Source organism: Salmo trutta, chromosome 28 (genome assembly GCF_901001165.1).
Source record: "Salmo trutta chromosome 28, fSalTru1.1, whole genome shotgun sequence".
NCBI lineage: Eukaryota > Metazoa > Chordata > Actinopteri > Salmoniformes > Salmonidae > Salmo > Salmo trutta.
In genome coordinates, this window is record NC_042984.1 from 14,030,562 (window position 1) to 14,084,618 (window position 54,057).

Genomic DNA, 54,057 nt, shown 5'->3' on the forward strand with positions numbered 1-54,057 from the left:
CATCAATGTGTCGAAGGAAACACTGTTCAACTGGCAACCGTTGTCAGCCTGCAGGCACCTGGCCCACCACAAGGAGTCGCTAGAGCGCGATGAGCCAAGTAAAGCCCAACCGGCCAAACCCTCCCCTAACCCGGATGACGCTGGGCCAGTTGTGCACCGTCCTATGGGACTCCCAGCCACAGCCGGTTGTGGCACAGCCTGGGAATTAACCGGGTCTGTTGTAAGACCTCTAGGACTGTGATAGAGTTTCTCAGACCACTGCGCCACTCGGGAAGCCCTAATTTAAGAATTTAAGGTATTGTTTTGTCTTTATTCAGCCTGCCCACCAACCACCTGCCCTTCATCCACACAATATTTAATTACCCCAAATCCGCCCGCGGATATAACCATGTGGACTGCGTGTTATGAGTCAACTAACGCATTACTAGCATGTGTGCGTTTTTGATGTGTGTCTGTGCACGTGCGGCCGTGCGTGTAACAAACCTGGGTTCAAATACATGTATAAAGTGCATTTGGTAATTATTCAGACTTCTTCCACATTTTGTTATGTTAGTCTTATTCTAAAATGAATTAAAGAAAAAAAATGTCCTCAATCTACACACAATGCCCCATAATGACGAAGCAAAAACAGTTGAGGCATTATTGTAAATGTATAAAAACACCAAAACAGAAATACCTTATTGACATAAGTATTCAGACCCTTTGCTATGAGACTCGAAATTGAGCTCAGGTGCATCCTGTTAATATTGACCACCCTAGAGATATTTCTACAACTTGGAGTCCACCTGTGTTAAATTAATTGAACATGATTTGGAAAGACACACCTGTCTATATAAGGTCCCACAGTTGAAAGTGCATGTCAGAGCAAAAACCAAGGAATTGTCCATAGAGCTCCGAAACAGGATTGTGTCAAAGCACAGATCTGGGGAAGGGTATCAAAACATTTCTGCAGCATTGAAGGTCGCCAAGAACACAGTGGCCTCAATCATTCTTAAATGGAAGAAGTTTGGAACCACCAAAACTCCTAGAGCTGGCCGCCCGTCCAAACAGAGCAATCAGGGGAGAAGTCCTTGGTCAGGGAGGTGACCAAGAACCCAATGGTCATTGACAGAGCTCCAGAGTTCCTCTGTGGAGATGGGAGAACCTTCCAGAAGGACAACCATCTCTGCAGCACTCCACCAATCAGGCCTTTATGGTAGAGTGGCCAGATGGAAGCCACTCCTCAATTAAAGGCACATGACAGCCTGCTTGGAGTTTGCCAAAGGGCACCTAAAGGACTGTCAGACCAGGAGAAACAATATTCAACTCTTCGGCCTGAATGACAAGCATCACGTCTGGAGGAAACCAGGCACCATCCCTACGGTGAAGCATGGTAGTGGCAGCATCATGCTGTGGGGATGTTTTTCAGCGGCAGGGACACTAGTCAGAATCGAGGGAAAGATGAATGGAGCAAAGTACAGAGAGATCCTTGATGAAAACCTGGTCCAGAGCACTCAGGCCATCAGACTGGGGCAAAGGTTCACCTTCCAACAGGACAACAACCCTAAGCACACAGTCAAGACAACGCAAGAGTGTCTTCGGGACAAGTCTCTGAATGTCCTTGAGTGGCCCAGCCAGAGCCCGGATTTGAACCCGATCGAACATCTCTGGAGACAACTGAAAATATCTGTGCAGTGACGCTCCCCATCCAACCTGACAGCGCTTGAGAGGATCTGCAGAGAAGAATGTGAGAAACTCCCCAAATACAGGTGTGCCAAGCTTGTAGTATCATACCCAAGAAGACTGTAACCGCTGTCAAACAAAATATCAACATTTTCTAAAAAACAGTATTTGCTTTGTCATTACGGGGTAGTGTGTGTAGATTGACGAGAATTTTTAATACATTTCAGAATAAGGCTGTAACGTAACAACATTTCTAAAAAAAGTCAAGGGGTCTGAATACTTTCCCAACGCACTGTATTTGAGTGCAATTATATTTTAAAGACTTGTTTCCAAATATAAACTCAGCAACAAAAAAAGAAACGTCCCTTTTTCAGGACCCTGTCTTTCAAAGATAATTCATAAAAATCCAAATAACTTCACAGATCTTCATTGTAAAGGGTTAAAACACTGTTTCCCCATGCTTGTTCAATGAACCAAACAATTCATGAACATGCACCTGTGGAACGGTCGTTAAGACACTAACAGCTAACAGACGGTAGGCAATTAAGGTCACGGTTATGAAAACTTAGGACACTAAAGAGGCCTTTCTTCTGACTCTGAAAAACACCAAAGGAAAGATGCCCAGGGTCCCTGCTCATCTACGTGAACGTGCCTTAGGCATGCTGCAAGGAGGCATGAGGACTGCAGATGTGGCCAGGGCAATAAATTGCAATGTTCGTACTGTGAGACACCTAAGACAGCGCTACAGGGAGATAGGACGGACAGCTGATTGTCCTCGCAGTGGCAGACCACGTGTAACAACACCTGCACGGGATCGGTACATCCGAACATCACACCTGCGGGACAGGCACAGAATGGCAACAACAACTGCCCGAGTTACACCAGGAACGCACAATCCATCAAATCAGTGCTCAGACTGTCCGCAATAGGCTGAGAGAGGCCTGTTGTAAGGCAGGTCCTCACCAGACATCACCGGCAACAACGTCACCTATGGGCACAAACCCACCATCACTGGACCAGACAGGACTCGCAAAAAGTGCTCTTCACTGACGAGTCGCAGTTGTCTCACCAAGGGTGATGGTCGGATTCGCGGTTATTGTCGAAGGACTGAGCGTTACACCGAGGCCTGTATTCTGGAACGGGATCGATTTGGAGGTGGAGAGTCCGTCATGGTCTGGGGCGGTGTGTCACAGCATCATCAGACTGAGCTTATTGTCATTGCAGGCAATCTCAACGCTGTGCATTACAGGGAAGGCATCCTCCTCCCTCATTTGGTACCCTTCCTGCAGGCTCATCCTGTCATGACCCTCCAGCATGACAATGCCACCAGCCATACTGCTCGTTCTGTGTGTGATTTCCTGCAAGACAGGAATATCAGTGTTCTGCCATGGCCAGCGAAGAGCCCGGATCTCAATCCCATTGAGCACGTCTGGGAACTTGCAGGTGCCTTGGTGGAAGAGTAGGGTAACATCTCACAGCAAGAACTGGCAAATCTGGTGCAGTCCATGAGGAGGAGATGCACTGCAGTACTTAATGCAGCTGGTGGCCACACCAGATACTGACTGTTACTTTTGATTTTGACCCCCCCACCCCCCCTTTGTTCAGGGACAAACTATTCTTGCTCAGTTTATGTCTCAGTTGTTGAGTCTTATGTTCATACAAATATTTACACATGTTAAGTTTGCTGAAAATAAACAGTTGACAGTGAGAAGACGTTTCTTTTTTTGCTGAGTTTATTATTTCAAATATCCCTAGTACCAAACAGACTTAGGTTTTAAATGTAAATTAAAAAAACACTTGTCTGTGTAGTTGACTATTTTCAAATACATCCCTATACTTTCCTAGTGTATTTCGAAAAATATACACTCCAATATTCGTGCGTACGTGTCTGAGGGAGCGCTCAGTCATTCCAGCATCAGAACCAGGTGCTGTCCAGCCCTCAGCAGCACTGTGCTGGGGGGGATTAGCTAGGTGGGCACAGCCGCTGCTGTGACAACAGGTAGAGAGGGATTGGCGGTTTGCGTTCGTATCGAGCGGCACGTACACAGCACAGCCAGCCAAATGCCTTTGACAAGACAAACAATCAGGAGCGGGAGTATCGTGCCGGACAATACAACCTATAACATTACTCAGTCTTATTGGAGTTGGGACTTTTAGTCTATTAGTCAAAACAGATTTATATACAGTAGATTACAAAACACTTGTCCGTTTTGTGTACCTTCCATTAAAAACCATGACAAAAGCAGTTCAATAAATCAATAAAGGTCTAATATGCCAATTAGGGACTTGAGCAATTCAACAAAACAAGGGAGGTCACCTTTCAAAAAATATTATTCCTTTTTCAATTGTATTAATTGTATCATGGCGACAACAAGGTATGAGATACACCATAGTAGCCATGTGCATCTGAAGATGGTGGATAATATTATAGAGAGAAAGATTAGAGGGTTGGATTTAGGGTTTTGCTAGAGAGGCCTGCTGACAGTTGGCATAGAGATGGGACCTGATACCCAGTTATCTAAACAGGATCGCAGTCCCGCCGACTGCAATGTCAACAGTGTACAAAGACAAGGACTCCATGGCAGACAAGTGGCATCCCCGCTGTGGCTTTGCACTTCTCAATTCAAAACCCATAAAAAGCACACTTGTCAGAAAAGTTATTTATCTTGCGGCTTCATGATTATATATTTTTTTACCATCTGTTAGGACAGTTATTGTTCAGAATCAGAAAAGTTATTATAGAGTTTTGAATAACACAGAAAAGTACAGTATTACATTGTGTGGCAAAGTTTACAAGTGGTGCCGCTGACTCAAAGCAAACAACGCCAGGCAAGGATACGGTAAAATAACGTAGGCCTAGGTGGTAAAACAATGATATGACACCCACCCACGATTCAAACTGTATAGCTATGTCATCGGAAACTTTCACTGGAAAGCACTGTTGCATAGTTACAGTGAAAGAGGTGTAATATTTGCATTGCTTTTCATTAACTACACATCAGATTAATACTCTCCATCAACGGAGACACGACATGACGGGGAGGGAAACACACACACACACTGTTTAGAAGACTATGGGCCTAGCCATGTTTTTTTTGGAGAGAGAGGTTTGGTTCTCACCAAAAAAGACAAAACAAGGTTGAAGTATTGGTTTTCATTTGCTGAATGTTGAAACCAAAACCCACTGAGAGATCCACCCAGGGCTATTAAAATGCAACTCTATCGCCTTGATACTCCTAGTAGGTTATTTGGAGAGCCAGATGGGTGGGACTTGCACTTTTGGGACTACTTCATTAGTCCCATTGTGCCAGACAAGCTAGCTTTGTCAAGTGCAGCTTGAAGCATTTGAAAGGAAACAAATAATATTTGAACCCTGGTCTGTTCAGATTCAGAATCAGCTCTACTGTACTAGTCACCCTGTGAAGAGAATCACTGTACTGTCCTCTGTCTCAGATCCCCTTCTAAAGTCCTTGAGTCAAATCTCGCTCTTATCTGTTTCCAGCATCATCAGCCTCACCATCATCACCCTCTCCTCACCATGCTGGTGACGGCTACTCTACGCCTCCTCTCTACTCAACTCCACTCCTCCAGTCTACTCTACTTCTCCACACCATGCTGTCGACGGCTACTCTACTCCTCTACACTACTCCTCTCCTCCATTCTACTCTACTCACCGTGCTGGCGATGGCTACTCCACTCCACTCACCATGCTGGTGACAGCTACTCTACTCCTCCACTCCACTCACCATGCTGACGACGGCTACTCTACTCAGTTGCTCCTGAAGTGTGAAAAAAAAATAACTAAACAAAATGGCCGCCTGCAGGACCCACACACAAACACACACAATGCCGAGCACCCCAGCTGTGAAAACCTCCGGCCACATGAGACGGAGTAAAAGATTCCTTGGAGTCCCATTACTCCCCTTATTGTATTTTTACAACCTGGTGAGCTGCCAGGCCTTGGCTGGCACCATCCCCTTCCGTGCCCCTGCCAGCTTTCAGTCCAGGAAAGCAGAGCCCAGAGTTAATTTGTCTTTAACCAGCAACGCTCTTTTATGACCTCAGTCTACCTTCACTACTGACTGATGATGGTGTCAGTTTCAGTCTACCTTCACTACTGACTGATGATGGTGTCAGTTTCAGTCGTCTTGACTGGAGATGTCATGAGATGTGACTGAACACATTACTGTCACGCAATCTGTGTGTGTGTGTGTGTGTGTGTGTGTGATTATTAATAGTAAAAAAACAAAAATTTGACCAACTGGAGACATTTTGTTAGTCCCCACAAGGTCAAATGATATTTCTAGGGGGTTTAGGGTTAAGGTTGGAATTAGGTTTAGAAGCTAGGGTTAGGTTTCGGGGTTAGGCTTAAGGTTAGGGTTAAGGTACAGGTTAGGTTTAGGGAAAATAGGATTTTGAATGGGACTGAATTGTGTGTTAACCACCGGGACCACTACTGGGTAGTTGTACAAGACTGTGTGTGTCTGTGTGTGCGTATGCATTCATTCGACCTCCGTGTGTGTGTTCCAGGTGGTCTTGGTAGTGATCTCAGTAGTGGTCCCGGTGGTGATCTCGGTAGTGATCTCGGTAGTGATCTCGGTAGTGGTCTTGGTGGTGATCTCAGTAGTGGTCCCGGTAGTGATCTCGGTAGTGATCTCAGTAGTGGTCCCGGTGGTGATCTCAGTAGTGGTCCCGGTAGTGATCTCAGTGGTGGTCCCGGTAGTGATCTCAGTGGTGGTCCCGGTAGTGATCTCAGTAGTGGTCCCGGTAGTGATCTCAGTTGTCCACAGTTTTACAGTAAACCAACAAGGTTTTCTGGAGTCAAGAAGCTAGGGAAAGGAGGGGGAGTCATAATCGGGGCTAAACCTCTTTCCAAATCCCTATCCCTGTAACCACTTTCAGTAACAGACCCTCTTCCCAAATCTCCATCCCTGTAACCATTTGTAGTAACACTCTCTCTTCCCAAATCCCCATCCCTGTATCCACAACCAGTAACAGACCCTCTTCCCAAATTCCCATCCCTGTAACCACTTCCCTATACTTAATTTGCGAGTGCTGGTTGTGTTTTTCATATGTCTGTCCTCTGTTGGCTATGTAAGCTTTTCCACAACCCATTTATAAAAAGGAAGTGCGGGTATGACAGAGGACACGGTTCTGTATTTGTCTTTACCGTGCCGGTGACTTTACCGTGCCGGTGACTTTACCGTGCCTCGTGGCTGTCCATCATCATGACTCTGTCATCCTCCTCCATGTCCCACTCTGCCTGGAGGTCCAATCTCACTTCCTCCATGTCCCACTCTGCCTGGAGGTCCAGTCTCACTTCCTCCATGTCCCACTCTGCCTGGAGGTCCAGCCTCACTTCCTCCATGTCCCACTCTGCCTGGAGGTCCAGTCTCACCACCTCCCCCAGGGAGTGCATCTTGATGACTGGGAAGATGCCCTCCGATGCTACCGGGACCACCACCAAGATGACCACTACTGAGACCACTACCAGGATAACCACCAGGACCACTACTGAGATCACTACCGGGACCATTACCGGGATAACTACCGGGACCACTACTGAGATCACTACCGGGACCACTACTGAGATCACTACCGGGACCACTACTGAGATCACTACCGGGACCACTACTGAGATCACTACCGGGATAACTACCGAGATCACTACCGGGATAACTACCGGGACCACTACCGGGATAACTACCGGGACCACTACTGAGATCACTACCGGGACCACTACTGAGATCACTACCGGGACCACCACTGGGACCACCACTGATGTTGTTAGCTGGAATCTTTCTGCATGCATGTGTGTATTTGTGTGCTAAGGTGAAAGAGTAGCAGGGGTCAGGATGGATGTTTGCTGTTGTCTCTGTCAGTTTCCCAGCAGTGTTTAGGAAAGTTAAGAGTAACATCCTGGGCTGTGTTTGGGTTTTGGGTACAGAGATCAGACCACCGTCATCTATAATACAGAGAGATTCAAATCATCCAGGTTACAGATGTTGATACTAGAGACAGACGCGCACACACACACAAATGTATCACTTATCTGAAGTTAAGCCCACATTTATTGATTTGTGGAATGTGGCTAAAAGCAAGGAGCAACTCTCCTCTTAGTGAAACAGACTGTGGTCAACGCTGCCTCGGTGGTATCACAGTACACTGAGTAACAATGTTTTATACACTCAGTGTATATTCCACAGCCGATCATGTCACCATGGTTGAATTTGGGTCCAAATTGCTGGCCCACAGGGTTTCCATTGTACAACCTATAGATAGGGAAGAGGGCATCATCACAGTGGACGATGCTGCCAGACATCAAAATCATATCAAATAAAATTGTATTGGTTGCATACAGATATTTATGCTATTGCGGGTGTAGCGAAATGCTTGTGTTCCTAGCTCCAACAGTGCAGTAATATCTAACAAAACACAACAATAACCACAAATCTAAAAGAAAAATAATGGAATTAAGAAAGATATAAATATTAGGACGAGTAATGTTCGAGTCCGGAGTACATACAGCGCATTCAAACTCCTTGACTTTTTCAACATTTTGTTACATTTACAGCCTTATTCTAAAACGGATTTTTTTTTTATTCTCATCAATCTAAACACAGTACCCCATAATGACAAAGCAAAAACAAGTTCAGATTTTTTTGCAAATGTATTAAAAATAAAACACTGAAATAACACATTTACATAAGTATTCAGACCCTTTACTCGGTACTTACTAGGTTGGATGGGGAGCGTTGCTGCACAGCTATTTTCAGGTCTCTCCAGTGATATCTGATTGGGTTCAAGTCCGGGCTCTGGTTGGGCCACTCAAGGACATTCAGAGACTTGACCTGAAGCCACTCCTGTGTTGTCTTGGCTGTAAAATGGTCAAGGGGTCAGAATATTTTCAGAATGCGCTGTATATACTACATAAATGAGATGTTGGACGAGGTGGTATACACACACACACACACACACACACACACACACACACACACACACATATATATAGTACCAGTCAAAAGTTTGGACACACCTACTCATTCCAGGGTTTCTTTATTTTGACTATTTTCTACATTGTAGAATAATAGTGAAGACATCAAATAACACATATGGAATAATAAAATAAATAAAACACCCTTTGCCTTGATGACAGCTTTGCACACTCTTGTCATTCTCTCAACCAGCTTCATGAGGTAGTCACCTGGAATGCATTTCAATTACCAGGTGTGCCTTGTCAAAAGTTAATTTGTGGAATTTCTTTCCTTCTTAATGCGTTTAAGCCAATCAGTTGTGTTGTGAAATGGTAGGGGTGGTATAAAGAAGATAGCTCTATTTGGTAAAATACCAAGTCCATATTGTGGCAAGAACAGCTCAAATAAGCAAAGAGAAACAACAGTCCATCATTACTTTAAGGCAAGAAAGGCCGGTCAATCCGAAACATTTCAAGAACTTTGATGGTTTCTTCAAGTGCAGTCGCAAAAACCATCAAGTGCTATGATGAAACTGTTTCTCATGAGGACCGCCATTGGAAAGGAAGACCCAGAGTAACCTCTGCTGCAGAGGATAAGTTCACTAGAGTTACCAGCCTCAGAAATTGCAGCCCAAATAAATGCTTCACGGAGTTCAGGTAATAGACATCTCAACAGTCAACTGTTCAGAGGAGACGGAAACACAAGCAATGGACATTAGACCGGTGGAAATCTGTCCTTTGGTCTGATGAGTCCAAATGTGTGATTTTTGGTTGCCTTGTCTTTGTGAGACACAGAGTAGGTGAACAGATGATCTCTGCATGTGTGGTTCAGTCTTCCCTGTGGCTCAGTTGGTAGAGCATAGTGTTTGCAACGCCAGCATGGTGTGTGCAACGCCAGGGTTGTGGGTTTGATTCCCATGGGGGGCCAGTACAAAAAAAATGCATGAAATATATGCATTCACTACTGTAAGTTGCTCTGGATAAGAGTGTCTGCTAAATGACTAAAATGTAAATGGTTCCCACTGTGAAGAATGGAGGAGGTGTGATGGTATGGGGGTACTTTGCTGGTGACACTGTCAGTGATTTATTTAGAATTCAAGGCACACTTAACAAGCATGGATACCAGAGCATTCTGCAGTGATACGCCATCCCATCTGGTTTGCGCTTAGTGGGACTATCATTTGTTTTCAACAGGACAATCACCCTAAACACACCTCCAGGCTGTGTAAGGGCTATTTGACCAAGGAGGAGAGTGATGAGTGCTGCATCAGATGACCTGGTCTCCACAATCACCTGACCTCAACCCAATTGACATGGTTTTGGATGAGTTGGACCGCAGAGTGAAGGAAAAGCTGCCAACAAGTGCTGAGCATATGTGGGATCACCTTCAAGACTGTTGGAAAAGCATCCCTCATGAAGCTGGTTGAAAGAATGCCAAAATTGTGCAAAGCTGTCAAGGCAAAGGGTGGCTACTTTGAAGAATCTCAAATATATTTTGATTTGTTTTACACTTTTTTGGTTACTACATGATTCCATGTGTTATTTCATAGTTTTGATGTCTTCACTATTATTTGGAGTGGCAGGTAGCCTAGTGGTTAGAGCGTTGGACTAATAACCGAAAGGTTGCAAGATCGAATCCCCGAGCTAACAATGTCAAAAATCTTTGTTCTGCCCCTAAACAAGGCAGATATGGGTGCATATCAGTTCGTTTGATTTATTTTTATGCAGTACTGTACTATAAATTATAATTAACATCCTTTTAATTTATTCCCTCGTTACAATCATCCCCTGTTTGTCCACCATTCATAACTCTCCCATGATCTATTTGGCTATTATTGAAAATAAGAATTTGTTCTTAACTAAGCCTAGTTAAATGAAATATTACAAATAAAGAAAAACCCTTGAATATATACATATACATACATATACACACACGTATGTGGACACCTGCTTGTCGAACATTTCATTCCCAAATCATGGGCATTAACATAGAGTTGGTGCCACCTTTGCTGCTATAACAGCCTCCACTCTTCTGGGAAGGCTTTCAACTAGGTGTTGGAACATTGCTGCGGGGACTTGCTTAAATTCAGCCACAAGAGCATTTGTGAGGTTGGGCACTGACGTTGGGCGATTAGGCCTGGCTCGCAGTCGACGTTCCGATTCATCACAAAGGTGTTCGATGGGGTTGAGGTCAGGGCTCTGTGCAGGCCAGTCATGTTTTTCCACACCAATCTCAACAAACCTTTTCTGTGTGTACCTCACTTTGTGCATTGTCATGTTGAAACAGGAAAGGGCCTTCCCAATTCTGTGGAAGCACAGAATCTAGAATGTCATTGTAATGGTAAGATTTCCTTTCACTGGAACTAAGGGGCCTAACCCGAACCATGAAAAACAGCCCCAGACAATTATTCCTCCTCCACCAAACGTTACAGTTGGCACTAGCGTTCTTCTGGCATCCGCCAAACCCAGATACGTCAGTCGGACTGCCAGATGGTGAAGCGTGATTCAGCACTCCAGAGAACGTGTTTCCACTGCTCCAGAGTCCAATGGCGGAGAGCTTTACACCACTCCAGCCAACTCTTGGCATTGCGCATGGTGATCTTAGGCTTGTAAGCGGCTGCTCGGCCACGGAAACCCATTTCATGAAGCTCCCCACGAACAGTTCTTGTGCTGACAATGTTTCCAGAGGCAGTTTGGAACTTGGTAGTAAGTGTTGCAACCGAGGACAGACGATTTTTATGCGCTACACGCTTCAGCACTCAATGGTCCCATTCTGTGAGCTTGTGTGGCCTACCACTTCGCGGCTGAGCTGTTGTTGCTCCTAGAAGTTTCCACTTCAGAATAACAGCCCTCATAGTTGACTGGGGCAGCAATTTGACGAACTGACTTGTTGGAAAGGTGGCATCTTATGATGGTGCCATTTTGAAAGTCACTGAACTCTTCAGTACGGGCCATTCTACTGCCAATGTTTGTCTATGGAGATAGCGTCGCTGTGTGCTCAACTATATACACCTGTCATCAACGGGTGTGGCGAAATAGTCAAATCCACTAATTTGAATTGGGTGTCCACATACAGTGTGTGTATATTATATATACACACACACACACACACAAAAAAAAAAGTATATGTGATGGGATGTATATAAATTATGGACAGTATGTGGATAGAATATGTAGTATATCTGAAGAATACATAGTATATGTACAGCAATAGCTGAATAGCATGGCCTTGACTGGAATACAGTATATACATGAAATGGGTAAAACAGTATGTAAAGTGACCAGTGTTCCATGGCAATGTACATAGGGCAGCAGTCTCTAAGGTGCAGGGTTGAGTAACCAGGCGGTAGCCAGCTAGGGACAGTGACTAAGTTCAGGACATGATACTGGTGGGAGGCCGGCTAGTGATGGCTATTTAACAGTTTGATGGACTTGAGATCGAAGCTGTTTTTCAGTCTCTCGTCACAACTGTGATGCACTTGTACTGACCTGAACAGGCCGTGGCTCGGGTGGCTGACATCCTTGATGATTTTCTTGGACTTCCTGTGACACCGAGTGCTGTAGATGTCCTGGAGGGCTGGCAGTGGGTCCCCGCTGATGCGTGGGCAGACCGCACCACCCTCTGGAGAGCTCTGCGGTTGCGGACGGTGCAGTTGCTGTACTAGGCTGTGATACAGCCTTGACAGGATACTCTCAATTGTGCATCTGTAAAAGTTTGTGAGGGTCTTAGGGGCCAAGCCAAAGTTCTTCAGCCTCCTGTGGTTGAAGAGGAGCTGTTGCGCCTTCTTCACCACACTGTGTGTAGATGGAACACTTCAGATTGTCAGTGGTATGTACTCTGAAGAACTTGAAGCTTTTCTCCTTCTCTACTGTGGCAGTGGGTCTAGGGTGTCGGGTAAGGTGGAGGTGATATGATCCTTAACTAGCCTCTCAAAGCACTTCATGATGACAGAAGTGAGTGCTACGGGGCGATAGAAATTTAGTTCAGTTACCTACGCCTTCTTGGGGACAGGAACAATGGTGGACATCTTGAAGAAAGTGGGGACAGACTGGGATAGGGAGAGACTGAATATGTCCGTAAACACGCCAGCTAGCTGGTCTGAGCATGCTCTGAGTACGCAGCTAGGGATGCCGTCTGGACCGGCAGCCTTGCGAGGGTTAACACGCTTAAATGTCTTACGTTGGCAAAGGAGAACGAGAGCTCACAGTCCTCGGGAGCGGCCCAGGTGTGCCACAATGCTGATGTTTCACAATTAGATTGTGAAGTAATGAGATGTACTGGCCTAACAGAAAATCAAACAGTCAACAGTTACTGTGAGAGTCACAATTTTAAATGGAAAACTACTGTCAGGAGCTGCTATTAAATCATTGACTTTCCAACCCCAGCCTTTCTCTCCCTCTCTCTCCCTCACACACACACAGCCTGGCTGGCCCTACCTAGCTGTCTACAGCTGGACAGCCCGACCGCCTCCCCAGCGTCCCCACTGCCCTGGGTAACCAACCCACTCTGCCCTCTCAGCCAGCCAGCCAGGGAGAGCCAGAACCACAGCTACAATTAGAGCCAGTGGCCGGCAGGACAAAGCCAAGCAAAATTAGGTGAAAGGTGATCCAGCCCATACAGGAGGGGGGTAGTCCTCCTGTGTCTCTGGCTGCTAACCTGTGCAACTCTTTCCCTCTCTCAGGCACACATACAGTAACACCTCTTCCACACAGACCTACCTGGGTTCAAATAATGCTTCAGCTGTGATGGATTGAGCTTGCATCCCACAACAAAACCAACACGATAGTCCCAAAAGTGCAAATCCCGCCTATCCGGCACTTTAGGCAAGCTCAAGCACATGTTTAAAACAATTACTATTTAAACCCAGATTCTGGCCTGGATCCCGCATGAGTATTCACAGTCTGAAACTCCTTTGGTTTCCCTAAGTTAAAGTCCAGGGCTCATTCTCCTTCTTTCCTATGTAGTCCCAGTTCAGTTCAATCTGTAGGCTTTTACTGTACTGGCTGTACTGCACTTGACAGGTTCTACTGACTACATTAGTAGAAGGTACTTTAAAAGGTTATACATGTCTGAATGAAAGATTCACAGATGCACCTGGGCTTAGATAGGCTGATGAAATAGGAATGGAGTTTGAATCGATTGGAATTCAAATAAATCTGTTGAAATAAGTGGAATGCCACAGATCAAAGATGTTCTTCTTCTAGAATCGCAGAGGACAGATAAGCCTAGATTTGAGTACACAGGGGCAGTGTCTGACAGAGGTGAAATGAATCACTTGTGAAAGCGGAATGAGGAAACATGAAGATTCCAGTGACGCATATTCTGACAGGAACATGACCTTTATGGGAAAGAAAGCTCCCGTACTGTCCAGATCTGGGGGAATTTTACAGGATGTGCGTCATGACGACGGAGAATTGATAACGGCATCACAAAGTATGGATGTGGAGTTCTTTAATGGTCACTCTAAACTTCTAATGTCAAACTAATTTAATCTTACCTGCAGATAGCTATCAGATTCCAACTGTGAATCGCGTGTGAGAATTATTGTGTTACCCTTTTCTTTGATGAAGGGGGTTCAGGTTCTGAGAAACTTGCTTGGAAAATGGCCTCCATCTCGCACAAGTACACATCTCACATTGGTCAGGAATGTGAGGAACATCACCTTCAACAAACTGTCAGCCCTGACGCTACTGAGAAAGGCTTTATGCATAAATTGTGCATATAATTACAGTACACTGCACTGTTAATATTCTCATAGTAAGCTAAGTTTGCAACATAAGTTGCAAATCAGTTGTGAATACTTGCAGGCATTGCAAATCCTTGCAGGAGGCTATAGGACTATTATGGTAACACTTTACATACTTAAAAGGATTTATAAAGAGGTTATATGTAGGCCTAACATATAAACTATCCATAATTATCAACTACGTATAAAACCTTTATCCTTAAAGTATACCTAATTTTAAGTGTAACCACAAGTTTGAGCTGCTGTGTGGCTCTTTTCCACTACACCGGAATGAAAAGAAACCAGTGACTACCCATTCCTTGAGATCTTGGTAGAGGTTTGTGTGCACAGCCTAGGGCCAGGCAGGATAGCTGGATAATGTTTAGTTTCCAACTCTAAAACCCAGGAGAGGAAGTCCATCAAGCTTGCCCAACTTGCCACTAGAAGAATACATGCCACTACTCCTCCTGCCTGCCTCACTTTCGCTTCCACATTCAGTCTCATAAATTACCGTGCTGCAACCCTTCTCCCATCCTCTAATTTACGACAGAATGCTAGCAGGCTTTCCTGTGCTAAATCACTAGGACACTTTGTGCAAACTGGATTGTATGACAGAGAGGAGGGAGCTGTTAGTCAGGCTAGGTTATAGCCCTAGCCTAGATATGAGCACATCACCTGAATAAATGCAGAGCAATATTCTCTGACTCAGTTGAATAACAACTGCATCTCAAGCAGCAGAGACCTTCAGCAAGCGATGCCCACCACTGGGCTGGGTCACTAACCCTCCCTCCCTCACACACAGGGACATTTTTGAGGTAGTGGCTTCACATTGATGAACAGAGACAGCAGGGGGCTCTCAGAGGGAATTTAATATGATGTTTAGAAAATTGTCAGCAATAAGATGCCAAGAGGATAAGATTACTGAGGATGGATGGAAAAGCAATCTTGGGCATGACCATGAATGATGGTATGTAGAGAGAACCCTCTCTCATATTGTGTGTAATCCCCAACGTTTCAAAATGAATGATCGGGAGAACCAAAATATTTACTGTTTAAATGCACATAATATTGAAATTCCCTTTAAATGTGAAAAAGATCTGGTAGAGTGGTCATTGGATAAATCTTTGGCTGCACGAATGGCACATCATGGAAAAATTTGTTCTTAACTGACTTGCCTAGTTAAAATATATATATTTAAGTTGCTCTGGGTAAGAGCTTCTGCTAAATTACTAAAATGTATATAGAAAAATAGGGTGCCATTTGGGTCACAGAAGTCCATCTAACCATCTTTTCATAGGACAACCCTGTTTTTAATGAGACGGCATATTGATTTGAGGAACTGTACTTTAAGGCCGAAATCGTGTTTCTGAAGAAACCAAAGCACGCAGATTGACCACATGAAAACTACCACTTGCCAGTCTGCCTCGCTGTCATGTGACAGTTTAATTAATCGACATGCTTGGTAGGCATAACCTTGTCCCCAGACAAGTGCACACAGCTTGGAGAGAAACCCTGTTTTTGCTGAGACGGTATATTGATGCATTAGCCTAAATTTTTTTATTTTTTTTTAAATGGTGGTCCCAGCTCTGTAATGCTCTTGCCAATTCTGTTGCTGTCATTTGACAGGCCAAACATGTTTGGAATGGCAGCGTCAGCCAATCAGCACCTTTGTTGTTCTACGCGATGTGCCATTCCAAAATGGCTGCAGTGGCAACCACTACTCAGCATGAGGACAAAAAGGGAAGTTTTCTAGGAAAGAAAATGGAGCAGTGTGGATAACCGCAAAATTTGAAGTATAGTGGCATATCCCATCCCTGCATTGAGGGATGTAACCATGATTGCGTTCTGACCCCAGTGCAGCTCAGTGTGAACAAGTGTAAAGGTAGGGCGGGTATCTTCTGGCAAGCTAGCTGCTCACATCAGACACACAGATTCACTAGCTACTAGCCACCTTGCTGTGTAGGCACTGCTCTAGCATACCCCTATTCTTGTGAAATGCTTACCTTTTGTCCAGTATCTCATTAATTCATTTAGAAAATGCACTTGTGTTCATTAGGTAAGACTCCAAAAAACTACAGTAGAAAAACTTTGCAGAAGTATAGCGCTTCCTAGTGACTGTTACATACAACAACGGAAGTCAGAAAGCAGGTGCAGAAGGTGAGTTTAAAAATGAATAAATGCGGAACAAGAAAAGCGTACAGAACGTGAAACAAAACAATACTACCTAGTGAACGATGGCTACTGAGGGCTAAATAAAGGGAGAGTAATCAAGGAAATAATGATATCCAGGTGTGCGTAATGATGGTTGCCAGGGACGGTGGTTAGTAGACCGGCGACGGTGAGCACAACAGTGAGTCAATCAAAGCAAGCCATGAGAGAGACTGACAATCTGTTAAACCAATTAAACCAATTCCATATCAAAAACATAAAATGTGATCTATAATGAAAAATAATAGGTCTGTCTGTCAGTCTGTGTACAGAGGAAAAATGAGTAATCCAGGGAGTGTGGAAAAAGAGAGCCCCCATTGGTCTGGCGTGTCTCTTGGATTCTCCTGACAAAACATGTGGAAACAGACTAGCTAGGGCTGTAGCTGTTGTAGCTCACTGATGGGAACATAAGACTGCAGGTGATTTCTGCTCTTAGTGCCAAGATCAATCATCCCTAATAAGAACACCAGGCGGCTGACGACTAAACAGGTTTTCACCATTGGGGTTCCGGAACTATTGACATCTTTCTAAATCCTGTTTTATGCTCTCTGAAATGATGTCATAATGTTCATGTTGCCTCGTGACAACAGTATATAAACACAGAATCTTGTCCTTACAGGAGTCTCCTCCATGGCAGTGGTGGAAAAGTACTCAATTATCATAAAGGTAAAGATACCTTAATAGACAATGACTAAAGTAAAAGTAACCTAGTAAAATACTACTTGAGTAAAAGTCTAAAAGTATTTGGTTTTAAATGTACTTAAGTACAGTGGTAGAAAAAGTACTCAATTGTCATAGTTGAGTAAAAGCACAAAATAAAAGTAAATACTATACATCAAATTCCTGATATTAAGCAAACCAGACGGCACAATATATTTTTTTATATAATTTAGAAACACAGAATTTGTGTTTAGTGAGTCCAACAGATAAGAAGCAGTAGGGATGACAACACATTATATTGACAGGTGTGTGAATTGGACCATATTGCGGTTCTGCCTGAGCATTTGAAATGTAACGAGTACTTTTGGGTGTCAGGGAAAATGCATGGGAGTAAAAAGTACATATTTTCTTTAGAAATGTAGTGGATATTTTCTTTAGAAATGTGTGGAGCAAAAGTAAAAGTTGTCAAAAATATAAATAGTAAAGTACAGATACCCCCTAAAAACTACTTAAGTAGAAATGTAAAGTATTTTTACTTAAGTGCTTTAGGCTACACCATGGTAGTAACCTCAGACAAACTACTGCACCCAACACTATGAAAAATATGCTCTATAGATAAGAGTGGATTTTTAACCTCTGGAGCTCTAACCCATAGAAATAGATGAGTCAATCTAATTCTATGGTACATTAGTCATTCTAATTCTATTGAATCATTCTAATTCTATGGGTTCATTAGAGTCATTCTAATTCTTTTGAATCATTCTAATTCTATGGGTTCATTAGAGTCATTCTAATTCTTTTGAATCATTCTAATTCTATGCTCCATCATATGATCCTCCAGCAAAGGCTGGTTTATGCATTATATTGTTGTTTGATGTATTTGGACAAGACAAATAAAATGTACTGTAATATGCATTATAGCCCCATCTCTATTGCTATTCTATGCCTACTATGATCACAATTATGGAAGTATGGAATTCAGATTCTTCAGCCATGGCAGAATTCTGGAACAATGGAATGGAACTGTAAGTGATATGAAGAGTTGTGAGGCTCAGGATGGGGGAGAGTGATCTCTTGAAGATGGTGCCCGTGAAGCAAATGTTGAACGGTTGAATGGATAGATTGATTGCATTATTGGCTGTTGCCTGCCTCAGCCCTTTCTCTATTACGGTCAGTATGTACACTACCGTTCAAAAGTTTGGGGTCACTTAGAAATGCCCTTATTTTTGAAAAAAATGCATTATATTTATCCATTAAAATAACATCAAATTGATCAGAAATACAGTATTGACATTGTTAATGTTGTAAATGACTATTGCAGCTGGAAATGGCAGATTTTTTATGGAATATCTACGTAGGCGTACAGAGGCCCATTATCAGCAACCATCACTCCTGTGTTCCAATGGCACGTTGTGTTAGCTAATCCAAGTTTATAATTTTAAAAGGCTAATTGATCATTAGAAAACCCTTTTTCAATTATGTTAGCACAGCTAAAAGACTGTTGTGGTGATTAAAGAAGCAATAAAACTGGCCTTCTTTAGACTAGTTGAGTATCTGGAGCATCAGCATTTGTGGGTTCGATTACAGGCTCAAAATCTACAGAAACAAAGCGCTTTCTTCTGAAACTCGTCAGTCTATTCTTGTTCTGAGAAATTAAAAAGATATTTCATGTGAGAAATTGCCAAGAAACTGAAGATCTCATACAACGCTGTGTACTACTCCCTTCACAGAACAGCGCAATCTGGCTCTAACCAGAATAGAAAGAGGAGTGGGAGGTACTTGGTACTTGTCCTCTTGCTCAGTTGTGCACCGGGGCCTCCCACTCCTCTTTCTATTCTGGTCAGAGCCAACTGTGTTGTGAGACAAAGCTACACATTTTTGAGTGGCCTTTTATTGTCCCCAGCACAAGGTGCACTTGGGTAATGATCATTCTGTTTAATCTGCTTCTTGATATGCCACACCTGTCAGGTGGATGGATTATCTTGGTAAAGGATAAATGCTCACTAGCAGGGATGTAAACAAATTTGTGCACAACATTGGAGAGAAATATGTTTTTGTGCGTATGGAACATTTCTGGGATCTTTTATTTCAGCTCATGAAACATGGGACCAACACTTTCCATATTGTGCTTATATTTTTGGTCAGTGTATTTCAATTGACTGATTTCCTTATGTGAAATGTAACTCAGTTTAATCTTTAATATTGTTGCATTTTACTTTTATATTTTTGTTCAGTGTATAATGTGTTAAATACCCAGTCCGGCCATCATCAAGCCCTGTCATCCCTGGTCTCAACGATCACGTTCACTATAGTTTGTCAGGAGGTGGGATAGTGCCCCTGTTGGAGCGATACCAATCCATTCCACATGGTTTGATCTGGAAAAAGTTGAGCAAAACAATGGGTTATAGTTATGCACATGCATTACACAAGGTAAGAACAAGATTCACCAGCTGCTGAAACATGTTTTTCATGGCAATCCACTTTCAGTTTATATTAAAACACTTCTACACAGTTTACTTCTGGGAACCTTTCTTGACTAACATTTGGCACACATCTAAGTAGATCCTTATTACATTGTACTGATAAAATAAGCTATTTGTTTGGTTATTTTAACTTTCTCCTGTACACGGACAGTTCATTATCCTCTCTGCAATTCGATCAACTTTTGTCATTTTCATTTATTTATCAAAGTTATCTTTTTATTTAGTGCCTCTTTTGCAAGATCCAAGATCCAATATTTTTCTCTGGTCGGGGTTGACAGAGCATTAGAACAAGTCTTATAGGGCTAAATATTGCAGTCCGTATAGTTGAATGCAATGCAATAGCTTTGTTTAATAGCTACCATGGCAAATATGACCAGAATGGTCTTACAACCAAGTATAATGGGGAGAACGTGTATGTTGTATAATTTATACTGTTTAATGGGGGGGGGGGTGAAAGGAAGAGGTGGGGGAGGGGGGGCGGTATTGAAAGGAAGAGGTGGGGGAGATTTTGATAATTTCCAAAAGGAAAATAATCCACCCCCACCTCTTGCTCTACTCCCTCTCCCTCATCCATTCTCTCTCTCTCTCTCTGAGTCCCAGCCCCTGAAGGTGTCATAACTGTGTTCTCTCTCTCCCTCTCTATCACCGCCTTTCAGATCTTTAAAAGCTGCTGCTTTGCTGTGTCTCGATCTCCGTTTGTCTCCTCTAGCACTGCTGAGGACTCCTGGCTGTCTTGAGATTAAACCGGCTAAGCACCAAGCAAAGCTGAAGAGACGGAAAGAAGACGGAGAAACAACAGAGAAGAAATAGCATTAGCCACATTTGACTGAGAGAGAGAGGGAGAAAGAGAGAGTGTGGAGCTGAACCTGAGACCTGGACAGAAAATGCCTCTCCTTTCTAACTTAACGACTATTATCTTGTTGTTGATTGCTCACTGCGGATCTTCGACTCTAGCTAACCGTTTGGGACCCTACAAGGGTTGTCTCTCGTGTAAAGAACCAGGTCGGGGCCCCCGCGACCATATTGGGCAGGCAGGCGGTACATCAATGTTGGCCCAGGGAGAGCCCTGTGGTGTGTACACCATGAACTGTGCCAAGGGGCTGCGCTGCGTGCCTCTTCCTCAGGAACACAGCCCTCTCCAGGCTCTGTTGCAGGGCAGGGGCTTCTGCACCAAGCACAGCAGGACCAGTCCCACGGAGAGGCCCCACCCCACAGGTAAGACTGAGACACACACCACCAGCACGTCTAATAGTATTCAATTCAGCTTTGTGTTGTGTGTGTTAGGGCAATTATACTACAGATTAGTTTATTAAGGGGGTAGCTGTAGTAGTACGTAGTAGGACACAATCTCTCATCATCAGTGTGAATATTGTATGTGACGTTGGCATGCACCAAATAGAAATGCTAGTACTGTATTATCATATGAGTATGACATTTAATGTTAGATGCATGACAAGCACTAAACATGGATTTGAAAGGGCTGCATGGTCTTGATTTCTATGCTGCAGTGCCTCTGGAGTCATGTGACTAGGGTTGCACAATTCCGGGAACTTTCCATAAATTCCCTGGTTTTCCAGAATCCTGGTTGGAGGTTTCCTAATTTCCAACCGGGATTTCAGGAAACCATGGAATTTATTGAAAGTTCCCAGAATTTTGCAATCCTACTTGTGACCAAAATCTAATTTGAGGGACTTTGGAACTAGAAGTCTCAAACGTTGCCTTGAGCAGCATATCATTAGTCATGGAATAAATTGAATTTAGGCTACACTATGATAAACAGACACTTGTGAGGCTCTGTTTAGGCATATTAGTACGTAGTAGCTGGTGTAAGTATGTGTGTGTGTGTGAGTGTGTGTAAGTATGTGTGTTTGTAGGTATGCCTCATGATACATGTGATGTGTATGGTACTGTACATGCATTTCAAAGAGAGGTTGTGATCTGTGCGTGTGCATTTTCTTGACAGCACAGAATGAGGTGTCACGCTGTCACCCACATTCAGATTATGCTGCTATTCATTGCAAGCTCTCCACCTACTGTTCAGACTAAGCCACTGCGATCCCTTAGTAAGGACATGCTACAGGAACTATACTCATGGGAAATATACACCGGTATCCAGTATATGCTTGATGATTCATGTCTTGCAACAGCTTGAAATAAAATACTTCTAACTTATATAATGATATCAGAGATGGGTTAAGTTTCCTAATAATGCCCAGATTTAATGTATTATTGTTAATATGCTGCTCTCTCCTATAGGTCCACATCCTTCACATAGTGGTGAAATAGAAAAGGTATGTTTTATCCAAGTATGAAGATAATAATGATTTCTACATACACTTACCCACACTTGCTTAAATGTGAGAAAATATGTAGAGCTGATTACATAATTTGTTCATATTCATACAGATAGATACTGTATGATGGAAGGAGCCCGGGAGAGTTAGTTATTACTGAAGCTGCTGTGTATCTGGGTGATACAGTGACAGCATTCTGCAGCCATATGGGGCATGATGTGTATGCAGCTGCGTGGCAGAACTAATAGGCCATGATGTGAATCAGCCAAGTTTAGACTCGACTGTGGTGGCCTTGGATTTTTCCCTTTACAAGAAGAGGTTGATCTGCGATAAAACACAAACACAACACACAATTTGTTTCTACAATTTAACAAATACAGTGCATTCGGAAAGTATTCAGACCCCTTACATTTTTCCACATTTTGTTACGTTACAGCCTTATTCTAAAATGTAATCGTTTTTTTCCCTCACCAATCTACACACAATACCCCATAATGTCAAAGCAAAAACTGGTTTTTAGAAATGTTATGAATACTTTCCCGAATGCACTGTACTGTATATATATAGTCACAGTTGCTTCAAACCACTGTCTCAGTGACCTGAAAAGGAACAGCCTTTGTCTAACAATATTATATAATGACATGGTATTATGTGACATATAATATGTTTAGCTTCTGGCTTCATGCTGCATCCCTGACATACATGTACTATGATATCCACACATGTTGTAGCTACTTCAATAGGCTACTTAAGGGTTCTCTGCATTTTCTGTCATTTAATAAGCATTTCTGCTTGTGTAGTTACTTTATTTATCTATGTGTAGTTACTGTATTTATCAATCTGTAGTTACCGTATTGACCAATGTGTAGTTACTGTATTCATCAATGTATAGTTACTGTATTTATCAATGTGCAGTTATAGTATTTATCAAGGTGTAGTTACTGTATTTATCAATGTATCCTTGTTCTGTTTAGGCACCCTGCCGTAAGCTGCTCAATAGTGTTCTGCGTGGTGTTGAGCTCACTATCTTCCTGTCTGATCGTGACATCTATATCCCCAATTGTGACACTCTGGGCTTCTACAGGAAAAAGCAGGTAGATACAGAGCAACATGTTTGCTGACGTGAATATTTGACTGTGTATGTATATTTGGCTGTGTATGTGTTTATGCGATCCAGAGTTGCATGCTATCCCTCTATTTAATTGCATACTATCGCTCTAATTAGTTGCATGCTATCCCTCTATTTAATTGCATTCTATCTCTCTATGTAATTGCATGCTATCCCTCTATTTAGTTGCATGCTATCCCTCTATTTAGTTGCATGCTATCCCTCTATTTAGTTGCATGCTATCCCTCTATTTAGTTGCATTCTATCTCTCTATTTAGTTGCATTCTATCTCTCTATTTAGTTGCATTCTATCTCTCTATTTAGTTGCATGCTATCTCTCTATTTAATTGCATGCTATCTCTCTATTTAGTTGCATGCTATCCCTATATTTAGTTGCATGCTATCCCTCTATTTAGTTGCATGCTATCCCTATATTTAGTTGCATGCTATCCCTCTATTTAGTTGCATGCTATCTCTCTATTTAGTTGCATGCTATCTCTCTATTCAGTTCAGTCCAAAAATGTCTCCACGGCCAGAGGCTCTGGATAAAGAAGACTTTTCTTTCAGGTCCTCTGGGCTGTGGACATGCAGACAATAGTTCTGTGGTATGATGACATATCATTCTCTCTCCTCTCACACAACACAGTGTCGTTCCTCCAAGGGTATACAGCGTGGCCTCTGTTGGTGTGTGGACGAGCTGGGTACTGCCTTGTCCTCACGTGCCAGCGAAGACGGCACTTTACCATGCGATGGAGATTGAGGGAGGTCTCTGTCCCAAAACTTTGAGCCTAGAGGAGGGGAATAGGAGGAGGAGGAGCAGGATATGGAGAGGGGGTGGCTTTAGCTTGTGCTAGACACTGCCTCGACAGGAGAAACCAGGGATTAACCACTTCCTATGGAAATTACCCAAAATTAGGTTACAGTTCTCTAGTCAAGAAACATCTAAACAAAGACACATACCTACAGTACTACAGTAGCAATATCCAGCTTAATGTTCAACAGTTTGCAGCTACAATACCAGTCCTCTGAATCATTCAGTGTGACAATGTGCTATAGCTTACCTAGCTCACATTACCACTTTGTTACTCACTGCCTCAACTAACTGATATCTCAGCTGAATTCCCTGGCTCTTGTCCTGGCTTCGTCCGTTCGTTGTAGATGTTCTGTTTTATAGGATAGCTGACACTGCCTGTGTTTGTTATTGACTCAGTAGGCTGAAATACTGTTACGCTGGTGTTGGTGTGGCACAATGTCTGAAAACATGTCTACGTCACCATACTCTCTCCAAAGATACACTGACATTATGATATTTAATTAATACAATATAAGAATATTCCTTTTCTATTTAATTTATTTTGGAATATGTAGTACTGCTTGAATTTTACACTTATCCTATAATCGCGTCAGAAAAATAGTGACGTGAAACAGTCCATTGTTGTTGAAATGACGTTCCGACTGCTCTGAAAGCTGATTGTTTGTACATATTTGGGATTTTTGTGGTTGACAGTGTGTTCTGAAGTGGCAGACAAAAAACGCTTATGGCTGTTACGCTTTTCAAGAAGTTGTTAAGCATATTTTTATATACATCAATATAATATTTTATATATAAATTGTTGGTTTATTTAATGAACTACAATGCCATGTATTTTTATATTGTCAGCTGTTTTAAAAAAAAAAAAAATTTAAACAGAGGTTATTTTATTTCATTGCTAGGGACAACATTGTGCTTTGCCGGCAGTAGCACCCTCATAGCAAAATTCACCACACACATCTGAGCAATTCAACTGTTATGATTTTTTACTTCAAGATTTCTATTTTATTTATACTTTGACCATTTAATATTGGAATGTATCATGGTAATGTTTTGCTTTTGGCACATCCTATTACAATGCTCATATTCGTAAATGAAGTTTAAATATGTTACAGTTACTTATCTTTCCCAAGTCCTCACAAAAAAAAACGTTAAATTGTGATAAACTGTGTGATTAGATGATGTCTATTTCTCACCAATCTTGTTGTGCCAATCTCTTTGCTGTGATGCTAGGTCCATGCACAGGGGGCCTGTAAGGGGGCCTCAAATAAAATCTAATGATATCAAACTGGACAACAATAAATAAATACATATATTAATATAACAAAGAGCATTACGGTGTGTTTTATTTGTGAGCTCCACCAGTGCAGTAGCTGTACTGGGATTGGATCGCATTCATTTTACAAAGGTGCTTAGTCATAGTCACAGTCTGATGCCCCACACATGTGTAGCAGCTAAATGTAGCACAGCGTAGCTACTTGGCTAGCCACTTTGTTCTCTTATGTCAGAGTTGATTTAAAATCATGGCCCTGATTTCAAGTATTTGTTTTCTGTTGAAATTAAGATCTAATAACTGTCTCTCCAATAAGATCTAATTACTGTACATCCAGATCAAGTTACAAATAAATCAACAGGTTAGGAATTAATAGAATGAATAGGCATCAGTATGATGGAGTTTTTCTACCATGTCTAGGGGATACAAAGGACCATTTGCTCTGGCACTTACAGTACACAAGGACACATGCCTGTTTCCAAGGAAACAGCATAGAATATCCAATTTGTCCATGCATAATCATTTGAAATGCAGGTCTTGCAGAAGATGATGCAGGAAAGTAAGCAGCGTCCTTTGTTAAATCACACCACATGTCCTGCTTCTGTATCTAGGGTGGTTACATTTGCTATTTGTAGGAGAGTGAATATAGGAAACATCCTATAGCTACTTTCTCTGTGCACAGAATCAACAATTTAAAATGTGCTCAGATGGAAGACGTATCAAAATGCTATGCCATTAACATTGCTTGTGGTATATCCTCTATTATAAACCGGGTAGTTCGAGCCCTGAATGCTGATTGGTTGAAAGTTGTGGTATATCAGATCGTATATACCACGGGTATGACAAAAAAAATACTTTTTACTGTTATAATTACATTGGTAATCAGTTTATAATAGCAATAAGACACCTCGGGGGTTTGTGGTATATGGCTAATATACCTATTACACCCCTTCGTGTCATTTTACTTAAGAGCAATGCTGGTGCAATGCTCTAGTTATTAGTGGCCAAGGCATATGAGAGATGTTATGTCAGAAGTGCTAACCGAGAGGAGGGTCTGCGTCTCAAATGGCACCCTATTCCCTAGTGCACTATATATTCTGCCCTGGTCAAAAGTAGTGCACTAAATAGGGAATGGTGTTATTTGGGATGCACACATGTCTCCACTGGGCACATAGTGGTTGAATCAACGTTGTTTCCACATCATTTCAACCCCCAAAAATCTCTTCAATCTAATTTAGCCATAGGTGGTGGCAGTGGCGACCCATCATTAGGGACAGTGACTTAATAAAGCCTCCATACCAACATGGTCTCTTTTTTGCATTCTTGAGTAAGGCAGCTCCAAAATGAAGGTGTTTTAGCCTAGCTCAGTGCTTTCTGTGGTGGTGGGGCAGCCAGCGGAAAATACGGAGCATAGGGGTTGGTAATGTTCTCTAGTTGCGGCGTGATTGGCTCAGTGTTCTGTCACTCATGGGGAGTCTACATCACTGCCAAATCTAAGGGTAGAGCTCAAACATTCAAGACCCCCGGATGCTGCCATTGAGTTACATTAGAAGTGCCCATCCAAGAAGGCTCAAAGTCATTGGCCACAGATAAAATGACGTCAAATCACATTATATCTACAGTAGCTTTGATTGGACTGATCATGTCAACATCATACTTTCAAAATCTTAGCTAGCAGTCATCATCATGAATCAAGTAGACAATCTACTGGCAATCCTTTTTAATCCTTGTCATATGAAGACAAATAATGAAGAAAAATTATAGATAAAATGAATCGGTGCTCATCGGCCATTGGACATAAACATTACACAACAAGTTGGAAATCGCAAATTCAACAATGAGTGGTTTGGAAGGAATCAGTGGCTAACTGCAAGCATTGCAAAGCAAAGCAATCACTAGCCTGCTATACAGTGGAGTGGGTGTGTGGTCCCAATTCTCAGTTTAAGGTTCTCTTTTGCAAGCTTAAAATTATAAAATTCAACATTGGCCATGCTGTCAATCCGCTCAAAACAAATGTTAACTCAGAACTGTGAAATCTGTCTTCAGTGAGTTCAAGACAACTGGGAACTCAGGAAAAAATGAGCTCTGACTGGGAAAATATGTTTTGAACGGTCTTCCAACTCGGAATTGTAAGTCGGGAACTCAGGCCTCTTTCTAGAGCCACGACCTGAAGATCACTGACGTCATTATGATTCGACCTTGTTCATGATTAGACCTTTAGTTCCCATTTGTCTTGAAAGCACCATAAATCCAGAGAATGCCAGACTTTGATGACAAAGCTTGATGACAAAATTTGCCCACGAAGGACCACCAAGTTAGCACAGTGCAACAAGGTGAGTCCAATAATGTATTGTATGCTGCTGCATAAATTATGTAATATACCAGGGAGATATGTATACTGTAGCTAAGAAAGTAATAATAAGTGTATGTTGTGTAGTAAGCTGTTAGTAGCCCATGTGCCTCGCCCTAATAATCTGATATTTTTTCCCCTCTTAATGTTGCCAGCTGTTCTGACTTGGTGGTGCACATGTAGCCTATAACCTGTTTTCAGAAATGTAATCATTGAATATTGTAAGAGCTTTCATTGTCTGCTTATATGCCCACTTTATTTATCCTACAGTTCTGACTTGGTGTACAGGGAGAACACTGTAAGAACGGCCCATGTTCTGAATTATGTTGCTGTACATTTCAAAAGTGCTGATCAAATAGTTATATTGACTACGTCCGTCCTAGCTCGCTCATTAACGTCTTAATCGGAATTATAGATTGCCTCTTATCCGCTTGTCGTCCCCTTATGCCATAGTTTGTACATCTCAATTGTCAGTAGAAACCACATTTGTTTAAGCAAGTCAGCCATATCAGCTATGCTTTTTTAAAAGGCAGGAATTGAGGCTGAATGAACTGTTTCGCTGCCAGACAAGGCTCCACTGACAGCCAGGTGTAGCTGCTGTTGGGACAGCTTTATCTAGGCCCTAACCGTTTATGGGCACTGTTTTTCACCGTTATAGTGCAATTAATGTATTGTTTAGTGTTGTGTTGTGTAGTGGTTTGCTGGCATGCAACGCTCACATTTTTTCGGGGTTTGCCCCACCAAGATTTACATGCTAAAATCGCCACTGGGTTGTGGCCTATATGGGTTGGCAGAAAGTTCTGCACAAAGCACTGCTTTGAGAGAGAGCGCATGAGGGCTGCAATTCCTCTATGATCAATTAATCAAAAGTTAAATTTAGGCTTCAATGGAATTTGGCTTCAATGGAATACATTAGATACATGACTTACTTTCATAGTCTGCTTTTATTCTCTGCATTGCTACAGTAATAGCATAAATACTGTGAAAGGATAGTTATAGTAAGTAAGAACTCATGAAAGGGCCATTTTATCGGCCCATCTAATCACATTATATTATTTGTAACATATCTTTGGTTTATCACACCTGAACAGTTGGACTGCATGTCAGTTCCCCATAATTGTTCGAGAATGGCTGGACTGGAATATATATTAAGTAGACAGACTAGTTTGAAATCTAAAATGAGTGTTAGAACAAGCACAAATGTAGGCTACTACTACTAACCTGAATTTAGAAGGACCTGCTCGAGGTGTTGTTGAAATTCTGCGCGCGGCACGGTTAACCTTTGATTTGCAATACACGGTGACGAGGAAGTCAGTTTACAAAAGATCGGAATCGGGAGAAGAAAAAAAAACTTTGAGTTTGCGGAAGATCAGAATCAGAGACGAAAAAAAAAGTTCCCAAGCAAGGCAAAGCCAGGCAAGCTTCGCGATGGCCTCTATCGGTAACGCTGTTTCCAGTCCAATGGGGATATTGGCCCCAAAAACCAAAACCAAAAAGAAACATTTTGTGCAGCAGAAGGTGAAGGTATTTCGTGCCAGTGACCCAGTCTTGAGCGTTTTTATGTGGGGTGTAAACCATTCGGTGAGTATAACACGTTATGTTGTCACCGTCAGTTTTGATAACGTTAGCTTAGCCTATTAGCTAGCTAACGTTAACTAACTTAGATAATTTTGACATTCCGTTAGCTAGTTACCAAGCTAACTTATCTAACCTACCTAGCTAACGTTAGTTAGCCTTCTAGTGCTATCTAGCTTGTTCTCGGTACAGTTCGTTTAGCTCACGTAAACGTTAGCTACATTTTTACTGAATGCGCAGGTACATGTGATAGCTAACGTTAGTTAGGTTGTTAACGTTAGCCAACTTGCTACTGGCTACCTATTATTGACCGTTGACTGTCAAGTGTGTGTCACATCATCATGGACTGTGTGTTATGGGCTTTACTCATAATATAAAAGTTAGCCAGTGAGCAAGACCTTTTAAACAGGTCAACATTCACAAAGCTGCGGGGCCAGACGGAGTACTCAAAGCATGCGCGGACCAACTGGCAAGTATCTTCATTGACATGTTCAACTTCTCCCTGACCGAGTCTGTAATACCTACATGTTTCAAACAGACCACCATAGTCCCTGTGCCCAAGAAAGCGAAGGTAACCTGTCTAAATGATTACCGCCCCGTAGCACTCACGTCGGTAGTGCTTTGAAAGGCTGGTAATGGCTCACATCAACACCATCATGCTGAAAACGCTAGACCCACTCCAATTCGCATACTGCACCAACAGATCCACAGATGACCCATCTCAATCGCACTCCACACTGCCCTTTCCCACCTGGACAAAAGAAACACCTATGTGAGGATCCTGTTCATTGACTACAGCTCAGCGTTCAACACCACAGTGCCCACAAATCTCATCACTAAGCTAAGGACCCTGGGACTAAACACATCCCTCTGCAATTGGATCCTGGACTTCCTGACGGGCCGCCCCTAGGTGGTAAGGGTAGGCAACAACACATCTGCCACGCTGATCCTCAACACGGGGCCCCCCTGTACTCCTGTAATCCACGACTGTGTGGCCAAGTACGACTCCAACACCATCATTAAGTTGACTGACGATACAAGTGGTAGGCCTGATCGCCGACAACAATGAGACGGCCTATAGGGAGGAGGTCAGAGGCCAGGACAACAACCTCTCCCTCAGTGCGAGTAAGACAAAGGAACTGATTGTGGACTATAGGAAAAGGAGGGCCAAACAGGACCCCATTAACATCAATGGGGCTGAAGTGGAGCGGGTTGAGAGTTTCAAGTTCCTTGGTGTCCACATCACCAATCATGGTCCAAACACACCAAGACAGTTGTGAAGAGGGCATGACAGCACCTTTCCCCTTCAGGAGACTGAAAATATTTGGCATGGGTCCCCAGATCCTCAAAAGGTTCTAAAGCTGCACCATTAAGAGCATCCTCACCGGTTGCGTCACGGCCTGGCATGGTAACTGCTCGGCATCTGACCGCAAGGTGCTACAGAGGCTAGTGCATACTTACATACTTACTGACTTTATTGGCCCCATGGAGAAATTTTGTTGCAGTGTCATGTACACGTTTAAAGGGGCGTTTAAATACAAAACAAAATGGACAATACAACTTTCATAAGTTACATACCAATACGGCCCAGTACGTCACTGGGGCCAAGCTTCCTGACATCCAGGACCTATATACTAGACGGTGTCAGAAGAAGGCCCAAAAAATTGTGAACGACTCCAGTCACACAAGTCATAAACTGTTCTCTCTGCTACCGCACAGCAAGCGATACCAGAGCGCTTGCCAAAAGGCTTCGTAACAGCTTCTACTCGCAAGCCATAAGACTGCTAACCAGCTAATCAAATGGCCACCTGGACTATTTGCATTGCCCCCCCCCCCGCCCCCCTTAATGCTGCTGCTACTCGCTGTCTATTATCTATCCATAGTCACTTTACCCCTACCTACATGTATATATTACCTCGACTAACCTGTATCCCCGCACATTGACACGGTACCGGTACCCCGTGAGTATAGCCTCGTTTTTGTTGCTCATATTTTTTACTTTAGTTTATTTAGTAAATATTTTTCTTAACGCTTATTATTAAACAGCTATGTTGGTAAAGGAGTTGAAAGTCAGCATTTCACGCTATGATCTACACCTGTTGAATTTGGTGCATGTGACGAATAAAAATGTATTTGATTTGAAATCTACACTGGGGTTACTTACCAAGAAGACAGTGAATGTTTCTGAGTGGCGGAGTTCCTGAGCCGCCTGCAGATGCAGGAAAGCCCAGATGCAGGAAAGCCCCAAACGCTACGCTCACGGAGGTTAGTTTCTTCTCCGAAATATGAAGTATGTAGCGAACAACAGAGCAGCGAAATAATTTAGCTTGAGTCGTTAGGCTACTTATCACCCTCACGGCAATCAAGCAACGCATTCCGCCAAGAGTCGTTCACGTGGCATCTTCATAGGATGCCACCTTTCCAATAAGTCAGTTCATCAAATTTCTGCCCTGCTAGAGCTGCCCCGGTCAACTGTAAGTGCTTTTATTTTGAAGTGGAAATGTCTAAGAGCAACAACAGCTCAGCCGCGTAGTGTTAGGCCACACAAGTTCAAAGAACGGGACCGCCGAGTGCTGAAGTGCGGGGCACGTAAAAATGGCTTGTCCTCGGTTGCAACACTCACTACCGAATTCCAAACTGCCTCTGGAATCAACGTTGGCACAAGAACTGTTTGTCGGGAGCTTCATGAAATGGGTCTCTGGCCAAGCAGCCGCACACAAGCCTAAATTCACCATGCGCAATGCCAAGTGACGGCTGGAGTGGTGTAAAGCTCGCCGCCATTGGACTCTGGAGCAATGGAAACGTGTTCTCTGGAGTGATGAATCACGCTTCACCATCTGGCAGTCCGAGGGACGAATCTGGGTTTGGCGGATGCCAGGAGAACGCTACCTGCCCCAATGCGTAGTGCCAACTGTAATGTTTGGAGGAGGAATAATGTTCTGGGGCTGTTTTTTATGGGTCGGGCTAGTTCCCTTAGTTCCAGTGAAGAGAAAGAACTTGACTGGCCTGTACAGAGCCCTGAACTCAACCCCATCGAACACCTTTGGCCCTAATCGCCCAACATCAGTTCCCGACCTCACTAATGCTCTTGTGGCTGAATGAAAGCAAGTCCCCGCGGCAATGTTCCAACATCTAGTTGAAAGCTTTCCCAGAAGAGTGGATGCTGTTATAGCAGCAAAGGAGGGACCAACTCCATATTAATGCCCATGATTTTGGAATTGGATGTTCGACGAATTTTTGGTCATGTAATGTACATTGTTTTAAAGCGCACGTTTACAAGTCTGTCACAAATGATAGTTCCAATAAGCCCCCTATGGTGAATGACATGTGAACCAGAGGCTTGTAGAATCATGACTTTTAAGTTTTCAGTTCATCGTTCGTCGGCAGGGGGTCCTGCGTGCTCTGGGAATTACTGACTCGAATGAAAGAAATTAGTAGATTCGTTCTTTTGACTGAACGAGTCAAAGATTTTGTCAGTAAAAAAAGCTGAACTTCCCATCACTAGTTCAGAGTTAAGGATGGCAGCCCCGTGTGGCTATTGGCTTATTTGCATATAGGCCTGAGGTATCTCTGATTGGCTATGGTGTAGAGTCCGGTCCTGGACAAGACAGATGTTTTTATTAGGTTTTATTAACTGCAGTGTCTATTAATTGTCCTAATGCACGGCCGCTTTCCCCTGTATAATTTTCACATGCCTTACTCTACGTCATTCCCAAACATTCTATGAATGTGTGAAAATAACGAAGTGCTCGCTTGTAAAAAGAAAAAGTTTTTTGTTAAACATTTAAGGCGACGTATTCTTCCTAGAGGTGTATATGAACTGATATTAATAAGATTTCATGTTGCTAAAACACTGCCAGTAACACTTTAAGGTAAGGGTTAGGTTTGTGGGTAGGAGTTTAGGGAAGGGACGTCCCAAGGGTCCCTGATAGCACTAACCATGATGAAAGTCTTCTAGCTAATGGGAGTACTTATTTCTGCAGATAAATGACCTAAACCAAGTGCCTGTTCCTGTCATGCTATTGCCTGATGACTTCAAAGCCAACACTAAGATCAAAGTCAACAACCACTTCTTCAACAAGTAATGTTTGCTCACTCTTGTTAATACTTACTCTAAATATACATAATACAATTGGCCTATCTACCAGTAGGTCTATGTCACTACTCTGTTTAAAATGCCAAAACGAATGAGGCTTGGACAGAAGTATGGAGGGAGAGAGGGAGCGATAGAGAAGGAGAGGCTAGTAAACACTGCAAATGTGTGAATTCCACCCCTTTTTTTTTTTCGCAGAGAGAATCTACCAGGACATTTCAAGTTTAAAGAATACTGTCCTCAGGTGTTCCGGAATCTTAGGGAGCGCTTCGGAATTGAGGATCTCAACTACCAGGTACGAGTGTTGATGTACAGTGCCTTCAGAAAGTATTCAGACCCCTTGACCTTTTCCACATTTTGTTAGGTTACAGCCTTATTCTGAAATTGATTTTTTTGTTTTAATTCCTCATCAATCTACACACAATAACCCATAATGACAACGCAAAAACAGATTTTTTGAAATGTTTGCAAATTTATTAAATACAAAAACTGATCACATTTACAAAAGTATTCAGACCCTTTACTCAGTACTTTGTTGAATCACCTTTGGCAGCGATTACAGCCTCGAGTCTTCTTGGGTATGATGCTACAAGCTTGGCACACCTGTATTTGGGGAGTTTCTCCCATTCTTTGTCAGGTTGGATAGGGAGCTTTGCTGCACAGCTATTTTCAGGTCTCCAGAGATATTCGATCGGGTTCCAGTCTGGGCTGTGGTTGGGCCACTCAAGGACATTCAGAGACTTGTCCCGAAGCCACTCCTGCGTTGTCTTGGCTGTGTGCTTAGGTTCGTTGTCCTGTTGGAAGGTGAACCTTCGCCCCAATCTGAGGTCCTGAGCGCTCTGGAGTAGGTTTTTGTGAAGGATCTCCCTGTACTTTGCTCCATTCATCTTTGCCTCGATCCTGATTAGTCTCAGGCCAAAGAGTTGAATCTTAGTTTCATCAGACCAGAGAATCTTGTTTCTCATGGTTTGAGAGTCTAGGCGCCTTTTGGCAAACTCCAACCGGGCTGTCATGTGCCTTACTGAGGAGTGGCTTTCATCTGGCCACTCTACCCTAAAGGCCTGATTGGTGCAGTGCTGTAGAGATAGTTGTCCTCCTGGAAGTTTCTCCCATCTCCACAGAGGAACTCTGGAGCTCTATCAGAGTGACCATTGGGTTCTTGTTCACCTCCCTGACCAAGGCCCTTGTCCCCCAATTGCTCAGTTTGGCTGGGCAGCCAGCTCTAGGTGGTTCCAAACTTCTTCCATTTAAGAATGATGGAGGCCACTGTGTTCTTGAGGGCCTTCAATGTTGCAGGCGTTTTTTGGTACCCTTCCCCAGATCTGTGCCTCGACACAATTCTGTCTGAGCTCTAAGGACAATTCCTTCAACCTCATGGCTTGGTTTTTGCTCTGACGTGCACTGTCAACTGTGGGATCTTATATAGACAGGTGTGCCTTTCCAAATCATATCCAATCAATTGAATTTACCACAGGTGGACTCCAATCAAGTTGTAGAAACATCTCAAGGATGATCAATGGAAACAGGATGCACCTGAGCTCAATTTTGAGTGTCATTGTAAATAAGGTATTTCTGTTTAGATTTTTTTTCTACATTTGCAAAAATGTGTCGTTATGGTGTTCTGTGTGTAGATTGCTGAGGATTTTGTTTTATGTAATCCATTTTAGAATAAGGCTGTAACGTAACAAAATTTGGAAAAAGTTTCTGAAGGCACTGAGCATACAAAACATTAAGAACACCTTCTCTTTTCATGACAGACTGACCAGGTGAAATGACAGACTGACCAGGTGAAAGCTATGATCTCTTATTGATGTCTCTTGTTAAATCCACTTCAATCAGTGTAGATGAAGGGGTGGAGACAAGTTAAATAACTATTTTAAAGCCTTGAGACAATTGAGACATGGATTGTGTATGTTTGCCATTCAGAGGGAGCTGGGTATGGTAGTATGTGCCCGGCGCATCCGGTTTGTGTCGAGCTGCACCGCTGCTGAGTTTCGCATTCAATAGTTTCACATGTATCAAGAATGGTCCACCACTCAAAGGACATCGAAACAACTTGACACATCTTTGGAAAGCATTGTATTCAACATGGGCCAGCATCCCTGTTTAAAGTTTTCGACACCTTGTAGAGTCAATGTCCCGACGAATTGAGGCTGTTCTGAGGGCAACTAACTATTAGAAAGGTGTTCCTAATGTTTGGTTATACTAATTTTGTGTGTATAAATATATTTGATACATCTTGACACAGCGCATTATTCTAAAGGAGTATTCCTCTTCATCCACTCCCTATGTGCATGTATGGATACTAGTAATCCATCCAGAGCCAAATGACTACTAAAGCAATAAGTTAAATATTAAGATTGTCATCATAAACAGAAGAAAATGGACTGATATGGGGAGGGACTTCCTGAACTTTTCCAATCAATCAGGAGTATTTATAAAGCCCTTTTTACATCAGCAGTTGTCACAAAGTGCTTATACAGAAACTGAATGTAAAACCCCAAAGAGCAAGCAATGCAGATTTAGAAGCACGAAAAACGGTGTGAACTAATGAATACGACCCAGTTTTTTTTTTTCCCTCATCCCTGTAGGTCTCTTTGACCCGTAGCCCTCCTGTAAGAGGTGGGGATGCCCAGTGGGAGGGGATCCTCCTGACCTCCTATGACCGCACGCTGGTCATCAAGCAGATCTCTACTGAGGACGTGGCAGACATGCACGGCATCCTGTCTGAATACCATCAGGTAATAACCCCCGTCTGTGGACAGCTCAATTAACTTCAGTTCAAAACCCAATTGATTCATCCCAAATGGCATATCTCCTTTATAGTGCACTGCTGTTGACCAGAGTCCTATGGGCCCTGGTCAATATTTGCGCACTACATGGGGAATAGGGTGCAATTTGTAATACAGCCCAAGGGAGGGTAAAGTTGCCCTTTTTTTATTATGGTCAAGTGTTGCAATGCTCTCTAGTACTGCTGGGTGAAATGAACAGTGCATTTGATAAACAAAAACATTTGATTGGTTGCATCAAAAGCATTAAAGCAACATGGGCTTCCTTGAATTGCAAATTAGCATCTTCAACTGAATTATATGGTCTGGTCTGTGTACTCTGGTGGAACTAGTGTTAGGTTATAGTAGTAGGGGGGTATATCATGTAGGACTGTTCATCCATGCCTCGTGTTTTGCATAGCAAGCCGTTCACTAGGCGAGGAGAGAATCTTTTTTTCCCACCTCAATACAGTTTCTATCTTTGGAATGGAGAAATGTTAGTCAATTATGCTTTTTCACAAATTTAAGTCTCATTGAACTTGGCGTTAATCAATTCGTGTTCATGAGAGGGAAAACATTTTGGCTACATTTTAATTTGAAAGCCTTACATTTACATTTTAGTCATTCAGCAGACGCTCTTATCCAGAATGCACTACTTGTAAGTCGCTCATCTTAAGATAGTTGGGTGAGACAACCACATATCAGTCATAACTATTTTGAGGGATAATGTACTTGCTATCAGCGAAGTCAGGTCTTTATTTATTTATTTATTTTTTGGGTGGTTTGCCGTTAACTTAAAATGAAACAATGACTAGGTTCCAGTTTAACAACGTATTTCCACAGTACATAGTCACCTTCACACTCCAGCCAGGTCCATCTCCAGTGGGACTACGGCGCAGGCGTACTAATAACAGAGTGATAGCACCGTAATAACACAAATATAGGGATACTTAAAACATGAACTTACCAATCTCCCACTTTTCTTTAAAGACAAATAAAACATCAACAAAATAATGAAATGTCCCAAGTATTATTTAAGTTCCCCATTACAAATGGGTTGTGTAACAGTTTTTATTTCTCAAGCTGCCACTTTCCATTACTGAGTGCCTTTAGGAGCACAAGACCGGATGCTCCATATTTAGTCAGTCAGACAGCTGCTCCTTTGTGGTCAACCTGGAAAACAGCTTTGATGTGTTGGATCACAGTTGTAGCAAAGGACTGTGAGCCCCCCAGATGAAGTCCTCAACATGACAGGCAAGTACTCCAGTCACATTGCAGTCTTGATCAAGCCAATAGAAGACTGCAGGATCCACTTGTGACATTTTCCCACCTGTACTCAGCAGTGTTGTCTTGACTTTGTTGTACCAGTAGAGTGATGCATCTGCCAGGCCATACACTTTTTTTTGTTTTGTTTCCACAGTGACCGGACACGTCGCGTGCGCGAGCGTTGCAAAATAAATGTACACATGTTATTCAATCATTGCACCCTCGCAAGCGTCTGCGTGTCCAGGCGCTAAAATAGAAATATGTTCTATTTGTGACACTCAACGCGCTGCAAGTCCGGCCTCTCCCATCTCATTTGTTTTTAGGAGCATATACCCACGTGCCATCTCCTCAATGGTTTTTCTGAGCATATACCCACGTGGGTGATTGAAAGATGAACTTAGGTCCACACTCCTGTCAGTTGCGCTAATGCACCTAAAGTTTTTGCCAAACGCCATGTAATGTCCAAAATAATAATAAGAAGCAGCCTGAAGGAAGGAGGAGAGATGACCAAGTGGACCTTGTGTATTTCAGGTAAAATAACAACCCAATGTTTATATCCCAGGACAAATGAGCTAGCAACAGCAAACTAGCTAGCTAAATTGCTATAAATGTTTAATGCTTTTCGACCTGTCCCAAAATTAATATAATTGGTTCTGAGTTTTTGATATTTCAACCTGTGTGTCCTGATCACGTCTGGTGTGGGTGGACAAAATCAACGTGCACACGATGGCGCACGCGTGCGGTCTGGTCAGCATGTTAGCTTCATGCGGAGGTCGGATGTGAATGCCATTTCATTGTCACTGTACAATTTCTGGGGCGGGCCATGCACACTTATCCAGGAATGAATGAAGTGCTTGACGATTTGACTGGGTTTCTTTGTATTCACAATGCTTCCAGCGCTGAAGCGTGTGAAGTGGTGGATTATGTGAAGGTACCACACACTTGGTCCCAGCTCATGTAGATCTACAGCCACTGTTTCATTGTACTTGGAAGCCAGTGGCAAACTAACAGCTGGTCTGGGCTTAGCTTTGCTGTGTTTCTGGCTTGTCACAACTGTTTGCTATCTGCCGTAAAATGGAAATATTCTTTTCATTATTCCCAGAACTGCTGAGTCATTTCTGAAGTCTATCAATTGTAGAATGTCCAAACAGTTTGAAGTTTGAACAATACTTTGTTTTTCCTATGTGGTCATGTGCTCTGTGTCGGTCAGAATCTCCATGTGCTCTGTGTTTGGTCAGAATCTCCATGTTCACTGTGTCCATCAGAATCTCATTTTTACATGGACTCTGTGTGTTGTCTTTGTCTAAAATGTTTAAACAATAGTGGCCTGAGGTAGTAAGTTCAAGGGTCACTAGTTGTTTAAACATCACTGCCTTGTAATTTTGTATGTCTAGTACAGCCCCTGCCTTCTTTGCTTAAAACTTCTTATGGCTTGGGGGCAGTATTTTGACGTCTGGATGAGAAGCGTGTCCAAAGTAAACTGCCTGTTACTTAGGGTCAGAAGCTAGGATATGCATATAATTGGTAGATTTGGATAGAAAACACTCTCTAAAGTTTCCAAAACTGTTAAAATAATGTATGTGAGTATAACAGAACTGATATGGCAGGTGAAAACCTGAGGAAAATCCATCCAGGAAGTTAGATTTTTTTTTGATATGGGTATTTTCAATTGAATGCCTATAGAGTATCTAATGGGTTAGGACTCAGATTGCAGTTCCTATGCCTTCCACTAGATGTCAACAGTCTTTAGACATTGTTTCAGGCTTGTTTTCTGAAAAATGAAGAAGAATGAGACCTTTCTGTCAGTGGACTGTAGAATCATGCAGTGCTGGTTTGCGTGCGTGACTTATTGCGCACCCTTTGTTGTTTTTCCTTTCCATTGAATACGCTATTGTCCGTTTTAAATATTATAGATTATTTAGACAATTGACAACCTGAGGATTAATTATTAACATCGTTTGACATGTTTCGACCAACTTTACCGGTATTATTAGGATGTATTCATCTGCATGTTTTGACCGCCTTTGAGCCAGTGGATTACTGAACAAAACGTGCCAACAAAACTGAGTTTTTGGAATATAAAGAGGGACTTTATCGAACAAAACGAACATTTTATTGTGTAGCTGGGACTCTTGTGACTGCAACCATATGAAGATCTTCAAAGGTAAGTGATTAATTTTATCGCTATTTCTGACTTTTGTAATTTCTTTACTTGGTTGTAAAATGTTTGTATGCTTTTGTAAGCAGGGCGCTGTCCTCAGATAATCGCATGGTATGCTTTCGCCGTAAAGCCTTTTTGAAATCTGACAAAGCGGCTGGATTAACAAGAAGTTAATCTTTAAGCTGATGTATAACACCTGTATTTTTTATGAATGTTTATTATGACTATTTCTGTATTTTGTATTTGGCATTCTGCAATTTCCCCGGATGTTGTCGAGGTGAGTCGCTAGCGGAACGCCTGCGCCAGAAAGGTTAATAGTAAGGAGATATCTGCAGGGACCACCTCTGTTTCAATTTGACACTTAGTCTGACCAAAAATGTGTCAGACTAAGTGGGGACATATTTGTAACCTGGATAGAGAGAAAGGGCAAGATAAAGAGAAAAAGTAAGAGCAAGCAATTTCATTCCAGTGTAGAAAAATGTTTCATTTTCATATTCAACCAGAGGTGAAAGGAGACATGTGAATGTATAGTACTGGTGTGTTCCAGATGGCATCCTATTCCACAGAACCGTTTCCTGGCCGCTTTATGAGAAGTTGTGAGCACAGTTTGGAATCAAAAAGCTCTGTTTACGCAGCAGTGGATACGATCACGTGCAACTTCAAATGCAGCTCATTCAAGTTAACATGTAATCAGATACATCACAGATTTCATCAGAGGATTGATTACCTACTGTAGCAAGCCAGCCAGGCAAGGTAAAATAGCACAAATAGAGATGGGTAAAGCCAGAAGAATAATATACTTGTTGAACAGAGCTATAGCCGTCAGTCTTGTGTGTTTTTGTCGTCATCACTCATTATTTGTCAAGGTCCCGACTTAAGTGTTAGCTATCCTGCTACAGAGGTTTTTGGTGCGGGATGCGCGTGCATCCCTCAAACGTGACGTTTGCTTGTAAACAACAAACAAACAAAAAAATGGCTCTATATAATGCACTACTTTTTACCAGGGCCCTTGGAGTCATTTCAGACACAATCACAGTCTATTCGCCATTAATTTGTCCCCCTCTTCTCCCTGGCTGCAGCACATAGTGAAGTGTCACGGCAGCACTCTGCTGCCCCAGTTCCTGGGGATGTACCGTGTCGGTGTAGAGAATGAGGAGACCTACTTGATCGTCATGAGGAACATGTTCAGCCACAGGCTGGTGGTGCACAGGAAGTACGACCTTAAGGTGAGACTGAGCGAAAAACACAAACACACCCACACACAGTACAACATCCAGATGAGAGAGAGACACACCTAGGGTTGCAAAATTCCGGTAACTTACTGAAAGTTCCCAGGGTTTTCAAGAAGTCCTGAATGGAGGATTTATTTCTTAAAAACCTGGGCATTTTGGGAAAGTTACTGGAATTTTGCAACTCTAGTCACCTGTTGTATAATGCTTGTACACCTGTAGTGTTCTGTAATGCTTGTTCCTTATGCTACTTCATGATTTACACTCGTATAATCCCTGACCTTGCCTATTAAACTGTAATCTTATTGATACTCAGGGCTCTCTGGTGTCTCGTGAAGCAAGTGACAAAGAGCGGGTAAGCCAAATAAGAATGTCTATCTCACCCAACCAACCATACATGTGAAAATTGCCTTAAGGACTAGCTCTGTTAGGCACCCACAGTAGTGTTGCACGGTATACCGAAAGTTCAGAACTTTTTATATCCTATAACATTTAAAAAACAGTTTGCTACTAGAATTTGTTACTTTCGGTACTTCTTTCATACGCATTTCAAGTCGTCTTCTGATTGAGAAAGAATCAAGTCTGTAGACAATATCACCTTATGGCACAAGAGCACTGTGCCTGCTCCAATTATCCATTGCTAGATCTAGCCTGTATTGAGGAACCGCTGAACTCACTGGGAGTCTGGGATGCATCATGTTAGCTCCCCTTTCATGCTGTACAGAAGCAAACAGTTGAATAATGTAGAAATGTTGCAACTGTTAATTACTGTTCGCAAAGCAATGTCCTTTACAGACTAGAACACTTTACAATGCAAGAACAGAACATACCGGTAGCTTCCAACTTTCTTTGCTATATTACAGATGACGCTAACATCAATTCACTACCACAGTACTTTGTTTGTGGTACCATACTGCAAAATGTGCTGATTGTCACCAAAAAAACATAATCATTAACCAGGTTTCCATCCAATCTTTTTATGTCAACAAAACAAGATACACTAGACAAGGTGGGATCTTTTTGGGTTGGTGTTGATATAATAACCATCATATTGAAGTAAACTTAGTCACGTGATAACATCGGTCTGTGGTCCTCCCTCTACGACTCGTCGGGAAAGCATGCAGTTTATTAGGCTACAGATGAACTAAATTATGATGAACTAAACAGGGTGGTGAAAGTGCAAGGTGATTAGCTTTATGCCCCTTTCCAATAAATATCAAGGGTCTTATTTTGGTGACATGATAATCGATGCTTGGCTGCCATTTGACAAATACAAATCTTACTATTTTGTCCATAATATGATCTCGCTATATACATGTTTTTTTTTGTGAGAAACATCAGTAGAGTTGAAAATGCGATGGAAACCCATTTAACGATGAGACAGCCTATAGGGAGGAGGTCAGAGACCTGACCGTGTGGTGCAAGGACAACAACCTCTCCCTCATCGTGATCAAGACAAAGGAGATTGTGGACTTCAGGAAAAGGAGGACGAAGCACGCCCCCATTCTCTTCGACGGGGCTGTAGTGGAGAAGGTTGAGAGCTTCAAGTTCCTTGGCGTCCACATCACCAACAAACTAACATGGTCCAAGCACACCAAGACAGTCGTGAAGAGGGCACGTTAAAACCTATTCCCCCTCAGGAGACTGAAAAGATTTGTCATGGGTCCTCAGATCCTCAAAAGGTTTTACAGCTGCACCATCGAGAGCATCCTTACGGGTTGCATCACTGCCTGGTATGGCAACTACTCAGCCTCCGACCGCAAGGCACTACAGAGGGTAGTGCGTACGGCCCAGTACATCACCGGGGCCAAGCTTCCTGCCATCCAGGACCTCTATACCAGGCGGTGTCAGAGCAAGGCCCTAAAAATTGTCAGACTCCAGCCTTAGTCATAAACTGTTCTCTCTGCTACCGCACCGCAAGCGGTACCGGAGTGCCAAGTCTAGGTCCAAGAGGCTCCTAAATAGCTTCTACCCCCAAGCCATAAGACTCCTGAACATCTAATCAAAGGGCTACCCAGATTATTTGCATTGCCCACCTCCTCCCGCGGGAACGATGTTGCTACTCTCTGTTATTATCTATGCATAGTCACTTTAATAACTCTACCTACATGTACATATTACCTCAACACCGGTGCCCCCTGTATATAGCCCCGCTATTGTTATCTACTGCTGCTCTTTAATTATTTGTTATTCTTACTTTTATTTATTTTTTGTATTTTCTTAACTGCATTGTTGGTTAAGGGCTTGTAAGTAAGCATTTCTATACCTGTTGTATTTGGCACATGTGACAAATAAGATTTTGATTTATTCGGTACATGGGAATTTTTAGGTATTTTTATGTCATTACGTGCAGCCTTTTATCTGCAAATCAAAGTTTATTTGTCACGTGCGCCGAATACAACAGGTGAAATGCTTACTTACAGGCTCTAACCAATAGTGCAAAAAGTAAATGTGATCAAAACACATCTCTGGTGGGAAAATGTGCATATTGTTGTTATGCAGATTTTTTAATATTTGCATAAATCTGTCGCCAATTGGATGGAAACCTAGCTATTCCCAAAATCTTTATTAATTCACTTTGTGTCCCTCGCCTCAGTCACATCTCTCCAGTCCTTTTCACTGTGTGTGTGTGAATGTCATTAGCTCATAGATATAGAGCACACATTTATAAAAGAAGGCATTGCTGCTTCTATGCAAATGTTGTTGATTCCTCTGTAGCCCCATAAAATCAGCCAAAACAAGCTCAAAAAGTCAATGCATGTATACACTCTTATTGAATATGCATTCACCTGTGTTGTGAATAGGCCTATATCTTGATATACATTTACATTTTAGTCATTTAGCAGACGCTCTTATCCAGAGCGACTTACAGTAGTGAATGCATACATTTCATACATTTTTTTCCCCCCGTACTGGTCCCCCGTGGGAATCGAACCCACAACCCTGGCGTTGCAAACACCATGCTCTACCAACTGAGCCACATGGGACACCTGGTTTATCAATAGATATAGCATTCAAATAAATGAATGCCATTATGTTATGTAGCTAGATTGGTAAAAATGAAGTCAAATTGATTGTATGATGCAATTGATTCATTAATACAGTGTTTCCCAAACTCTGTCCTCGGGAAGCCACAGGGTGCATGTTTAGTTTTCCCCCTGAGACTACACAGCTGATTACAATGATCAAAGCTTGATGATTATTTGAATTAGCTATGTAGTGCTAGAGCAAAAAACAAAATGTGCACCCCTTGGGGTCCTGAGGACAGATTTTTGGATTCTGCATTAATGCATACATGGCTGTCTCTGAAAATGTCAAATGTAATGAGTTTGATCTCAAAAGATTTGTCTGGATCAAGTGCCATTCTGTGACTGGCTAATACACCTTCTTTTGCCGTGGTATCATTTTGGTATCGAGCATCGTGATACTAAACCTGCTATTGAAATTGAAGTCAAAATTCTGGTATCGTGACGTTAACCCACAGTACATGTGACCCACCACCTTGATTCCGTCTTATGTAGCAAAATTTGAAATAGTTTTTTTTTTTTACGTTGGATAAAAGTAAAGACTCAGCGATATAAAATTGTATATCATACACTGCAGTTGAGGAACAATGGGAAAGTAATTCTGCATTGAAAGTTGTATATTGTATATACTGTATCCTACACTTGCATCTTAGTCGCTCTGTCACTGCTCATCCATATTTTATATATTCTTATTCCTTTACTAGATTGTGTGTATTAGGTTTTGTTGTGGAATTTGTTAGATATTAGGTTTTGTTGTGGAATTGTTAGATACTGCTGCACTGTCAGATCTAGAAGCATAAACGTTTCGCTAAACTCGCAATAACATATGCTAACCATGTGTATGTGACCAATAAGATTTGATTTGAATAGTAAGTTGTTTTTTTCCCTCATGAGGTTGTGGCAATCTACTGGTGGCGACTAGAAACAATTGCATAATATTACAAATTGATGATCCTTGAAGAAACAAAATGCAGTGGAATGGGCTTCGATGTCCGGAGTTTAGTTTTAGGGGCCACTTCACATGCTTGGGAAAGTTCTCATGCGTTTGCTTCATAACGGTCCCTCAGGTGAAAGAGCTGCCCACCTACAAGGACATGGACTTCAGAAACAACATGCAGAAGGTGTATGTGAACGAGGAGCAGAAGGAGAAGGTCATGGAGAAACTCAACAGAGATGTGGAGGTAATGTGACCTCCACAGATTTAGAACTAGAATTCAGTCTATTTCTACGTTGACCTCTCAAGTTCTAGAAACTGTCATCCTATTCTATTGAGTCTAACACAAGGTGGCAGTAGAAACATTCTAGCTGTTTGTTGCCATTATACCACCATCTCCATTCATAGTAATCATCTGGTGTGTGTGTCCTGTTCTATAGTTTCTTGTCAAGCTAAAGATCATGGACTACAGCCTGCTCCTGGGTATCCATGACTTGGGGCGGGCTGAGCGGGAAGAGGAGGAGGGAGAGGAGCCCTCTAATGAGGAGGATGGGGAGACTGAGAATGGCCTGACGCAGGTCCCTAACGCGTGCTCCTACGGCACGTCTCCTGAGGGCATCGCTGGCTACATGGCCTCCTGCAAGCCCCTGGGGCCCGGGGAGTTTGACCCCTATGTGGATGTGTATGCCATAAGGAGTGCCCCTGGTAGGTTCAAGGGATGTTGGGAAATTACAGGGTTTGGATCAAGTCAATAATTTTAAGCAATTGGATTCTCAATTTACCTACTGACTTGAATGATTTTTAAATGGAATTGACTATTCCTGGATTCGAAGTTACACTGCAAGTTGGGTCATTTGGGTTTTTAAGCAGTGACTTTATTCAGCATCTGGTCTGTTTTCCCCCCTCAGGAGCCCCTCAGAAGGAGGTGTACTTCATGGGTCTGATAGACGTTCTAACACAGTACGACACCAAGAAGAAAGCCGCTCACGCAGCCAAAACTGTCAAGCATGGGGTGAGTGAAAAGGGCGAAGGGATGAGATACTCAGTGCATACTGTGATGTTAACCTTTATTTAGCTAGGCAAGTCAGTTAAGAACAAATTCTTATTTACAATGACGGCCTGCACCGACCAAACCCGGATGACGCTGGGCCTACTGTGCGCCGCCCTATGGGACTCCCCATCACGGCCGGATGTGATACAGCCTGGTGCATACTGTGCATTTATTGCTTTTTCTAACATCATTCCCTATTAATCAATAATTGAAAGTGACCTGTTCCCAATGCAATTTCTTGTTTTCCCTGGTTTCGATGTTGTGCTGATCACGTCTTTGAGATTAGAGGGTTAAGGGTCTCCCATTAGAATACAGTGCCTTCAGAAAGTTTTTACACCCCTTGACTGTTTCCACATTTTGTTGTTACATCCTGAATTTAACATGAATTACATGTAGATTGTTGGTCACTGGCCTACACACAATACCCCATAATGTTAGCATAATTGTTTTTGAACATTTGACTAATTAATTTAAAAAAGTTGAGTCTAAGTATTTAATCCCTTTGTTAGGGCCCAAAAATGTGGCTTAACAAGTCACGTAATAAGCTCACTCTGTGTGCAATAATAGTGTTTAACATGATTTTTGAATGGCTACCTTGTCTCTGTACCTCACACATACAATTATCTGTAAGTTCCCTCTGTCAAGCAGTGAATTTCAAACACCAATTCAACCACAATGACCAGAGAAGTTTTCCAAAGCCTTGGATGGTGTATCATTACTCCCAGTCACTACATATATAGTCCCAGTCACTACATATATAGTCATCCTTCCTATCTCTGTTGCCGGAGAGGAAGGAAACCGCTCAGGGATTTCACCATGAGGGCAATGGCGACTTTATAACAGTTACAGAGTTTAGTGGCTGTGATAGGAGAAAACTGAGGATGGATCAATAACATTGTATACTGAACAAAAATATAAACGTAACATCCAACTGAGTTACCGTTCATATAAGGAAATCAGTCAATTGAAATAAGTCCATTAGGTCCTAATCTATGGATTTCACGTGACTTGAAATACAGCTATGCATCTGTTGGTCACATACCTTAAAAAAAGGTAGGGCCGTGGATCAGAAAACCAGTCCGTATCTGTTGTGACCACCATTCGCCCCATGCTGCGTGACGCATCCCCTTCGCATAGCGTTGATCAGGTTGTTGATTGTAGCCTGTGGAATGTTGTCCCACTTCTCTTCAGTGGCTGTGCGAAGTTGCTGGATATTGACGGGAACTGTAACCTGCTGTCGTACACGTCAATCCAGAGCATCCCAAACATGCTCAATGGGTGACTTGTCTGGTGAGTATGCAGGCCATGGAAGAACTGGGACACTTTCAGCTTCCAGGAATTGTGTACAAATCCTTGCGACATGGGGCCGTGCATTATCATGCTGAAACATGAGGTGATGGTGGTGGATGAATGGCACAACAATTGGCCTCCAAGATCTCGTCACGTTATCTCTGGTCATTCAAATTGCTATCGATAAAATGCAGTTGTGTTTGTTGTCTGTAGCTTATGCCTGCCCATACCATAACCTGATCGCCACCATGGGGCACTCTGGTCACATTGACATCAGCTAACGCTCGCCCACACGACACCATACACGTGGTCTGCGGTTGTGAGGCCAGTTGGACGCACTGCCAAATCTAAAATGACGTTGGAGGAAGCTTATGGTAGAGAAATGAACATAACGTTCTCTGACAACAGCTCTGGTGGACATTCCTGCAGTCAGCATGCCAATTGCACGCTCCCTCAAAACTTGAGACATCTGTGGTGTTGTGTGACAAAACTGCACATTTTAGAGGGGCCTTTTATTGTCCCCAGCACAAGGTGCACTTGTGTAATAATCATGCTGTTTAATCAGCTTCTTGATTTGCCACACATGTCAGGTGGTTGGTTTGTCTTTGAAATGCTCACTAACAGGGATGTAAACAAATTTGTGAAATGTTTGTGCTTATGGAACATTTCTGGGATCTTTTATTTCAGCTCATGAAACAAGGGACCAACGCTTTATGTTTATATTTTTGTTCAGCGTATTTACTACACAATACTAACTTAATTGACAGATTGGAGAAAAAAAAAGGCTGTACAGAATAAAAAATATTCCAAACCATGCACCAAACCTGTTTGCAACAAGGCACTAAAGTAATACTGGAAAAAAATGTGGCAAAGTGATTAACTTTTTGTCCTGAATATACAGCCTGGTCTCATAAACTAGACGTAACATATTAAAAATAAATCCGGGACAATCAAAATGGTATATGTTATGTTTGGTATGGTTACATAAGACGGATGGTTACTTAAGGCAAAAACGAAAGTAGGGTGGTTTGTCGGGATGGGTGGGCGTATAACGCGAACGTCTAATCTCATCATGGACAACTTTAGCATTTTAGCTAATTAGTAACTTTTCAACTTCATGCTGCTTTTTAGTTACTTTGCAGCTACTTAGCATGTTAGCTAACCTTAAACCTTTTAGCTAAATCTAACCCTTTAACCTAACTTCTAAACTTAACCTTAGCCCCTAACCTAGCTAACATAGCCACCTAGCTAGAGTCTGTAACATATTGTACATTTTGCAAATTTGTAATGTATAATATGGATTGTAATTTGAAAAATATCATACAAACTAGGTGATGGACATCCAAAAATGTAATACATACCATATGAAACATACATATCATACAAAGTGGAGGTATTGGATTTACGTACAGAATAATACAAAATGCTCTGAGACCAGGTTTGAATACAAAGTGTTATGTTTGGGTCAAACCCAATACAACACATTACTGAGTACCACTTTCCATATTTTCAAGCATAGTGGTGGCTGCATCATGTTATGGGTATGCTTGTAATTGTTAAGGACTGGAGAGTTTTGCAGGATAAGAAAGAAATGGAATTGCACTAAGCACAGGCAAAATCCTAGAGGAAAACCTGGTTCATTTTGCTTTCCACCAGACACTGGGAGATGAATTCACCTTTCAGTAGGACAATAACCTAAAACACAAGGCCAAATCTTCATTGCAGTTGCTTACCAAGAAGACGGTGAATGTTCCTGAGTGGCCTAGTTAGTTTATACTTAAATTTACTTGAAAATCTATGGCAAGACCTGAAAATTGTTGATCAACAACAAATTTAACAGTGCTTAAAGAAATTTGAAAAGAATAATGGGCAAATGTTGCACAATCCAGATGTGGAAAGCTCTAAGAGACTTACCCATATAAACTCACACCTGTAATTGTTGCCAAAGGTGATTCAAACATGTGTTGATTGAGGGGTGTGAATACTTGTGTGTGATAGTTTTCCATTTCATTTTCAATGTCTAAAAACATGTTTTCACTTTGTCATTATGGGGTATTGTGTGTAGATGGGTGAGATTTCTAAAAACATTTAATCCATTTTGAATTCCGTCTGTAATAACAAAATGTGGAATTAGTCGAGGTATGAATACTTCCTGAAGGCATTATCTTATTTGTTTAACTTTTATCTGGAAAATGAGCATTTCATTGACGCTTTTCATTCCCATTATATGAGCTACTCAGTCTGACGTGTACCCTTCTCTATGCCTCTGTCTTCAGGCTGGTGCTGAAATCTCCACTGTCCACCCAGAACAGTACGCCAAGCGATTTCGTGATTTCATCTCCAACATCTTTGCATAGCAGGACATTATAACCACCACTGATACAACCAACCTTTTCCCATTTAGATTGGATGGTTTGTATTGTTCTTTCTCTCTTTTACTTTTGTTCTGGAACTTTCTGCCTTGTTTTTTTTCTGATGTACATTTATATCATGAAACATTGACCCAAAAAATCTAAACACACAGATCATGTTATTTTGATCTCACACTTGACTGTTTCCATTGTTGTAATGTATTACTGACTGATACATATTTATTTTTAGATTGATAAGATGAATGTGATTCCATATTGATAAGCACTCTTGACTGACTTTGTAGCAAAAGGGTACTTAGGCTAATACTGCTGCTTTGTGTCCTCATAGAGATGTTACACTGAAAAGGATAGATTAGACTTAAAGGGGGACAACCTGGGATTGATACATCGACCACTTTGTTTGAATCCCAGATTGCCCCTTTAACCCAGTCAGTTGAAATCCTGGGTCGTGTCCATTAGGCACCAAACAGAAGGAAACGGCGGGAAACTGGGAGGTGCTGTACTACCAATGACTACCTGAACTTGTCCAATAAGAAATCATGGTTATTTACAGGCTACTGAACACAACCCTGGATTGGTCTGATCTACTGAATATACTAATATAACTGGACATAGGAACATATCATTGTAGTGAACCCTAGAGTAAATATCAGAGCAATTTGTCTCAAAGGGAAAGTCTTCTGGGATTTGTCATGAACGTCCCTCATCTCACTTTGGATCATGTGTAGCATTATATGCTATCATGAGTGGACTTGGAACCAGACCCTGTTGTTGGACTCACAATGTCCTTTTGAATACCTTTTGGTGCCTCAAACTGAGAGTAATTTTAAAGGACTTCTCAAGATCATTTTTATGGGAAATATAAGTATAATCATTCCAACTGCCTCTCACACATTGTCATGCCAAACATGTTTGATTGACAATGACAGCAATGGATCAAGCTAGAATAAAAGATGAGTAGAGGTAGATGATGGTCTATGCTTGGTCAGATTTGACGACTATTATTATTATTATTATTATTATTATTATTATTATTATTATTATTATTATGACATTTGAAGAGACTCCACGGAAGAGCTAGCTTGGGTATTATGTGTTACTCATAGAATATAGCACTACATTTCACCTGCTTTATGCAATTTGATTGCCTTAAAGATATGAGTTTTCTAGTATAGAAGTTGAATACATGGACGGGCTGAATAGTTACAGTATGAGGAAGTGAAGCCTTGTAACCATTGTGATTGCACATCTTGTATTTTCTCAAATCAGCTTTTGGATCAAAATATATTTTACAAAGATTTTCTGAAATGTTTTTTATATAGATTTTACATTACAGCAGTCACACATACACATTTCTCTTGGAGTGTGGTTAGTGGTACAGTTGATATGGTTGTGAGTTTGGGATTTTATTACGATCCCCATTAGCTGTTGCGAAAGCAGCAGCTACTCTTCCTGAGGTCCACGTGAAACATGGAACATGACATAATACAGAACATTAATATACATGAACAGCTCAAGGACAGAACTACTGTACATACATTCCAAAACGGCACACAGCCTACAATACAATATCTAGGTCACGTAGGGGAGCGAGGCATTGCTTTTTTGTGTTAGTTTGGTTAGCATTACAGTTCATAGGGGGTTAGTTTGGTTAGCGTTACAGTTGATAGGGGGGTTTGTTTGGTTAGCGTTACAGTTGATAGGGGGTTTGTTTGGTTAGCGTTAGTTGATAGGGGGGTTTGTTTGGTTAGCGTTACAGTTGATAGGGGGGTTTGTTTGGTTAGCGTTACAGTTGATAGGGGGGTTAGTTTGGTTAGCGTTACAGTTGATAGGGGGGTTAGTTTGGTTAGCGTTACAGTTGATAGGGGGGTTTGTTTGGTTAGCGTTACAGTTGATAGGGGGGTTAGTTTGGTTAGCGTTACAGTTGATAGGGGGGTTTGTTTGGTTAGCGTTACAGTTGATAGGGGTGTTGGTTTGGTTAGTGGTACCACTAGGGTTATTTGAGTTTTACGCTGGCCACAGATAACAGGCCGAGCCCAACACACGGACTGGAGGAGGTCAGGAGCCATATTTCTGCTGACAGACCTCTTCCTGTTGCTTTAGGAAAAGAGAGGAATTGACAACTCTTAACAAAGGGACGTAAGCAGGATGGGCAGACTCAGGAGAGAAAAAAATATCAGCCTTCATCTAACAGAAATGCTGACAACCCGGAGAGAGGTGGAAGTTGAAACACTGCGTTCAGAACATGTCCCATGAGCCTCAGCCAACACAAATGTCTTCCCTGTGCTGCTCCTTATCACTCCGACCCCTGGAAGGCTGTGGTGGCTGTTGCCACTTGAACTCTTCAACAGAACAATAGTGCTGACTGCTCATTCATTTAGTTTGATTTATTTAGCCAGGATAGTCCACTCATTGACAATAGCCAGTGCTTTACAGGGAGCCCTGGGTCCCATAAAATCAATGAAAACAAACAAATTACACAGAAGTTAAAGCTGATGGTGAGAACTGAAGTTATATTACAGCAAAAAAGCACCAAATAAGTTTATGCAATGCTATGCCAATGATGTCAAGTGGTTTCCCAATGCCGATATCATGTCCTTTGCTTTGTCTACTAACCTGACAGGTGTTGACGACTTAATGATCTGACTCACTATTTCAATGGGAAAACTGACTAGGGGTGATTCCCGCCTAAATTCATAGCACGAAGTTCATTGGTCGGCCAAAGGATGATGTTAATGCTATGGAGCTTTCGGGAAGTACACCCCTTCAATGTAGATGTAACAATCCATTGACATGTAAGTAAAATAATTGCCTACAACTTGCAATGCAGAGTGGCTGCCAAGCTACTGTAGTTGAAGTAGTGATTTCAAAGTGGGTGCTGAGACGGACATCACAGACCGGGAGAGATGGAGGGGGGTTCAGATAAAAGGGCTCTCACTCCAGTGAGGTTTGATGTACCACAGGCTTCCAAATGTCCCCCTACTCTCTGCCATCCATCACTCCTCTACGACTAAAGGGGCTTCCTGGGATTGTCTTATGTCAAGTGGCTGTTTTTTTGGTTTATCACGCAGCCCTCCTCATACCAACTAAACTGTGTTTTTACTGAAGTTTCATCTTAGAAGACAATTGGTAGAATTATGGTTTTGTTGTTCGCCACAGAATAACTGGACAGAGAAATTCAGAAAGTATTCAGACCCCTTAACTTTTTTCGCATTTTGTTATGTTACAGCCTTATTCTTAAATTTAAAAAAAAAAGTAAAAAATTCCTCAATCTACACACACTACCCCATAATGACAAAGCAAAAACAGGTTAAAAAAAAAAACTAACTGAAATATCACATTTACATAGGTATTCAGACCCTTTACTCAGCACTTTGGGGCGGCAGGTAGCCTAGTAGTTAGAGCGTTGGACTAGTAACCGAAAGGTTGCAAGATCAAATCCCTGAGCTGACAAGGTACAAATCTGTCATTCTGCTCCTGAACAAGGCAGTTAACCCACTGTTCCTAGGCTGTCATTGAAAATAAGAATTTGTTATTAACTGACTTTCCCAGTTAAATAAAGGTAAAATAAACTTTTTTGAAGCACCTTGGGCAGCGATTACAGCCTTGAGTCTTCTTGGGTATGATGCTACAAGCTTGGCACACGCACCTGTATTTGGGGAGTTTTTCACCTTCTCTGCAGATCCTCTCAAGCTCTGTTGGATGGGGAGCGTTGCTGCACAACTATTTTCAGGTCTCTCCAGAGATGTTTGATCGGGCTCTGGCTGGGCCACTCAAGGACATCCAGAGACTTGTCCCGAAGCCACTCCTGCGTTGCCTTGGCTGTGTGGGGTTGTTGTCCTGTTGGAAGGTCAACCTTCGCCCCAGTCTGAAGTCCTGAGCACTCTGGAGCAGGTTTTCATTAAATCAAGTTGGGTGACTGGAGTCTTTGACATTGTTTTGGGCCTTCCTCTGAAACTGCCTAGTATATAGGTCCTGGATGGTAGGAAGCTTGGCCCCAGTGATGTACTGGGCAGTACGCACTACCCTCTGTAGCGCCTTACGGTCGGATGCCGAGCAGTTGCCATACCAGGCGGTGATGCAACCGGTCAGGATGGTCTCGATGGTGCAGCTGTAGAACTTTTTGAGAATCTGGGGACCCATGACAAGTCTTTTGTCTCCAGAGGGGTAAAAGGTGTTGTGTCCTCTTCACGACTGTCTTGGTGTGTTTGGACCATGATAGTTTGTTGGTGATGTGGACACCAAGGAACTTGAAGCTCTTGACACGCTCTACTACAGACCCGTAGATGTTAATGGGGTCCTGTTTGGCCCTCCCTTTCCTGTAGTCCATGATCAGCTCCTTTGGTTTTGCTCACGTTGAGAGAGGTTGTTGTCATGGCACCACACTGCCAGGTCTCTGATCTCCTCCCTATAGGCTGTCTCATTGTCAGTGATCAGGCCTACAACTGTTGTCGTCAGCAAACTTAATGATGGTGTGCTTGGCCACACAGTCGTGGGGTGAACAGGGAGTACAGGAGAGGACTAAGCACACACCCCTGAGGGGCCCCCGTGTTGAGGATCACCGTGGCAGATGTGTTGTTGCTTACCCTTACCACCTGGGTGCGGCCGTCAGGAAGTTCAGGATCCAGTTGCAGAGGAAGGTGTTTAGTCCCAGGGTCCTTAGCTCAGTGATGAGCTTTGTGGCCACTATTGTGTTGAACACTGAGCTGTAGTCAAGGATCAGCATTCTCACATAGGTGTTCCT

The 54,057-nt window shown here is 42.4% G+C and overlaps 2 protein-coding genes across 2 annotated transcripts; both read left to right on the forward strand.

Moving 5' to 3' along the window:
- Positions 1-20,305: 20,305 nt before the first annotated feature.
- LOC115165550 (insulin-like growth factor-binding protein 5) lies at positions 20,306-25,253 on the forward strand. The gene is made up of 4 exons (XM_029718744.1): positions 20,306-20,927; positions 21,969-22,003; positions 22,981-23,100; positions 23,761-25,253. The coding sequence occupies exons 1-4, from the start codon at positions 20,597-20,599 to the stop codon at positions 23,872-23,874; spliced, it is 600 nt and encodes a 199-aa protein (XP_029574604.1). The 5' UTR covers positions 20,306-20,596; the 3' UTR covers positions 23,875-25,253.
- A 3,381-nt stretch (positions 25,254-28,634) lies between these two features.
- On the forward strand, positions 28,635-50,616 carry LOC115165548 (phosphatidylinositol 5-phosphate 4-kinase type-2 gamma-like). Its single transcript, XM_029718743.1, has 10 exons — positions 28,635-29,129; positions 33,107-33,204; positions 33,415-33,511; positions 35,808-35,957; positions 40,491-40,637; positions 40,957-40,995; positions 44,734-44,847; positions 45,041-45,305; positions 45,509-45,612; positions 49,218-50,616. Exons 1-10 carry the CDS (start codon positions 28,977-28,979, stop codon positions 49,296-49,298), a joined length of 1,248 nt encoding a protein of 415 aa, XP_029574603.1. The 5' UTR covers positions 28,635-28,976; the 3' UTR covers positions 49,299-50,616.
- Positions 50,617-54,057: the final 3,441 nt, after the last annotated feature.

Bases quoted from the DNA above. Each gene is read 5' to 3' on its own strand.
- LOC115165550 (XM_029718744.1), top strand. From the start codon at position 20,597: ATGCCTCTCCTTTCTAACTTAACGACTATTATCTTGTTGTTGATTGCT. The intron at 22,004-22,980 runs GTATGTTTTATC...TGTTCTGTTTAG, and splicing joins ATAGTGGTGAAATAGAAAAG to GCACCCTGCCGTAAGCTGCT. The intron at 23,101-23,760 runs GTAGATACAGAG...CACACAACACAG, and splicing joins GCTTCTACAGGAAAAAGCAG to TGTCGTTCCTCCAAGGGTAT.
- LOC115165548 (XM_029718743.1), top strand. From the start codon at position 28,977: ATGGCCTCTATCGGTAACGCTGTTTCCAGTCCAATGGGGATATTGGCC. The intron at 40,638-40,956 runs GTGAGACTGAGC...ATTGATACTCAG, and splicing joins ACAGGAAGTACGACCTTAAG to GGCTCTCTGGTGTCTCGTGA. The intron at 40,996-44,733 runs GTAAGCCAAATA...ACGGTCCCTCAG, and splicing joins AAGCAAGTGACAAAGAGCGG to GTGAAAGAGCTGCCCACCTA.